The sequence below is a fragment of the Xenopus laevis genome, chromosome 3S (genome assembly GCF_017654675.1).
Source record: "Xenopus laevis strain J_2021 chromosome 3S, Xenopus_laevis_v10.1, whole genome shotgun sequence".
Lineage (NCBI taxonomy): Eukaryota > Metazoa > Chordata > Amphibia > Anura > Pipidae > Xenopus > Xenopus laevis.
Window position 1 is genome coordinate 124480168 of NC_054376.1, and position 59688 is coordinate 124539855.

The window sequence follows — 59688 nt, forward strand, 5'->3', positions numbered from 1 at the left end:
CACAGCAGCTTGTTTATATAAACTATAGTAGTACTTATCTGTTATCTACTGTGTATCCTGTGCTTGAATGGCTGCCTCCATGGCTACACAGCAGCTTGTTTATATAAACTATAGTAGTACTTATCTGTTATCTACTGTGTATCCTGCGCTTGAATGGCTGCCCCCCCCCCTCCCATTACACAGCAGCTTGTTTATATAAACCATAGAAAAGTTTCTGTAGCAAACACACAGTTTTACCAGTGCGGGGCAATACTACATAATATTTTTATTACATAAAACATTTTCATTTTGTGGTGTTACAGTTCCTTTAAAGGATAAGTAAACCTTTAAAATAATTGAATGTAAAATTGATGACTGGGCTATTCTAAGCACTTTTGTCTTTTACATTCTTTATTTTTTTTTTAATTCCAAGATATTAAGGGATACATGTGCTGTTAATATGAATGAATTTTGTTACAACAGCGCCACCTGCTGGTCAGTTTCCCACCAGTCTGACCACCAAGTAGTCAAGGAAGTTGTCAGGAGAAAGAAAGAGGCTGCTCTGATGTTCTTCTGCTTAGGAAAGATGTGAGAAAGGTTTCTAAAGGTGGCCATAGATGCACAGATAATATCGTACGAAACGAATTTTCGTCCGATATTCGTTGTGTGTATGGTGGAAAAAGAGCCAACTGATATCGGCAGAAGACTTGGATATCGGTCGGCTTGTCGATCGGGCTGGACGGAAAATTTTGATCGGGTGCCTTTGAAGGGACCCAAACATCGGCCATTGCTAGTGCCGAATCGTCAGATACAGGTAGAATTCTATTGTTTATTCCCGTATATCTACCTGTATATCTGACGATTCAACTCTACACGTGTGTATTGAAACGAACGATCTTTCTTGGAAAGATCTTTTCCAAGAAAGATCGTAATTGTTACGTCTATGGCCACCTTAATTCTTTTCCTAATCAGAAGAACATCAGAGCAGCCTCTTTCTTTCTCCTGACAACTTCCTTGACTACTTGGTGGTCAGACTGGTGGGAAACTGGCCAGCAGGTGGTGCTGTTGTAACAAAATTCATTCATATTAACAGTACATTTATCCCTTAATATTTTGGAATAAAAACAAAATAAATAATGAATGTAAAAGACAAAAGTGCTTAGAATAGCCCCGTCATCAATTTTACACTCACTTATTTTAAAGGTTTACTTATCCTTTAAGAGATGCCAGATAGGAGAAGCTGTGCTGATTCATTACTGGGATGCGAAGGCAGAAACCCTGCTGATCCCTTGCACGGCTGCTAGATGATAACAAGCTGTTCTGATCAATTACACAGGTTCTAATGGAATATTCCGGGGGGGGGGGGGGGTTGATAAAACAGGGCACATTGAGCATTTTTTTACATGCTCTGAATAACAACGAACACATTTAAAGCTCAGGTAGATTTACCTTTATTGAAATGTTACCCCTGGAGATTCCATAATGCTTTTGGCCGTGACTGTTCTGATTTATTCATCAATAAATATTTAGACTTGGAAATACCACTATTGCAAAGTGGATGCAAGGCTTCCTCAAATGCATTTGAATCCCCTACTGACAATAATATTTGGGACGGACCATATGAAGGTCTCTCTTATTTATATTTCATCTGATATAAGTACACACAACTGGATGGGCAAAACCAAAACATGTTGACAGTCAAAAGATTTCCACATGGTTTTTACCTTCCAGGGATATATAAACCGCAGGACGCGTCAGCTCAATCGTCTGTACCCCCCGGATACACGTTTTGGAAGGATGAACCCAGTTTTAGTTTCTCAAGTCTACACTGACTATAGAGGAGCATGTGCTATTGCCCAGAAAGATGCTTAAAATCCACAGTAAAACATTCTGTGCCCTGGTAGTGCCAATCGAATTCTTGGTGGCCAGACTAGAGTAACAATAAATAGAATCATATAGTCACACAAGCCCAGCACTGACCGGGGAGTACAAGCTACAGCTAGCATACCAGGGGCCAAAATGCCCTGTACTAGTCATGTGTCTCTCAGTCCCTTTGTGCTGAATTTCCTATTCTTCTGCCTTCTTCTGTCGTCAGTTATTGCTCCATTCTGTGGCGTTCTGGCTCTCTCTCCTCCTCCTCCACCTCTTGTTTTGGCTGGGCCTCCTTTTCCTGTGGCACACTAAGCTCTTGGGGGCCTGAATTTAACCGAAAGACGACAGGGGTCTGGCCTAAGATGGGGTTGGTCTCCTGCAGCCCCCGAATCCATTTTCCCAGCAGTCTCTCATCTCCAGAACCAGCCATGCACATCGCAAATACAGGTCCCTCCACCACTGTACAAGGAAAAATAAAAAACAACGCATCATCAGTAGGTAATAAAGACCAATTAGGGTTCATAGTTTTAGAACTGTTTTTTTGGAAGAACAAGAAACCTCTGGTAGCATAGAAGTGTTCTATATCATTAACTTTTATCTAACCAGGGTCTGCCCTTTGTTACCCCATTCACTCACAACCCTACCCATGCATTCAATGTTACAAAACAATACCATCCAAGGTAGATTTTTTTTCTGTCAAAGGGAACCATATGTAATAAGGCATATAAAGCAATGCAGTACTCTTCCTCCTTACCATCATCAACATCAAAGCTGTCGTCATCGCCCAGGTCTCTGTCCAGCTGTATGTCCAAGCTCAGAGGATAGTAGAAGCTCCTTTCATTGTCTATCTCCTCCTAGGGAAGAGACAGGAGTAAGTGCTCTGCCCTGAGTAAGCTGACTTCAAAAAAGTGTTCCATTAGGGGGACACAGGCACCAATTATATAACTTGTAGGGGGCTGTGGCTACCAATTTTTTTTTTTTTGTGGGAGAGGGCTGGCCACCAATATTTTTTTTTTTACTTGTATGGGAGGCCCTGGCTAAAAGTGGGGTGGGCAGGGCCCAGAAAATGTTGTTGTACAGGGACCTGCGATTTTCAATGGCAGCCCTGAGGGTAGTGTATACACTACACTTTAAATGTATCTTCTCCCTTCATAGGAGAACTAAGCCCTAGCTGCATTGCCCCCCACCCCCAGCATTTATTCTTCTGAAAAGTCAACCTGTATCCTGAATAAATATGCAGAGCTGTGCACAGAGTATAAAGGTCTGTCTGTCTCTGAACCTCTTCCGGTAACATGGATCCTGGAGGAGCATGCGCAGTTAAATCCATATCCTGAATCAGCTTCTACTGTTCATGGTCCTGCAAGATCCAAACCGGCAAATGACAGAAGAGAATCGGAGACAGACAGAAGAGGATCGGAGACAGACAGAAGAGGATCGGAGACAGACAGAAGGGGATCGGAGACAGACGGAAGGGGATCGGAGACAGACGGAAGGGGATCGGAGACAGACAGAAGGGGATCGGAGACAGACAGAAGGGGATCGGAGACAGACAGAAGGGGATCGGAGACAGACAGAAGAGGATCGGAGACAGACGGAAGGGGATCGGAGACAGACGGAAGGGGATCGGAGACAGACAGAAGGGGATCGGAGACAGACAGAAGGGGATCGGAGACAGACAGAAGAGGATCGGAGACAGACAGAAGAGGATCGGAGACAGACAGAAGAGGATCGGAGACAGATAGAAGAGGATCAGAGTCAGACAGAAGAGGATCAGAGTCAGACAGAAGATGACGCCTTTGAACGCCTCTGCGCAACTCTGAAGATTTATAGCAGGTCAGGATGCAGGTCGACTTCTCAGAAAAATAGATGTTGCAGGGAAGGAGCTAGGGGTTATTTCTCCTTTATGTACAGGTTGTGATTAACCCTTTAAAGAAGAACTAAACCCTAAAAATGAATGTGGCCAAAAATGGCATATTTTATATACTGCACTTATTGCACGAGGCTAAAGTTTGAGCTTGTCAATAGCAGCAATGATCCAGGACTTCAAACTTGTCACAGGGGGTCACCATCTTGGAAAGTGTCTGTGACACTCACATGCTCAGTGGGCTCTGATTGGCTGTTGAGAAGCTAAGCTTAGGGCTCGTCACTAATTATCCAGCAGAAAATCAGCTTCCCTGGCTGTAATATAAGCTGATGCTACAGGTTTGCTGATTATTTAATTCTGATGCTAATTGCACTGGTTTCTGTGCTGCCATGTAATAATTATCTGTATTAATTACTAATCAGCCTTATATTGTGACATTTCTATTCTATGTGTACTGTATATTGTGAGTGGGTCCCTAAGCTCAGTAAGTGACAGCAGCACAGAGCATGTGCAGTGAATCAGCAGAAAAGAAGATGGGGAGCTACTGGGGCATCTTTGGAGACACAGATCTTTACTGCTAAAGGCTGTGGTTGCCTTGGGCTGGTACAGAAGCACAAAACATAATGTAAAACATACATATATTGTACAACATTTCTAGTTTATACTCTAGTTAGGCTTTACTTCTCCTTTAATGCGACACATGAGAAGAGTTAAAGATTTTAAGAGAAATTGTGAGATGCCAAAAGCTACAACTGTGCTAAAACCATAAAGGTAAGAGAGAAGGCCCAGATACAATCATTTCATAGAGCTCTCACCTCATTCTCCATAGGATCAGGGTCAGCACGCAGGATATAGTAGTACACACACGTCTTCTTCAGCCAGAGCGGAAAGGGCCCTTCAACATAAACAGGGGTGCTTGGGTCATGTGCAGCAAGGAGAGAGACCTGACTGGGAGACTGAATACCTGCAAAAGCAAAAACAAAGTGACAGGAATATGATTTCGGTTATACAGAGAGGGGCCACTTGATTCCGCAAGGTCATGTGTTCATCTGAAAGTGAGGGGCATCAGAAGATGGGTAGACTAACCCTACTGGGAACTATTGCCTAATTACGGAATCTGCTAGTAAAGCCAAGTACAGGCATGTCCAGTAAAGCAGTGATCCACATTTAAATATGGTTTCTTATCTACCTTCTATTTGCAAGACCTACCAACAATGTGCAAGTGCTCCTGTTCTTTGCCATCATCACATTTCTCTGTGTAGGGCATCTGGAATAAAATCACAAGACACAGTGAGCCCCTTTCACACAGTTTGGGCAGACGGCAATAGGTGGGTGTAAGATACTCACCTGGTACACGGCGACCCTAGAATCCAAGTCGGCAGCAATACGGTGCAGGCACATCCTGGACAGCTCCACTGGATCAGCTGGTAGTTCAGCAGGAACTGGGAAGGGGTTGGTGTATTTAAAGCGCGGGAACCAGTACATCATACGCTGGTATTTTTTTATGGGGTGGCTGCGGTCTCCAAATATCTGTAGCAGGAGAAAGCATGTCTGCTTGTTGGGTGTGATACCTAAAATATTGTGAAAGAGAAGTCACTGTCTGCTTGATACCCATTATTTGTATACATTATATAGAACAGTTTTATCTTTCCAAAAATCTAACTCATGTGTTCCCTCCTAACTGTATCACCCTGCAGTGGGAGGGACAGACTCCGTGCCCCATAACCCCCTCCTGTTTATGTCACTGTATCACCCTGCAGTGGGAGGGACAGACTCATGTCTCATAGTTCCCTCCTGTCTGTGTCACTGTATCACCCTGCAGTGGGAGGGACAGACTCCATGTCCCATAGTTCCCTCCTGTCTGTGTCACTGTATCACCCTGCAGTGGGAGGGACAGACTCCATGTCCCATAGTTCCCTCCTGTCTGTGTCACTGTATCACCCTGCAGTGGGAGGGACAGACTCATGTCCCATAGTTCCCTCCTGTCTGTGTCACTGTATCACCCTGCAGTGGGAGGGACAGACTCCATGTCCCATAGTTCCCTCCTGTCTGTGTCACTGTATCACCCTGCAGTGGGAGGGACAGACTCATGTCCCATAGTTCCCTCCTGTCTGTGTCACTGTATCACCCTGCAGTGGGAGGGACAGACTCATGTCCCATAGTTCCCTCCTGTTTGTGTCACTGTATCACCCTGCAGTGGGAGGGACAGACTCATGTCCCATAGTTCCCTCCTGTCTGTGTCACTGTATCACCCTGCAGTGGGAGGGACAGACTCATGTCCCATAATTCCCTCTTGTCTGTGTCACTGTATCACCCTGCAGTGGGAGGGACAGACTCATGTCCCATAGTTCCCTCCTGTCTGTGTCACTGTATCACCCTGCAGTGGGAGGGACAGACTCATGTCCCATAGTTCCCTCCTGTCTGTGTCACTGTATCACCCTGCAGTGGGAGGGACAGACTCATGTCCCATAGTTCCCTCTTGTCTGTGTCACTGTATCACCCTGCAGTGGGAGGGCCAAACTCTGTACCATAGGAGTTGACACTTGTTACATAGTGTAACCTTTGGCCTATAATGCTGTCATTTTGGAGTGTTGTCACAGAATCCGCCTTTCTTCTCATAATTAAACAGTGATGATGATGATGACGGGTTCATATACTGTTTTTAATGAAATTCTCCTAGTAGTAGGCTGACAATTTGATTTTTTGCTGGAATGTGGTCAATGTTTCTTAATCTCCCTTAGCAGGGGACTGATAAAAGAATTCTCATGCAATGCCCCCACGTAGTAAGAGCTGTCTCTTTACCGTAATGCTCCATCTGCTCCAGCACCCTTATGGCGCACTCCTGCTGCCGTGGGTAGTGGTTGAACATCCTCTGGATGAAATTCTGGGGGATAAAAATCTCCTTGGGGAACACATCAAGCAATTTATTGTAAACCTCCAAATCCTTTTCCACCCCAAACTCTGGCATCCACCTAAGAGCTGTCTCTATAATCTCCACATGTCCCCTCCTCCTCGTATCTCGTTTGCAGTAAAGATCCAGCACCTCAACAAAGTTGGATTTGTTCCTCTGCTCCTTCTTAAACACATCCTCGTATGGAGCGACTGATCCGGCCGAGGAAGTGGTTTGGGGAGGCCCAGGTGGCTGAGATGTGTGGAGAGAGCAGGTCATCGGTCTCTGGAAGACAAAATGCACAGTATGACATTTCTAATAAAAGTACAGAGCACAACTTATAGTGGCACTCACAAAGCATGAACTCGTGAACTCTCATACACCTGCTTGTAATAATATATACATACAACGCTGCATCTATTAAAGGGATGGTTCACCTTTAAAGGGGAACTATTACAAAAATGAAAATGTAATATAACCATCATACTGAAATAAGAAACTTTCTAAATAGATTCAATTAAATATTCTGCATTGTTTCTGAAATAATCAAGTTTATATTCACTATTCTTCTCTCAGCATCTGTTTCTCTTCATTCTCTCTTCATGCAGCAGTTGGGTGTCAGATATTCATTGACAGTTACATCCAATATATCTTATAGGGGGCTCCTTTCCTAGCAGATGTATTAGAGCTCACTCAAATAACTGATTCCAGTACAAACAAAATAACTGCCTTTTGCACAAATCCTGCATGTAGAGAGACATGATGTCTGGTGAGTTTAATAGAGTGAGCTCTAATACATCTTCTAGGCAAAAGCAGCCCCCCTATAAGATATATTGGATCTAACTGTCAATGAATATCTGACACCCAACTGCTGCATGAAGAGAGAATGAAGAGAAACAGATGCTGAGAGAGGAATAGTGAAGATAAACTTGATTATTTCAGAACTGATGAAGAATATTTAATTGATTGTATTTAGAAAGTTTCTTATTTCAGTATGACAATGCTTATATTAAATGTTCATGTTTGCGATAGTTTCCCTTTAAGTTAACTTTTAGTATGTAATAGAATGTCTAAGTCTAAGTAACTTTAATTGGTCTTTTTTTTTTTTTAAAGTTTTCGAATTATTTGCCTTCTTCTTCTGACTCTTTCCAGCTTTCAAATGGGGGTCACTGACCCCATCTAAAAAACAAATACTCTGTAAGGCTACAAATGAATTGTTATTACTACTTTTTATTTCTAATCTTTCTATTCAGGTCTCTCCTATTCAAATCAATGCATGGTTGCTAGGGGAATTTTGAGCATAGGAACCAGACGGCTGAAATGACAAACTGGAGAGCTGCTGAATAAAACTCAAAAACCACAAATAATAAAAAAAGAAAACCAATTGCAAATTTTCTCAGAATATCCCGCTCTACATCATCCTAAAAGCTAATTTAAAGGTGAACAACCCCTTTAATATAAATGGGGGCTGAGTACAAAGTGAAGGTTTGAGTAATAGAGGAGACAGGAGGAATAATCACGTGGAACTGAGTCACTGGACTCACCTGAGCTTTATGGCCGAGAGTCTGTAACACGGGAATCCCTTTGGCCCGAGGGCTCAGATGTCGGGCAGAAAGCAGGAAGCGCAACGTTCTCATCCTCACAACTTGAAGCTGCGCAACAAACATATATCTGTCTGAATTATATATTATATACTCATTTAAGTGAATGGAAGGTCTGGCTGTAGGTGTGCGCTGAGCCCATGACTATATAGCACGGCGCACGCAATGTCTCTAGATGGAAAGGATCTGCTAACAACTCAGTAAAGAGTCAACTGTATCCCGGCATTAACCTACTCGTCTCAGTGTCACTTCTGCTGTCTGAGCGCCGCCATCTTGGAGGAACCAAGTGACGTAAAAGGAAACGTTTGGTTTGTGATCCGGGTGGGAACCTACGACTGAGTCAAACTGTTCCGGGCACTTTACTGCTCTCTATTCACGCTTTTCCCTGTTACACTTTTTCTGCAATTGTCTCCCCCGTTTACCCTCTTTGTCACTCCCTCTCCTCACTCTCCCTTATCCTGTCAATCTCTCTCCCCCTCCTGTCACTCACTCTCCCTTATAGAATCACTCACTCTCCTCATTATCCTATCCTGTCACTCACTCCCTCTCCTGTCACTCACTCTTCCCCCACCTGTCACTCACTCTCCTCATTCTCCCTTATCATATCCTGTCAATCTCTCTCCCCCTCCTGTCACTCACTCTCTCTTATAGTGTCACTCCTCATTCTCCTTTATCCTATCCTGTCACTCACTCTCCTCTCCCTCCTATCACTCACTTTACCCCTCCTGTCACTCACCCCCCCTCTACTCACTCACTCACTCTTCCCCCTCCTGTCACTCACTCTCCTCATTCTCCTTTATCCTATCCTGTCACTCACTCTCCTCCCCCTCCTGTCACTCACTTTACCCCTCCTGTCACTTACCCCCCTCTACTCACTCACTCACTCTTCCCCCTCCTGTCACTCACTCTCCTCATTCTCCCTTATCCTATCCTGTCATTCACTTTCCCACTCCTGTCACTCACTCTCCCTTATCCTGTCACTCACTCTCCCCCTCCTGTAACTCACCCCCTCTACTCACTCACTCTCCCCCTCCTGTCACTCACTCTCCCTTATACTGTCACTCATTCTCCCTTATCCTGTCACTCACTCTCCCCCTCCTTTAACTCACCCCCTCTACTCACTCACTTTCCCCCTCTTGTCACTTACTCTCCCTTATACTGTCACTCATTCTCCCTTATCCTGTCACTCACTCTCCGCATTCCTTTTAGTATACCTCACTGTCGCTCACTCTTCACTCATTCTCCCTATCCTGTCAGTATTACTCATTGTCACTTACTTTCCCTCCCCTCATTCTTTTGTGCAGAACATACATGGGCATAGGTACAACATTGTGCATTTGCACTGAGCAGTTATTCAAAGAATAAGTTTATCATTTTCGTATTATGACAATGTTTTCCTGCTGGCACCACACCAAACAGAATACCCACCTTTTTCTGCTGCAGCTTTTGGTTCAGTCAGGGCCAAATGTAAGTGATACTGTTCTCACATATTTACCCCCTTTTACTTTCAAACCCTAACCCCTCAGTCACTAATAATCTTTCCATGCCAATGAAAGGGGAAATATTGGATGAAGATGGTGCCTGTACCTTCCTGCCCTGCCCAAACATCACGGTATAAACTCAAAATAAGTTTGCAAGGTTTCCACAAGCCTGATGTATTGCAAGTGCCATCTTTACCAAGGTTGATCTGGACCTCACTGCTGGGTTTCCACAAGTGCCCATGTGCCAGCCCTTGCTGGGGATACTGCATTGCTACATGCCAATGGCTGTGGTGAGTGAGGGCTGCAAGCAGGTCATTTATTTACAGGTGCAGTCCAGAGGGAACAGCCTGAGAGGAATGTAAGTGCAACTGTATTGGTGTTTGTGCTGGACTTGTCTTTTACCTTTCCTTATCCTTTAATTACACCTCCTTTCCATTTCAACCCTTCTCCCTTTCCATATTATGTCCCTCCCATTGGTCTGTTCTTTCCTTATATCCCCACCCAGGCTGAGCACCTCCCAGACATGTTCCTTTCTGCCTGACCGGACTGGTTGGGCCACTGCATGTGGTGACATGATCCAGAGATCAGCGCCACCTGCTGAACTTGCAACTTATTCCTGGCCTAATCCTAAGGAGGAAAATACATACAGAATCTATCAGCACAGATCATTCAGCCTTCAGCATCCTCTCTTCCATACTCTACAGGTACGGCATTATCTCTCTCTGCAGGGACATATACTGCCACCACGGATTGTATTATAGTCCATAAAGGGTAAAATAACATTTAAATAAAATTTTTATATATACTTTTTCGTGTGGACTTTAAACTGTTACCTGTCAGCAAGGATCCCAAGTCCTTCCTACTCTGGAGAGTATGATACCCATCTGTGTGTATTTACACTGACTCAGTATGACTTCCTGAGCACTCCCATAACTAAGAGACAAATTACTGGTAAAGGCAAGCAAACTATCAAGCAAACATGTCCCGCAGTGCACCATTCCATTCGAGCCTGTGCATGCAGTTAGCTCATCAGAGCAATCATGGCCGCTGCCATTGAGTAAACCCTTATCGCGATATATTATACTAAAGCAAAGCAATAGAGAAATAATAAAGATTGCTAAACAAATCATATTGGTTCAAACAAATGGTCAGACCATAATGGGGGCTTATGAAGACTATAGGCCAATATGGTCCTCACCTGGCAGGGTTTCTAAACTTTGGCCAAATATCAGCTTTGCACATTGCCCATTCACCCACATACATAGACATGAGTCACAGGCTTAATCAGGGGTCCACCTCTTGTCCAGTATTTGCAGTTAAGGGGTAGTTCACCTTTACGTTAACTTGTACTATATTATAGAATGGTAGCTTTTCAATAGGCCTTAAATTTTTTTTTATGGTTTTTGAATTATTTGCCTTCTTCTGATTCTTTCCAGCTTTCAGATGGAGGTCACTGACCCCTTAAAAAAACAAATGCTGTGTAAGGGCAGTGACACACACATAGATTCTGGGAGATTTAAGGTCCCCATAGACGCAAAGATTTTTCTTTGGTGAATGAGCGATTTTAGTGCAATCGAACCAATACGTCAAATTATCGTGAAGTTAGTGGGAATCGAAAGATCGTACATATGACTTTTGATTTTTCGTCCGGCATTTGTCAGTAAATTGATCGGCCAGGTTAAAAAATTTTCACCGGTCACTGGTCTACAGTGGTGTGAAAAACTATTTGCCCCCTTCCTGATTTCTTATTCTTTTGCATGTTTGTCACACAAAATGTTTCTGATCATCAAACACATTTAACTATTAGTCAAAGATAACACAAGTAAACACAAAATGCGTTTTTTAAATGAGGGTTTTTATTATTTAGGGAGAAAAGAAATCCAAACCTGTGTGAAAAAGTAATTGCCCCCTGAACCTAATAACTGGTTGGGCCGCCCTTAGCAGCAATAACTGCAATCAAGCGTTTGTGATAACTTGCAACGAGTCTTTTACAGCGCTCTGGAGGAATTTTGGCCCAGAATTGTTTTAATTCAGCTTTATTTGAGGGTTTTCTAGCATGAACCGCCTTTTTAAGGTCATGCCACAACATCTCAATAGGATTCAGGTCAGGACTTTGACTAGGCCACTCCAAAGTCTTCATTTTGTTTTTCTTCAGCCATTCAGAGGTGGATTTGCTGGTGTGTTTTGGGTCATTGTCCTGCTGCAGCACCCAAGATCGCTTCAGCTTGAGTTGACGAACAGATGGCCGGACATTCTCCTTCAGGATTTTTTGGTAGACAGTAGAATTCATGCTTCCATCTATCACAGCAAGTCTTCCAGGTCCTGAAGCAGCAAAACAAGCCCAGACCATCACACTACCACCACCATATTTTACTGTTGGTATGATGTTCTTTTTCTGAAATGCTGTGTTACTTTTACGCCAGATGTAACGGGACGCGCACCTTCCAAAAAGTTCAACTTTTGTCTCGTCGGTCCACAAGGTATTTTCCCAAAAGTCTTGGCAATCATTGAGATGTTTTTTAGCAAAATTGAGACGAGCCTTAATGTTCTTTTTGCTTAAAAGTGGTTTGCGCCTTGGAAATGTGCCATGCAGGCCGTTTTTGCCCAGTCTCTTTCTTATGGTGGAGTCGTGAACACTGACCTTAATTGAGGCAAGTGAGGCCTGCAGTTCTTTAGATGTTGTCCTGGGGTCTTTTGTGGCCTCTCGGATGAGTTGTCTCTGCGCTCTTGGGGTCATTTTGGTCGGCCGGCCACTCCTGGGAAGGTTCACCACTGTTCCATGTTTTTGCCATTTGTGGATAATGGCTCTCACTGTGGTTCGCTGGAGTCCCAAAGCTTTAGAAATGGCTTTATAACCTTTGAAATTGAACTCAGGTGTGATAAACCAGAGTTAAGTTATTTTTTAACAAGGGGGGCAATCACTTTTTCACACAGGCCCATGTAGATTTGGAGTTTTTTTTCTCCCTTAATAACATAAACCTTCATTTAAAAACTGCATTTTGTGTTCAATTATGTTATCTTTGACTAATAGTTAACGGTTTTTGATGAGCAGAAACATTTAAGTGTGACAAACATGCAAAAGAATAAGAAATCAGGAAGGGGGCAAATAGTTTTTCACACCACTGTATGTTTGCAGGGCCAAGCAGGCAGCTACCTTCAGTTTTCCTGGCTTCAACTAGACAACATTGCTTGAAATGGTCTTTTTAGTTGATGGACAAATCGTACATTTAAACGATCGTTCCAAGATAATCTTGGTCTCACGATTACGAAAAGATCTTTTAAAAATCACCCTCTTCTTCAGGGTGACTAATCTCCCTTGATCTGCCACCCCCCAGCTAGAATCTAAATCAGTGGCGGGATGGCACTCGGAGCACTTCATTTTCCAATGTCGCCCGAAGCGTCCTCATAAGGCAACTTCAGAAAATGAAGCACACCGATTGCCATCCCACCAGAGATTTACATTCTAGCCAGTGGGAGGCAGTTCAGGGAGATTAGTTGCCCGAAGAAGAGGAGATTTGTCCCCGGGCGACTAATCTCCCCGAATCTGAGCATGTCTCTCTGCCCTAAAGCTACAAAAGTATTGTTATTGCAACTTTTTATTACTCTTCTTTCTATTCAGACCCTCTCCTCTTCATATTCCAGTCTCTTATTCAAATCAATGCATGGTTGCTGATGGGACATGGGTATATACAGGCCTCAGTGCAGACTTTCTGTGGCACAAGATCTGTTGCACACAGCACTACAATGGGGCATTGAGGATCTTCAGTCTTGCAGAGATGCTTAGTCCAGATTAGTATGTGGGAAAGTAGAGCCGTTCCCACACACCAACGACTACTAAACCCACAAGCAGGGTACTATTAAATTATTTAATAAGGGAAAAAGACCTGCATATAAAAACAGGGCTCATTTACGCACACTAGCCCTTCCAATTTACACAAAATACTATTTGTTTACCCATAGATCATTGTCTTTCCCACAGAATTCTGGTGGTGGGCAACTGCAAAATATTGTGGTGGATTTTGTCAGCGACGTGCATTCTGATCTAAAGCACCCACATAAGCACATAGCACCCAACTGGCAGGACCGAGCAGCGTGAAACACATGGTAAGCAGAGGGATGCAGAATAACACACCCAGATGTTCTGCACAAGAGTTTCCTAAGCAAATATTGTGATTTAGTGTAACAATGGGGCAGAACAATACAGCAGCAATAGTAAACATCATAAAAGAATTTCACAATACTGGGGCCCTCCTGCCACTCTTCAAGGAGATTAACTGACCCGTTGGGGGAGGGGGTAAATGCTGCATTGTGGGTAAAAAGCTTGGTGATTTGGATCTGAAAATTGCACTATGCAACACCCTAAACTTCATAAATGGCCCTTTAAATCTGGTAGCACGGGGGCAGGGCAAGGGACAAATGAGTAAATGTTGGTTCTATTTGCCCTTTATGTCTGTGAGTCCTGGAAAGGTCTGCCTTACAAAGGTTTGTTTGCTCAGGAAGAAGACAAACAGCAGATAATGTGATGTGGATATGGAATGGCTGATCCACTGAAGATATTGTTACACACTGCCCGGCTGGGTAACGTGGGACTTTGGGACCGAGAGAGACTTTCCTGTCAAGTCCTTTTAAAGGAATTCGGGCCAGCTCAGTTCCTCCTGAACTCTGTCCCTTTGCCTAAATATAATATACAGTATATATAAGTATTATATTAAAAGGGGATTAAAGCAGTTAACTAGAAATTATAAAACCGTTTACAGATTGCAAGCACTTTGGGGCAGGGACCTCATTTCAGCTACAGATTGTAAACTCTTCAGAGTAGGGACTTCATCCCAACTACAAATTGTAAGCTCTTCAGGGCAGGGATCTCATTACAACCACAGAATATAAGGCAGGGAATGATTCTAACTGCAGATTATAAACTCGTCAGGGCAGGCAACTCATTCCTACTACAGATTTTAATTCATTCCAACTACAAACACTAAGCTCTTTGGGGCAGGGAACTCATTCTTACTACATATTTTAAGCTCTTAGGGGCCAGGAACTTATTCCAACTGCAGCTTCTAAGCTCTTTGGTGCAAGGAACAAATTCCAACTCCAGATTGTAAACTCTTTGGAGCAGGGACCTCATTCCAACTGGGCACCCTGAGCAGAATAATCCATGACTGAATATTTGCTGAGAGATAACATATACAAAGGGTATATTTACCCTTTAATCCTCACTTGCTATATGTTGGCATTATATGCAAACACAATCATTTCTTCGGATCACTGTTTATCAGATTGTGGGAAAAGAGTGTGATCAGCTTGGCCGCACTTTGCCACAAGAGAAAGCTGCAGTTCCTCCCAGACTTCTCTGGAGCAGCTCCTTCTTTGCTGCCAGTAGAATGGCCGTTTGTTCCCCCCGGCTCACAGAATGCATTCATTATTTGCAGCCTTCATTTTACTATTGTGAAACTTGGCTTTTGGGTGGTAACTGTGTGAGAAAGGGGCGGGGGAATTAGTCAGTGGGAGGGGTGTGAGTGCAAAGTTGGTGTGGGGTTTCCAAGTGTTTGTGCAGAGGCTTGGCTATGGTTTAGCTGGTGACGTGTTGCTGAAGAGCAGGGAAAGGGGTAGTAGGATTTACCCCCCTGTACTGAGACAGAGGGAGCCCGGAGGGGATGGCGCAGAACCTTGTCTGTCTCTGCTGTTGCTTGGGGTAAGATCACTGCTTCTACTCTGCTACACAACTCTCTCTTTCCCAGGCACTCCTCTTGCCTTTAAAACTTGTTCCAGCTGGTCCTGCCTGAGCTATTGCATGTGACTGCATATCATTATGTGTCTATCAGCTCTGCATTCCCCAAACTCTCCCCTATTCATTGTGTGCATCATTAATGCATTCCGCAATCTGTTCCACGTCTCCATTGCATTCTGCTATTGTGTGTCTGTGTGTGTGTGTCACACTTTCAAACTTGTATTTCACTAGGAACTTCTAGCACCTTGTTTTCCATAGATCCTTATAACGCTGTTCTGTTGCACATACACACGTATTAACTAACTAACCCTTATCAAATGTTGAACTTTGACTTTCACTCAATAATCTATGAATAGAAAATAGGTGACTTTTTCTGTTATGAGCTCTAATTTCACCCTTTGATAAATGTATAACACTTGCACATTACTCAAACCTGCACAATCATTCTACTACCACTCATAAACTGTCATAAAATTTAAAAATAAGGGGCTGGGGTTAAGAATGCGAATAAGGAAGCTTACAGGTGACAATTAAGGGGCTCAGGAAGGGTTAGGTGGAATAAGGAGTTACAGGGAACAATAAGTGAGCTCAGGGGTGTTGGTTAAGTGGAATAAGGAGTTACAGGGACAATAAGGGCTCAGGGGAGGGGTTATGGAATAAGGAGTTAACAGGACAATAAGGGTCTCAGGGTGGGGTTAGTGGAATAAGAGTTACAGGGACAGATAAGGGGCTCATGGGAAGGGGGTTAGTGGAAATAAGGAGTAACAGGGTACACGATAAGGAGCCTCAGAGGGTGGGTTAGTGGAATAAGGAGTTACAGGGACAATAAGGGGCTCAGGGAGGGGTTAGTGGAATAAGGAGTTACAGGACAATAAGGGGCTCAGGGGAGGGGTTAGTGGAATAAGGAGTTACAGGGACAATAAGGGCTCAGGGGAGGGGGAGAGTAACAGGGACAATAAGGAGCTCAGGGGTGGGTTTGGAATAAAGTTACAGGGACAATAAGGGCTCAGGGGAGGGGTTAGTGGAATAAGGAGTTACAGGGACAATAAGGGGCTCAGGGGAGGGGTTAGTGGAATAAGGAGTTACAGGGACAATAAGGAGCTCAGGGTGTGTGTTAGTGGAATAAGGAGTTACAGGGACAATAAGGGGCTCAGGGAGGGGGGTTAGTGGAATAGGAGTTACAGGGACAATAAGGGGCTCAGGGTGGGGTTAGTGGATAGGAGTTACAGGGACAATAAGGGCTCAGGGGTGGGGTTAGTGGAATAAGGAGTTACAGGGACAATAAGGGGCTCAGGGGGATAAGGAGTTTACAGGGACAATAAGGGGTGTGAATAAGGAGTTACAGGGACAATAAGGGGCTCAGGGGTGGGGTTAGTGGAATAAGGAGTTACAGGGGACAATAAGGGGCTCAGGGGTGGGGTTAGTGGAATAAGGAGTTACAGGGACAATAAGGGGCTCAGGGGTGGGTTTAGTGGATAAGGAGCTACAGGGACAATAAGGGGCTCAGGGGGGGGTTAGTGGAATAAGGAGTTACAGGGGACAATAAGGGGCCTCAGGTTTAGTGAATAACGGAGTTACAGGGACATAAGGAGCTCAGGGGTGGGGTTAGTGGAATAAGGAGTTACAGGGACAATAAAGAGCTCAGGGGTGGGGTTAGGGAATTAAGGGTTACAGGGACAATAATGGAGCTCAGGGGAGGGGGTTAGTGGAATAAGGAGTTACAGGGACAATAAGGGGCTCAGGGGTGGGGTTTAGTGGAATAAGGGAGTTACAGGGACAATAAGGGGGCTCAGGGGAGGGGTTAGTGGAATATGGAGTTACAGGGACAATAAGGGACTCAGGGGGTGGGGTTAGTGATATAAGAGTTACAGGGACAATATGGAGCTCAGGGGAGGGGTTAGCGGAATAAGCAGTTACAGGTACAATAAGGGGCTCAGGGAGGGGTTAGTGGAATAAGGAGTTACAGGGACAATATGGAGCTCAGGGGAGGGGTAAGTTGAATAAGGAGTTTACAGGGAAAATAAGGGGCTCAGGGGTGGGGTTAGTGGAATTAGGAGTTACAGGGACAATAAGGGGCTCAGGGGTCGGTTAGTGGAATAAGGAGTTAAAGGGACAATAAGGGGCTCAGGGGTGGGGTTAGTGGAATGAGAAGTTACAGGGACAATAAGGGGCTCAGGGGTGGGGTTAGTGGAATAAGGAGTTACAGGGACAATAAGGAGCTCAGGGGAGGGGTTAGTGGAATAAGGAGTTACAGGGAAAATAAGGGGCTCAGGGGTGGGGTTAGTGGAATGAGAAGTTACAGGGACAATAAGGGGCTCAGGGGTGGGGTTAGTGGAATAAGGAGTTACAGGGACAATAAGGAGCTCAGGGGAGGGGTTAGTGGAATAAGGAGTTACAGGGAAAATAAGGGGCTCAGGGGTGGGGTTAGTGGAATAAGGAGTTACAGGGACAATAAGGGACTCAGGGGTGGGGTTAGTGGAATAAGGAGTTACAGGGACAATATGGAGCTCAGGGGAGGGGTTAGTGGAATAAGGAGTTACAGGGACAATAAGGGGCTCAGGGGAGGGGTTAGTGGAATAAGGAGTTACAGGGACAATAAGGGGCTCAGGGGTGGGGTTAGTGGAATAAGGAGTTACAGGGACAATATGGAGCTCAGGGGAGGGGTAAGTTGAATAAGGAGTTACAGGGAAAATAAGGGGCTCAGGGGTGGGGTTAGTGGAATTAGGAGTTACAGGGACAATAAGGGGCTCAGGGGTCGGTTAGTGGAATAAGGAGTTAAAGGGACAATAAGGGGCTCAGGGGTGGGGTTAGTGGAATGAGAAGTTACAGGGACAATAAGGGGCTCAGGGGTGGGGTTAGTGGAATAAGGAGTTACAGGGACAATAAGGAGCTCAGGGGAGGGGTTAGTGGAATAAGGAGTTACAGGGAAAATAAGGGGCTCAGGGGTGGGGTTAGTGGAATGAGAAGTTACAGGGACAATAAGGGGCTCAGGGGTGGGGTTAGTGGAATAAGGAGTTACAGGGACAATAAGGAGCTCAGGGGAGGGGTTAGTGGAATAAGGAGTTACAGGGGAAAATAAGGGGCTCAGGGGTGGGGTTAGTGGAATAAGGAGTTACAGGGACAATAAGGGACTCAGGGGTGGGGTTAGTGGAATAAGGAGTTACAGGGACAATATGGAGCTCAGGGGAGGGGTTAGTGGAATAAGGAGTTACAGGGACAATAAGGGGCTCAGGGGAGGGGTTAGTGGAATAAGGAGTTACAGGGACAATAAGGGGCTCAGGGGTGGGGTTAGTGGAATAAGGAGTTACAGGGACAATATGGAGCTCAGGGGAGGGGTAAGTTGAATAAGGAGTTACAGGGAAAATAAGGGGCTCAGGGGAGGGGTTAGTGGAATTAGGAGTTACAGGGACAATAAGGGGCTCAGGGGTCGGTTAGTGGAATAAGGAGTTAAAGGGACAATAAGGGGCTCAGGGGTGGGGTTAGTGGAATAAGGAGTTACAGGGACAATAAGGAGCTCAGGGGTGGGGTTAGTGGAATAAGGAGTTACAGGGACAATAAGGGGCTCAGGGGAGGGGTTAGTGGAATAAGGAGTTAAAGGGACAATAAGGGGCTCAGGGGAGGGGTTAGTGGAATATGGAGTTACAGGGACAATAAGGGGCTCAGGGGTGGGGTTAGTGGAATACCTCTCTTTTCACTAACATTGGGTGGCACATATAAGACACAGCACATGCGCTAATCCTAATGTTGGTGTAGAGGTAGTTTCTGGAGATTTGGGGGTAGATTCACTAAAGGACAAAGTGGCTTATAATTTGCCAGCGTTGCCACCCGGAGGGACATAGCCAATTCACTAACAGGCACCAATTCGCTAGCGAAAGAAACCGTCGCTAGCGTTCGCTCACACTCTATCGCCAGGCGACTTTTCACTCTGGCGAAAGGTCGTTACTCCACAAATTCAGTAAAGTGCGGATTTTACTGAACGTTACCTCTTTCTGGCAGATTTGACTTCACCACCTCAGACCTAAGTGCTAAAAAGCACCGAGATCTTCCTCAATCTTCTTTCACTTACATCATATCCTGTGAGCAGAAAAAGGAATTAAAGTTACAAAAACGCTGACGACTTTTCCTTTTTTAAAGCGGGATTGTCTGCAAAAATCATAACAAACTTTTTTTTGGGTAAGCGGTTTTCTGCAGACATTTCCTAACATATGGAACATTGAATTTACAGTGGGCTCATGTGTAGGGCATTATATTAACTCTCTTGTCTTTATTAAGGTTCCCTTGACATTTGTAATAAAAAGTGGTAACTTCAAGCATTTGCACCAACATTTATAACAAAGACGTCCATAAAACTTTAAATTACCCGCCCTATGCAAATTGACCTAAGCGCAAGCTCACCAGCGAATTTTCACTAGCCACAAATGAACGATATCGCATCTTCGCAATGAAATGCTCGCACTGCCAAAGTAACGCTAGAGAAAAGTCGCACAACCTCGCATGTTAGTGAATTAGCGTAGTGGTAGCGAATTTGCACCTGGCAAAGTGGTGCGATGTGTGCGAAGCGGTCGCTGGCGACATTTTGCCCTTTAGTGAATCTGGCCCTTTGTGTCTGTGGCGACTTTTCTCTCATGTGCCGTTGCTCCTTATGGTTTAATTTGTGTAGAAAACAGTCAATTAAGTTGGTAGATTCAACATGTACAAAAATGATTGAAGTCTGAATAAGAGCATTTGTTATTTAAGTTAACGTAAACTCAAAAATAGCATTTTGCCGAATGAAAAGAGATAACTCTAAGCGATTTCCCAATATCTGTACATCTCACCTTCTCACTATTGAAAGCCATATCTGTCTATCCCTTGTTACTCTCTGCACCATTGGTTGTGACTTTCCAAACAACACAGAAGCCATACAATTAACATATGAGTGAAGATGCTGCTCCTGATGCTGCTTTCAGTAGCTATTAGATTACATTTAACTCTATGTACATTTGCAACTTGCTTACATGTCTATTTTGGGGGGGGGGGCTCAGAGAAGCCTTAATAAAACCATGGTACCCCCAAACTGCCCAACCTTGCCGTCGATCCACCCCATGTTCTATTCATGACTGGTGTATCGCCCCTTGATGGCCTCTATGTATTATGCACCACCTACATGTTGCATGAATACGGATAGTTTTCCTTGAGTGCATATGGACATCCCAGTCCTTTTGAACCCCATAGGCAAAACTGCACTGTCAGGTAACTATAACAGTCATTCCTCCCTGGTACAGTTGGGTATATCCCGCTGTGCCAATAAATCCACTGCTGATGTGGCCCTTAAACTACACAACAGATTAATGGCTCATCCTAATAGTGAAATGGCAGCAACCACATCTCACAAAACCAAAGTTCCTTTCTGTTTATCTAGTGGCTGGATGCCAAAGCTACTGTTTCTCTTCTACCCTTTGTCTCTTTATTTTACTTCAGACCAAGTAACTAGAAGCAGGCCGAGGGCTTCTATATATTTGCAACTTAGGGCTGCGCCCCCCAACTAGCTCTTGTAGCAGGGGGACTGTTACCCCAATGTTTCTATATATCTGTAACCTTGTTATGAGCTAAGGGGGCCCAGTCTGAAGGTCAGTTAGGGGGAGATTTGGGGTGAGTGTTTATTTTTACCCTGGGTACCCCTGGAACTATAGCAGGGTGACCGTTACCCCAATGTTTCTATATATCTGTAACCTTGTTATGAGCTAAGGGGGCCCAGTCTGAAGGTCAGTTAGGGGGAGATTTGGGGTGAGTGTTTATTTGTACCCTGGGTACCCCTGGAACTATAGCAGGGTGACCGTTACCCCAATGTTTCTATATATCTGTAACCTTGTTACGAGCTAAGGGGGCCCAGTCTGAAGGCCAGTCAGGGGGAGATTTGGGGTGAGTGTTTATTTGTACCCTGGGTACCCCTGGAACTATAGCAGGTGACACCCCAATGTTTCTATATATCTGTAACCTTGTTATGAGCTAAGGGGGCCCAGTCTGAAGGCCAGTTAGGGGGAGATTTGGGGTGAGTGCTTATTTGTACCCTGGGTACCCCTGGAACTATAGCAGGGTGACTGTTACCCCAATGTTTCTATATATCTGTAACCTTGTTATGAGCTAAGGGGGCCCAGTCTGAAGGCCAGTTAGGGGGAGATTTGGGGTGAGTGCTTATTTTTACCCTGGGTACCCCTGTAGTAGGGTGACTGTTACCCCAATGTTTTTATATATCTGTAATGATCTGTTATGAACTTAGAGGGCCCTAAGCAAAGACTGGACTTCCAATGGGGATTTCATTCAAAAAGATCCAACAACCACTGCCTTAGTATAAGTGGAATGAAGTGTATGTGAATGGTTGCCCAAACTATGTGATGTCAAGCCCTGTGAGTATGTCGAAGACCTATTACTACAGGAGTGCCAGGCGGTACCCCTTTTGGGTGTTTTAAAGGGAAACTACCCGAGGGTCATTTTGGCCAACTGGCTGCAGATTTTTCTCTGTTTAGAAATGAGCAGAAAAATGGCAGATGACTCTCACTACAACTGTAATTTATTTTCAGCCTACAGTTGCCTGAAATAACCAGAAGGTGGCGCTGTGGTTTCACATTGCATAGACACAATCTGAACTGCCAGTAATGAGTATAAATGTATTTTTTTACACAGATTAAAAGGAAGCCATGTTACTCATGAGAACCATTTCCCACCCCCTTAGGCTCACAATTTCATTACAACCACTTCCTCACCCTTTTCCATTGTAAAGTGAAGAATTCTGGGATTTGAAGTTTCTTTGCTTTCCGGTGTACAGACTCTCTGGAAGGTGGAGGGACTTCAAGTCCCAGAATCAGCTTTACACTGAGAGTCTAATTCTAATTGGGAGTCTGTTTCCAATGAGCATACAGGCAGGCTATCATGGTTTCTTCCAGTCTTTGTAGCAAAATACATTTATATTTATTTCTGGAAAAAATCATTCTCCTTCCTGCTGGCTGCTTTCCCAGGTCGCCCAGGCATTTGGCACTTTGCACTGTAGGATGCCAGCCAATCTCCATTAAGACACGCCCACTACTTATATGAACAATAGAGATGCAAGTTTTAGGTAACAGTGCTTTTTAGCCATTCAAGCACAGGATACACTGTAGATAACAGATAACTACTACAATAGTTTATATAAACAAGCTGCTGTGTAGCCATGGGGGCAGCCATTCAAGCACAGGATACACAGTAGATAACAGATAAGTACTACTATAGTTTATATAAACAAGCTGCTGTGTAGCCATGGGGGCAGCCATTCAAGCACAGGATACACAGTAGATAACAGATAAGTACTACTATAGTTTATATAAACAATCTGCTGTGTAGCCATGGGGGCAGCCATTCAAGCACAGGGTACACAGTAGATAACAGATAAGTACTACTATAGTTTATATAAACAAGCTGCTGTGTAGCCATGGGGGCAGACATTCAAGCACAGGATACACAGTAGATAACAGATAAGTACTACTATAGTTTATATAAACAAGCTGCTGTGTAGCCATGGGGGCAGCCATTCAAGCACAGGATACACAGCAGATGACAGAATCCCATTGTATACTACAGAGCTTATCTGTTATCTGCTTTGTATCCTGTGCTTGAGACCTATCTCTTATATCTTTAATTTTTAGTTATAACATGAATAATACCACCATAAAATTTATTCTGTGAGCATAAAAATAACTTTGCAGTCACAATATATACTTCTTACATGGAAACATTTTAAAAACTTGGCAAGACAGTAAGCTCAGTTTTGGGCCCCAAATATGCCTTCATATATGTCTTAAAGGAGAACTAACCCCCCAGGAACAAATAGGGGCAACTTTCTGCCTAATACACTGTGTGGGAGGAAGAGGTCGATGGAAGGCAGCTAAATAGGAATGGTGTTCCTAGTGGGGTTTAGTTTTCCTTTAACTGTTTTTGTGCTTACATTATTAATACACTCAATAGTCATATTTTCATTTTGTCAGCACAGAAATAATTTTGTAGACAAAACATGCATTTTGCCAACACAAAATTAATTCTATGAGCAAAAACTACTTCAGTTACAATATAAATGTTGTCACTACAAAAATAATTATGTTAGCACAAAATATTTGGTGCAGTTACAATATACATTTCTTATATGCGAACAATATAAAACATAACAATAAAATCTGTTTCTGGCCCCTAACATTAAGTTGAATGGTTTAGCAAATGTACTGAAGCCAGGAAGCCAAACTAATTTCTGCAATCTGAATATTTTTGTGCTATACGCATTATTATTATGGTTGATTTGTTTCCATAAAAATAATGCCAGCCAGAAAATTAATTTTGTCAGCACAAAATAAATTCTGTGACCGATAAAAATAAAAAGTTTACAGATGCAAGTGCACCAGGATACTACATTTCACAGCAACAGCTCTTGGAAATGTCACATGCCATTAACGTATGTTGATTATAAATGTGTGTTTGCATGTTTGTATGTTTAGTTGTATGTACTGTATGATTCACTGTGCTGCAGTGGCGTGTGCTTTCCAAAATCATATTATATTGTATTATTTACTTTACTTGTCTGCTTTCTCCCCATTGTTGGCCTGTACCTTCTTAACCCTCTTTCCTGTTTTACCTTTGTATATTAGAGATTAAACTCTGCAGGGCAGGATTCCCATCTCCCTGTATTTGATCTGTGTCCCTCTGTATATTAGAGTGCAAGCTCTGCAGGGCAGGATTCCCATCTCCCAATGGTTCCTTCTCTCTGTATTTTATCTGTGTCCCTCTGTATATTAGAGTGTAAGCTCTGCACAACAGGATTCCCTTCTCCCAATGTTTCCCTCTCCCTGTATTTTATCTGTGTCCCTCTGTATATTAGAGTGTAAGCTTTGCACAACAGAATTCCTTTCTCCCAATGGTTCTCTCTTCCTGTATTGTATCTGTGTCTAGAGTGTAAGCTCTGCATAATAGGATTCCCTTCTCCCAATGGTTCTCTCTCCCTGTATTTTATCTGTGTCCCTCTGTATATTAGAGTGTAAGCTTTGCACAACAGGATTCCCTTCTCCCAGTGGTTCCTAATTCCTATATTGTATCTGGGTCCCTCTGTATATTAAAGTGTAAGCTCTGCAGGCAATGATTCCCTTTTTTCAATGGTTCCCCCTCCCTGTATTTTATCTGTGTTCCTCTGTATATTAGAGTGTAAGCTCTGCAGGCCATGATTCTCTTTTTTCAATGGTCCCCCCTCTCTGTATTTTATCTGTGTTTCTCTGTATATTAGAGTGCAAGCTCTGCAGGGTAGGATTCCCTCCTTCTAATGTTTCCCTCTCCTCCTATTGTATCTGTGTCCCTCATTATATTAGAGTGTGAGCTCTGCAGGGCAAGATGTCCTTCTCCCAATGGTTCTGTCTCCCTCTCTTGTATCTGTGTCCCTCTTTATATTAGAGTGTAAGCTCTGCAGGCCATGATTCCCTTCTTTCAATGGTTCCCCCTCCCTGTATTGTATCTGTGTCCCACTGTATATTAGAGTGAAAGCTCTGCAGGGTGGAATTCCCTTCTCCTAATTGTTCCCTCCCTGTATTGTATCTGTGTCCCTGTTTATAATAAATCATCCTTTTCCCTGCATTTATCAATTAGGTTGCTATTGTCTGATGCTATAATAGGCGCATTTGTGTTGCAACTTGATCTGCTTGTTGGCATATAATTCTGGATATAAGCTGTGGGCAAAGTCATCTTGGGTGTCAATACTGCTTGGCTCACCTCTAGAATTACCTGACCTGAATAATTAGCAATTACAAACTGGACAGCTAATTAGTATTTAGGATGCATTGTGCATGACTGCGAAACAACCAGTGCAGTAATCAGCATGGATCTATCTTACTTGCCCATACAGGATATTCATTTATATGTGCAACCAAGTGATGAGATGGCAATTATATTTTTTTATATATGCCCAGGTTTAAAGGGGTAAAGTGGCAACCCAAATATTGCCCACATTTTGGCACCTGAAATGTCAGGAGAATTGCACAAATTAGATTCCCATTCTATCCTGGTTCAGTCATTCATCATCAACTTCATAAATAGCTTGGAATGCTGGGAGTTGTAGTACAGTAACAACTACAGATCTGTATGTTCCTCTGGGTTGATACATTTAGTAACTGTTTTTATTCCATCGTTGCAGAACATCCCCCAATAATCTACAGCCTCAAAGCCTGTGAATCTTGAAAAACATCACAATGGACGACGTATTCATCAGTTACTGTGTCGTTACCGGCAGCTTCTTGGGCTTCCAACTCCTTTTCTTAGCAATCAGCCCCCAAATATTTACAAAATACTCCAGAACCTACAGACAACTCAGCTTTGGCAAGCAGTGTGAGTGGGACTCAAGGTAACCCGGCCCCTGAGCCCCTTATTGTCCCTGTAACTCCATATTCCACTAACCCCTCCCCTGAGCCCCTTATTGTCCCTGTAACTCCTTATTCCACTAACCCCTCCCCTGAGCCCCTTATTGTCCCTGTAACTCCTTATTCCACTAACCCCTCCCCTGAGTCCCTTATTGTCCCTGTAACTCCTTATTCCACTAACCCCTCCCCTGAGCCCCTTATTGTCCCTGTAACTCCTTATTCCACTAACCCCACCCCTGAGCCCCTTATTGTCCCTGTAACTCCTTATTCCACTAACCCGACCCCTGAGCTCCTTATTGTCCCTGTAACTCCTTATTCCACTAACCCCACCCCTGAGCCCCTTATTGTCCCTGTAACTCCTTATTCCACTAACCCCACCCCTGAGCCCCTTATTGTCCCTGTAACTCCTTATTCCACTAACCCCACCCCTGAGCCCCTTATTGACCCTGTAACTCCTTATTCCACTAACCCCACCCCTGAGCCCCTTATTGTCCCTGTAACTCCTTATTCCACTAACCCCTCCCCTGAGCCTCTTATTGTCCCTGTAACTCCTTATTCCACTAACCCCTCCTCTGAGTCTTTTATTGTCCCTGTAACTCCTTATTCCACTAACCCCTACCCTGAGCCCCTTATTGTCCCTGTAACTCCTTATTCCACTAACCCCGCCCCTGAGCCCCTTATTGTCCCTGTAACTATTTATTCCACTAACCCCACCCCTGAGCCCCTTATTGTCCCTGTAACTCCTTATTCCACTAACCCCTCCCCTGAGCCCCTTATTGTCCCTGTAACTCCTTATTCCACTAACCCCTCCCCTGAGCCCCTTATTGTCCCTGTAACTCCTTATTCCACTAACCCCACCCCTGAGCCCCTTATTGTCCCTGTAACTCCTTATTCCACTAACCCGACCCCTGAGCTCCTTATTGTCCCTGTAACTCCTTATTCCACTAACCCCACCCCTGAGCCCCTTATTGTCCCTGTAACTCCTTATTCCACTAACCCCACCCCTGAGCCCCTTATTGTCCCTGTAACTCCTTATTCCACTAACCCCACCCCTGAGCCCCTTATTGTCCCTGTAACTCCTTATTCCACTAACCCCTCCCCTGAGCCCCTTATTGTCCCTGTAACTCCTTATTCCACTAACCCCTCCCCTGAGCCCATTATTGTCCCTGTAACTCCTTATTCCACTAACCCCACCCCTGAGCTCCTTATTGTCCCTGTAACTCCTTATTCCACTAACCCCTCCCCTGAGCCCCTTATTGTCCCTGTAACTCCTTATTCCACTAACCCCTCCCCTGAGCCCCTTATTGTCCCTGTAACTCCTTATTCCACTAACCCCTCCCCTGAGCCCCTTATTGTCCCTGTAACTCCTTATTCCACGAACCCCACCCCTGAGCCCCTTATTGTCCCTGTAACTCCTTATTCCACTAACCCCACCCCTGAGCCCCTTATTGTCCCTGTAACTCCTTATTCCACTAACCCCACCCCTGAGCCCCTTATTGTCCCTCTAACTCCTTATTCCACTAACCCCACCCCTGAGCCCCTTATTGTCCCTGTAACTCCTTATTCCACTAACCCCACCCCTGAGCCCCTTATTGTCCCTGTAACTCCTTATTCCACTAACCCCTCCCCTGATCCCATTATTGTCCCTGTAACTCCTTATTCCACTAACCCCACCCCTGAGCTCCTTATTGTCCCTGTAACTCCTTATTCCACTAACCCCTCCCCTGAGCCCCTTATTGTCCCTGTAAATCCTTATTCCACTAACCCCTCCCCTGAGCCCCTTATTGTCCCTGTAAATCCTTATACCACTAACCCCACCCCTGAGCTCCTTATTGCCCCTGTAACTCCTTATTCCACTAACCCCTCCCCTGAGCTCCTTATTGCCCCTGTAACTCCTTATTCCACTAACCCCTCCCCTAAGCTCCTTATTATCCCTGTAACTCCTTATTCCAGTAGCCCAGTTCCTGAGTGGCAACTATTGGGAGCTTTATTTTCATATCTGAATATGTGCTAATAAATGTCCTGTGTATTGTTTGAAACAGGTGTGTTTCCACAACCCATGCGCTAATCGTTGGGTCTGCATGTCTATATATTCTGGCTTATGATGATGCTGTGAATGCTGACCCCATATGGTGAGTCTCTTCAATGGTTACTCCTTTCCCAGTGTGATCTCCTTACTTTCCCTTGTTCTTCAGTGTTTTTAGATTCTCATGTCAATAATAAGGTCCTGCTCAGTGGAATGTACTGCTTTGCTCCCAACTCATAACATCCATTTATGTTTTCATTGCACCTTTCTGTTTTTGTATACTATATACTATTTATAATATTAGCATATGTGAGTATATGGAAAAGAATTGTGTGTTTTCCGATAATTAAACTACAGTTCAGTTTGTCAGTATGTTTTTATTAACTTGTATTTTCCCAGTGCTTGTGAGGTCCAGAGCAGAGATTACTACCCTGCTATAGTTCCAGGGGTACCCAGGGTACAAATAAACACTCACCCCAAATCTCCCCCTAACTGACCTTCAGACTGGGCCCCCTTAGCTCATAACAAGGTTACAGATATATAGAAACATTGGGGTAACAGTCACCCTGCTATAGTTCCAGGGGTACCCAGGGTACAAATAAACACTCACCCCAAATCTCCCCCTAACTGGCCATCAGACTGGGTCCCCTTAGCTCATAACAAGGTTACAGATATATAGAAACATTGGGGTAACCGTCACCCTGCTATAGTTCCAGGGGTACCCAGGGTACAAATAAACACTCACTCCAAATCTCCCCCTAACTGACCTTCAGACTGGACCCCCTTAGCTCATAACAAGGTTACAGATATATAGAAACATTGGGGTAACAGTCACCCAGCAGACATTACACACAGGATTATACATAGTAAGCTGCTCCTCTTTGCTCCATGTTCTAGTACTGCCGCCACATAGAGGGCCCCATGCTGAGCGAATATAAAGGCCTCCCTTCATCACAATATAATTACACTCATTGTTGCTTTTTTTAAGTGGGTTAATCTTCCTCCCCCTTCCCTGGCTCATAGCCTCTTGAACGCCCTCATTGTGATGAAAAAACCCTAATTAACTTACTATAAAACCTTGCTTTAACAGCAGCACCGATGCAGTGTGTGTCCCACTCTATAGAATGTATATGTTATATCTACACATAGTGCTGTGACTGGGGTGATGGGTTCTATCGCTCAGGTACACCCTGGGGTGCCAGGTGGAGTAGTACTAGCACTCAATCTAATACTGCTTGGCCTTGCACCTTCCTAAAGTGCACCCACTGGGGGTCATATAGCAACACTGGGCAAATTTGCCCATGGGCAGTAACCCATGGCGACCAATCGGATTGTTGCATTAATTTTTCTAATTGCAGCTGGTTTTAAAAAAGCTAATCACTTATTGGTTGCTATGGGTAACTGCCCGTGGGAAAATTTCCCCAGTTTTGTTAAATGAGCCCCACTGTCTCTTGAATGTGTCTCAGTTTCACTTTTCTTTACACTTAACTCTTTTCTTACCTTATTCTGCCCCTCCCACATCCCTCCTACTGAACTCATTGTACCTAGAGTCAACCCTCCTACTGAACTCATTGTACCTAGAGTCAACCCTCCTACTGAACTCATTGTACCTAGAGTCAACCCTCCTACTAAACTCATTGTACCTAGAGTCATCCCTCCTACTAAACTCATTGTACCTAGAGTCAACCCTCCTACTAAACTCATTGTACCTAGAGTCAACCCTCCTACTGAACTCATTGTACCTAGAGTCAACCCCCTACTTAACTCATTATACATATATTGAACCCTCATACTGAACTCATTGTACCTAGAGTCAATCCTCCTACTGAACTCATTGTACCTAGAGTCAACCCTCCTATTGAACTCATTGTACCTAGAGTCAACCCTCTTACTGAACTCATTGTACCTAGAGTCAACCCTCCTACTGAACTTATTGTACCTAGAGTCAACCCTCCTACTTAACTCATTGTACATATAGTCAACCCTCATATTAAACTCATAGTACCTAGAGTCAATCCTCCTACTTAACTCATTGTACCTAGAGTCAACCCTCCTACTGAACTCATTGTACCTAGAGTCAAGCCTCCTACTTAACTCATTGTACCTAGAGTCAATCCTCATACTGAACTCATTGTACCTAGAGTCAACCCTCCTATTGAACTCATTGTATCTAGAGTCAACCCTCCTACTGAACTCATTGTACCTAGAGTCAACCCTCCTACTTAACTCATTGTACCTAGAGTCAATCCTCCTACTGAACTCATTGTACCTAGAGTCATTCCTCCTACTGAACTCATTGTACCTAGAGTCAACCCTCCTACTGAACTCATTGTACCTAGAGTCAACCCTCCTACTGAACTCATTGTACCTAGAGTCAACCCTCCTACTGAACTCATTGTACCTAGAGTCAACCATCCTACTGAACTCATTGTACCTAGAGTCAACCCTCCTACTGAACTCATTGTACCTAGAGTCAACCCTCCTATTCACCTCATTGTAACTAGTCAGCCCTCCTACTGAAGTCATTGTACCTAGAGTCAACCCTCCTACTGAACTCACTGTAATTAGAGTCAGACCTCCTGCTGAAGTCATTGTACCTAAAGTCAACCCTCCTACTGAACTCATTGTACCTAAAGTCAACCCTCCTACTGAACTCATTGTACCTAGAGTCAATCCTCCTACTAACCTCATTGTACCTAGTCAGCCCTCCTACTGAACTCATTGTACCTAGAGTCAACCCTCTTACTGAACTTGTTGTACCTAGAGTCAACCCTCCTACTGAACTCGTTGTACCTAGAGTCAACCCTCCTACTGAACTCGTTGTACCTAGTCAACCCTCCTACTGAGCTCGTTGTACCTAGAGTCAACCCTCCTACTGAACTCATTGTACCTAGAGTCAACCCTCCTACTGAACTCATTGTACCTAGAGTCATCCCTCCTACTGAACTCATTGTACCTAGAGTCATCCATCCTACTGAACTCATTGTACCTAGAGTCATCCCTCCTACTGAACTCATTGTACCTAGAGTCAACCCTCCTTCTAAACTCGTTGTACCTAGAGTGGAACTGCGTCTCCTAGGTCCCACCAGAGGACCTGTCACCGCCTAGACCAACTCTCACAGCAGTTACAGACAGTGTCAGATGCACTATATTGTATAGTGGAAATAAGCACTGGTTGGTGGGTCCTAAGCAGGGGGGGTCACCAGTTGATCCTATAACATACTGGTAGGATGACCCTGTTTGTGCCTCGCTACAAGTCAAACCCATTGCACTCCCTTGTTTTGTATAACATTCCACTTTCTCTGCTCCCTCCTTTATATTTCTTTCTGTCCTCCCCACCATCGTATTCTGTCTGTGCTTTTTGTTACTGATCCTTACCCAGCATGATTTTGTCTCTCTCTCATAACCCCATCTTCTTTCTCCCTACATGCACCCCAGTTTAATGGAGCTCTTCTTATTTTAGGGGTGATCCATTTTGGGTGAAAATGAACGTTGCCATCACTTGCGGCTACCTCGTGCATGGTAATATTAATCAGGCTCTATTTAACCAACCAGCTCTGTGTATAAATGCAGCTTTCATTCCTTTTCCTTATATAAACCCATTATATAGCCCATAAGCCAGTTTGCTGTCTGTCTAATGGTTTATATGGGGTGAATGATCCATAGGACACTGCAGTCTATTAAAGGGGTTGTTCACCTTTTAAATAACTGTTAATAGGTAGACAGTGATATTCTGAAACAATGTGCAATTGGTTTTCATTTTTTATTATTTGTGGTTTTTGAGTTATTTAGCTTTTTATTCAGCAGCTCTCCAGTTTGCAATGTCATCTGGTTGCTTAGGTTCAAATTCTCTCAGCAACTATGCTTTGAATTGAATAAGTGACTGAAATATGAATAGGAGAGGACCTGGATAGAAAGATGAGTAATAAAAAGTAGCAATAACATTTGTAGCCTTACAGAGCATTTGTTTTTTTAGATGGGGTCAGTGACCAGCATTTGAAAGCTGAAAAAAGGCAAATTACTATAAAAAATAATTATTGAAGACCAACTGAAAAGTTACTTATAATTAGACATTCTATTACACACTAAGAGGGTTATTTACTAAACTCTGAATGCCAAAAACCCGAAAAATTTGTGTTTTTTTTAGTATAAAATATGAACCTTTAGTGAAAAAAAAATCACAAAGGATGGAAAATTCTGAACATGAAAATCTGGCATCTCAGACCTGTTGAAGTTGCATATAAGTCAATGAATGGGAGAAGTCCCAATGATTTTTTGATGTACGCTGGGTTTTGTACAATAATCCAAAGTTCTCTGGGGTTTCCAGCAAAAAGCATAAGAAAACTGCGTTTCCGGGTGAAAAATCCAAAAAAAATTTGAAATCGGATGAAAAATCTGAAAAAATCATGAAATTAGTTAAATTAAGTTAAATTAAAGGAGAACAACCCCTTCAATCGCCACTAGGGGGGATCATGCCTGTCAATATACTCCACCTGCCTTTGCAAGGCATGCACTATGGCATCTCCCTCCCAGGCTCTCTATAATTTCCCTTTTCTGCATTAAACTGAGTAGGACCAGGGATAGACTAGAATGTGCTGATGGGATTTACAACAGGTCAGGGTTTAGTTGTCCTTTAGTGCTGCAGATAATTCAGTTTGGTGCAGGGGAGAGACGGTATCACAGATCTGTACCTGAGCTGGTTGCCCTTGGACTGACCTTGGCTTTCTCCCAACACATCAGATAATTGGTGCAATGATTAGAGCTGCAGCCTTGGGGCTATATATTCCAGCACATACCCTGTCTTAAAGGGTTTGATAAGAGCTAATACAGGTATGGGACTTGTTATCCAGAATGCTTAGGACCTGGGGTTTTCCAGATAATGGACCTTTATTAAAGGGATACTGTCATGGGAAAAAATGTTTTTTTTCAAAACACATCAGTTAATAGAGCTGCTCCATCAGAATTCTGCACTGAAATCCGTTTCTCAAAATGTCAAACAGATTTTTTTATATTTAATTTAGAAATCTGACATGGGGCTAGACATATTGTCAGTTTCCCAGCTGCACCCAGTCATGTGATTTGTGCTCTGATTAACTTCAGTACTGCTGTACTGCAAGTTGGAGTGATATCACCCCTCTCCCTCCCCCCCCACCAGCAGCCTAACAACAGAACAATGGGAAGGTAACCAGATAGCAGCTCCCTAACACAAGATAACAGCTGCCTGGTAGAACTAAGAACAGCACTCAATAGTAAAATCCAGGTCCCACTGAGACACATTCAGTTACATTGAGTAGGAGAAACAACAGCCTGCCAGAAAGCAGTTCCATCCTAAAGTGCTGGCTCTTTCTGAAAGCACATGACCAGGCAAAATGACCTGAGATGCACCTACACACCAATATTACAACTAAATACACTTGCTGGTCCAGGAATGACATTTCATACTGTAGAGTGAATTATTTGCAGTGTAAACTGTGTCATTTATAAATAAAAAATACATCATAAAAATGTGGACAGAATCCCTTTAATTTGGATCTTCATACCTTAAGTCTACTAGAAAATCATGTAAACATGAAATAAACCCAATAGGCTGGTTTTGCTTCCAATAAGGATTAATTATATCTTAGTTGGGATCAAGTACACACAGAGAAAAGGAAACCATTTGTAAAAATGTGGGTTATTTGGATAAAATGGAGCCTAAGGGAATATGACAACACACAGCCATGTGTAGAAATACTACAAAGGGAAAGAATGATGAGACCAAACTAATAAACAATAATTTTCCCTTTCGTTATTCTTTTACATACTATGACTAATGGCTTGACTTTTTTTTGGGGGGGAGTGGGGTTCTGTCAGGGCCTGGGTTTGGCCATTTATCAAGGAGTGGTAACTTGATGGTAGAGTGAAGGGTCTCCACATAAGGTAAAACCGGACACATATCTATTGGGCAGGTGAGAAAATCCTACAAACATTGGGACACTATTAAATGATTCTGGTTCCAGCAGCCAAACTATTTAATAAGCTGAATTTTGACAGCAAAACCAAAGAGCTGCAAGTTTGACATGGGCACCAAACAAGCATACCTTTGCCCAATTGGCCACCAACGTGCTGGGTCACATTGGGCTTGCCCGACTGGTCTTGTTATAGTCTGTCTCTGTTCCCACACCTCCTTAGGCTCACAGTGTAATACAATGGCCGCCCTTCCCTGCCGCCTAGTTCCATTGGGAAGTGATGCATTCTAAGACTTGAAGTCCCTCTGCTTCCCAGAGAATCCGTGCTTCACCCACTATGATACGCAGAGGGAGTTCAAGTCCCAGAATCCATCACTTCGCAATGAAACAAGGTGTGGGAAGGGTTGCATGACACTGTGAGCCTAAAGGTGGGTGGGGAAATCGTCTACGTGAGCACCCAGACAGACTATCATATAGATCTGAAAGTAAAGACGGTGTTTATGCACTTTTTCTACATAAGGCAACGAAATTGTCAGAGGAGGGGGTATATTTCCCCTTTAGGGCAGAGACACATGGTCAGATTCGGGGAGATTAGTCGCCCGGCAACAAATCTCCTCTCCTTCGGGGCGACTAATGTCCCCGAAATGCCTCCCGCCGGCTTTTTAAATCCCCGGTGGGATGGCACTCGGAGCGCTTCGTTTTCCAAAGTTGCTACACAAGGAAACTTCAGGCGACTTCCGAAAACAAATCGCTCCGAGAGCCATCCCGCCGGTGAGTTCGGGGAGATTAGTCGCCCCGTAGAAGAGGCCATTTTCGCCGGGCGACTATTCTCCCCGAATCTGACCTTGTGTCTCTGCCCTTAATAGCAAAATCTTGGCTCAAAGTGTGAGGATTAGTAAAGACAATTCTTGACTAATAGGCCCTATTTCCCAGTCTGGGAAGAATCTAACTGAGGAGATGAAGTGCTGGACTGTAATGTGTCAAAGAGTCTAAAAGTCTCCTGGAAATTCAGATTTTTTTTCCCTGCTGGAATATCTCCCCAAATAATTGCAACCCTTGTGCCTGGGGTAGGGGGTTGCACTTCAGAGCTGCTACATGTAACCTAGAAGTGTGGGAAGCCTTGGCTGATTTGTGTGTCAACTCTCTGAGCAGTGGTAGCTAGGGTCTGTGACCCTAACAACCAGAAAGTGGTATCCAGGGGCAACTTATGTTTCTCTTCCACTCAGCATCACACGGCCCTCAATAACGAGTCCTAGTGACGCGTCACCATCAATTATAAGAACCTGTCAATGGCCCTTGCAATTTTCCAATGTTGTGGAACTTGCCATGTCTGAAGGCTGACACTAGAGGGCACTGTTGCATATTTCTTTCTGGGATAATCACTAATAAGTGAGGCCAAGCAATTTTCAGCAGGAAAACTGTGGCCTTGAGCAGAGCTGGGTAATGAGTTCCAGTCACAGGGACATTGCTGAATCGGGGAAAAAAATCTGATTGTAGGTTGGGTGTCAGGAAGGAATTTTGTTTCCATTTAAGGCAAAATAAATCATAATCTGAGTTTTATGACCCTCCTGAGTCATTAGCACCTTGGGGGGATTAGGGTTTTGCCCCATGGTGAGAAAGATGGAGGCACTGTAGCCAATAATACTTGAGCCAATAACCAACATGTTTGTGATTGCAGATTTACTGCTGCTGGCGCGGTTCTGGAAAGTGATGGGAGACCCGTATATGGTGTCCCACCACCTGGCCGTGTTTTACTCCTATGGATACGTGCTGGTAGGTACAGCGCCTGGGGATAACTTTGGGTCTGGGGTATCTATCCTGTGGCCCCCGGGATATTGCTGAAATGCAGAATTGGGGTGAATGTGTATTTGCTGCCCTAAATATAACTGTGGCTGAATGACTGCAAGTCAACGCACCCTAATATGCACCCCCTCTCAACCTGTCACAATTTTTACCCTAAATTTTACTTATCTGCCCCCACTGAAAAGCACCCTAAATCCTCCAAAACAGACACAGCAAGAGAGAGTGTTCTCATGGGTATGGCCTGGACTGTATTAGAGTGTGTGTGTGGGGGTGGAGAGGAGTGACCCTCGACTTTTAGACCATATTTGTATTCACCCCCTGTGTCCCTGTTCTCTTACCTGTCTCTGCTCATGGTGATCATCTTATCTCTCCTCCTCTTACAGAATCGCGGGGTGCTGCCATATTTTGCCAACTTCAGGCTGATCTCAGAACTTTCTACGCCCTTTGTTAATCAGAGGTGAGAGAAAACTGTCAATCATTTCTGGGTCATCATTGGCCAGTTCTCCCACTGTTGTCATTTAACCAGTTAACTCACTAGATCACTTTTCTCCCTAGTTGGACCAACCCTACAACCAATTAAACACATCCCTGACATTAGGTCACTTTGCTTCCCAGTGTGACTGATCCTTGAACGCATTAATGGTACATTGGGTACAATTAAAGATGAAATAGTGCGAAAATGAAAAATTTAAATAAGCTTCATCATACTGAAATAAGTATTAAATATGGTTAATTAAAAATTCTGTAGCGTTTCTGAAATAATCAAGTTCTTCTTCAAGTTAAATCAAGTTCTCTTCATTCTGTCTTCATGCAGCAGTTGGGTGTCAGATATTTATTGACAGATCCAATATATCTTATAGGGGCTCCTTTTGCCTAGAAGATGTATTCGAGGTCACTCTATTAAAACATCATGTCTCTCTACATGCAGGATTTGTGCAAAAGGCAGTTATTTTGTTAGATTTTGTTTGTACTGGAATCAGTTATTTGAGTGAACTCTAATACATCTGCTAGGAAAGGAGCCCCCCTATAAGATATATTGGATGTAACTGTCAATGAATATCTGACACCCAACTGCTGCATGAAGACAGAATGAAGAGAAACAGATGCTGAGAGAGGAATAGTGAATATAAACTTGAAACAATGCAGAATATTTAAAGGAGACATATAGGATAAATGAAAAAACCCTAATTTTGCAGGCAATTATAAGTAATATATGGTGTTGCTTTTACATAGTGCTACAAATGAATATTATCTTTAAAAATAGCCCCTTTATTGGAGCTCCCTATAGATGTTCTCTGGTCCCTGTCTGTGTTTCATATGAGGGGTGGGCGTGACCTTACAGTAGGAGGGGGACAGCCAATCACAACCTTGCAGTGACACAAGCACAGACAGGCTTCAGTTCCCTATCAGGTCCTGCTAGCTGCTGATTGGTTCCTGTCCTACAGTGCAGTGAGCCGAGAGCACAGCCTGGGAATTCATGGAGCAGGAAGTGGAAGAGAAGGGAGGGATTATTAGGGTTTTTGCAGAAATATTCAATAAATCAACCTGAAACACTACTTTTTTAAGCACAATTCTTCTATATCTAAATGAGTATAATGCACTGGTACATTCTTATTTTTTACACAAAATGTCTCCTTTAATTAATTATATTCATAAAGTTTCTTATTTTATTATGATGAAGCTTATAATAAATTTTCATTTTCGCGAAAGTTCCCCCTTATGCACCATTATGACATTAACCCTTCTGTTCCCTTGCAGGTGGTTTTTTGATGTGATTGGGAAGCCCCGCTCCTCCTGGCCGGTCCTGCTGAATGGATTTGCCATGGCTCTGGTCTTTTTCATAGTTCGTATTGCAGTGATCCCCAGTTACTACTCTCAGGTGGTTGCCACTTTTGGCACGGAAGGCTACATCAGACTGGGCACTGGGCCGCAGGTAGCGTGGATTGTGTCCTGTGTGGTGCTAGACATTCTCAATGTATTCTGGATGTACAAGATAGCGTGCGGGTTTTACAAGGTTGTGAAAGCCAAGCCTGGTGGGAAACCAAGGAGGAACCATGCAGACTGAGACCAAAACCTTCCTATGGGATGTCTCTAGCACAAGACCAATCACAATCATAGAGATTGGATATGGTCTGACCACTCCCCTCACGTGAGACCGTCTGTATATTGGTCATATCCATCTCCTGTGGCACAAACCACATATAGGTGCAAATTCAGTGTTATGTGGACCAACATTGGCCTTTGTCAACCAAGATGCTTGGCACAATAGAGTCTTGCCATATTATGGGGGAGGAGCAATGGACAGACTGTATAATGAGGGGTGGGACATTGTACTCACGGATAGCATGCAATTAAAGACTGCTTTCTTGGGAAACGTCATCTCTAGTCTATAGTGAACATTAAATTCAAAAGATCTGGTCTTTCTGTTGAAAACAAGTGTCCATGGCAAATAAGCCAAATGCCTTATGTCTTAAACTGTGAGGATGCCCCCCATTATTTGGTTTAAAGCAAAGTAGCGGGGGGCAGCCTAAAGTCTGTTTGATGTGAGATTTTGGATACTGCAACAGGGTATGGATCACGTCTATATGTCGGCAACTGTGTAATAAGGTAAGAAAGCTCTCTGAGCAAAGTTGGTCCAACCATAGGCACTTGTCACGGTCGGCACCCTAAATTCAGAACCAATGCTAAGCACCCTGTTCTCGGCTCTTGCTTCCTCCTTTAACAGCTGCCTTTCACCTCAGGAGGTCTTATTAAGAGAGGTGCCAAGCGGGGGGTTCTGAATAAGCAAAGGGGCACGACGGTTAAAAGAATTCTTTTGGGCAGACGGTCACGGTACAAGGCGTAGACAGAAAGTGTAGTCAGATCAGGCCGGGTCGGGGCAGGCAGAGTACAAACGGAGTCAGGCAGGCAAGGGTCAAACCAGGAGATTAATCAGAAGGGAGACGGAATAAGCAGAGTCGGTTACCAGGCAAGGGTCAAGTCTACAGAAGTCAGAATCGTCCAAAAACAGGTATCAGATCACAGAAGCTATAAAGCACAGAGGCACCAGGAAACTCACGAGGAACAAATCCTTTAATTGGCAGTGTAAAAATACTTTTTGCGCCTTTAAATTTGTTTAAATTTCGTGCCTTTGCGCGATGGCTTGGTTACGTCAGCGCAACTGCGCCTACAAACTGGGAGGAGGCACGCTGCGCGCGCCCTTAGGAACTGGCGCATCAGAAGGGAAAGACTGGCGTGGCGGGCGTCCCCGCCAGCCCACTAGGCCACCAGGGTGAGTAATCCTCACAGCACTTGAACCCAACAAGTCTGCCTTATTCAATATAATATTCCATATATAATATTGCAGGAAAGTTCTCACCTAACCGAAGCCAGAAATGTACAAGCTTTTCTCTTAGACCAGACATCAATAGAGACATCTCTGCAGGACAGATGAGGTTCCAGCCCAAGAAATGTAACTTCTACTTATTCCTAATCACTTCATGTATTCACTGAAAACCTTTCACTGGGTTCCTCTCAGTGATTCTCAACTCTGGGCCAATGAGTGGGCTCATTATAGAAGCCTATGCTGGTCCATCAGGAGAAGTCTTTGTCCAACAAGGTTTTCTAACCTGCTCGATAGATATCTGGATGATTTTCAGCCATAAGTCAGTCGGGCAGGTCATCAGAGGAGCTCAATTCAAGATGGACTGAAGTCTTTAGAGAGAGAAGTAAGAAGGTATAAAACACATTTACTAGAAGGCCTACTTCATCTAGTAGTGTCCAAAGGAAGTAGTAGTTTTTTATCATTCTAAAAACATATTCCTAATGCATGCCAGAAAAACAGAAGCCTAGAGAGAATTAACAACATTGCCAGTAGCAACATGTCTACTCTATTGTTGGGAGGAAGCAAGCATTGATATTGTAGTTTGGTGGCAAGATCTCACTATCCAGCTGCAAGAGGAATGTAATCCATCAGTTGGCCATGGCTGCCATATTGGCCAGTGTGTGGTGCATCTGCAGATAAAGAAGTAAAGTAGGAGTAAACAAAATAATACAATGGAGGCCATACCATGAATGGTCCACGGCACAGTATATGCCTGTTCAGTTGGATACTGTATGGGATCTGCCACCTTAACTAAACCCTAAAAATAAATATGGCTAAAAATGCCATATTTTATATAATGAACTTATATAGTGAACTTATTGCACGAGGCTAAAGTTTGAGCTTGTCAATAGCAGCAATGATCCAGGACTTCAAACTTGTCACAGGGGGTCACCATCTTGGAAAGTGTCTGTGACACTCACATGCTCAGTGGGCTCTGATTGGCTGTTGAGAAGCTAAGCTTAGGGCTCGTCACTAATTATCCAGCAGAAAATGAGCTTCCCTGGCTGTAATATAAGCTGATGCTACAGGTTTGCTGATTATTAAATTCTGATGCTAATTGCACTGGTTTCTGTGCTGCCATGTAGTAATTATGTGTATTAATTACTAATCAGCCTTATATTGTGACATTTCTATTCTATGTGTACTGTATATTGTGAGTGGCTCCCTAAGCTCAGTAAGTGACAGCAGCACAGAGCATGTGCAGTGAATCAGCAGAAAAGAACATGGGGAGCTACTGGGGCATCTTTGGAGACACAGAACTTTACTGCTAAAGGGCTGAGGTTGCCTTGGGCTGGTACAGAAGCACAAAACATCATGTACAACGTTTCTTACTACTTCTTTAGTTAAGCTTTAGTTCTCCTTTAAGTGACAGATTGGGAAGCACAGCTAGTGAAATTGGGAGAGAGGATTGACTGTCCCATTCATAGGTTGCTGCTGATATTACAGTAGGATCAATGTGATTGGCCCCTGAACAAAGAGAATGGATAGCGTGTGAATGTGATCCATATGCGATTTGGGCATCACAGCGATGTCTCCTGGAACAGTTCAGCAGTTATTAACGAGGGGCAGGTATTTAGGCCAAGGTTGGCCTGTGCTCACCAACACTGAATAATCACTAAATAATGCCTCTTGGAGTCTGGGGTTCAGTTCCAACCATGAGAATATCAACTGTTCAAACTGCCTCTTCTACAGTCCAAAATCATACTGGTGGGGTAAATGGCTTCTCTTAAAAGAGACCCCCATACAGGGAAATAGGTGTCCTTTATTTATTTTTAAAGTTTTTTTAATGAATCTCCTCTTCTACATCTCTTCAGATTTAAATGGGGGTCACTGACCCTGGCAGCCAAAAACTATTGCTTGTGAGCTTTCGATTGTATTATTATCATTGTTACTTTTAATTCCTTTCTTCTCTGTCCTTTTGCTGTTCATATTCCAGTCTCTAATTCAAACCACTGACTGGTTGCTAAGGCGAAGACCCTAGCAACCAGATAGCTGCTGAACCAAAAGCTAAATAACTGAAAAGAAAGATCTACGTCATACTTACGGTTAACTTGAAGGTGAACAACCCCTTTAATGCTTACCTTAGACAGCTAAAGAATATTGAGATATTAAAGGATAAGTAAACGTTTGTGAATGTAAAATTTATGAGGGTGCTATTCTAAGAACTGTGTAATTTACATTCATTATGTATTTTCTTTGTATTCCAAGATATTAAGGGATACATGTGCTGTTAATATGAATGAATTTTGTTACAACAGCGCCACCTGCTGGTCAGTTTCCCACCAGTCTGACCACCAAGTAGTCAAGGAAGTTGTCAGGAGAAAGAAAGAGGCTGCTCTGATGTTCTTCTGCTTAGGAAAGATGTGAGAAAGGTTTCTAATTGTTTTCCTAAGCAGAAGAACATCAGAGCAGCCTCTTTCTTTCTCCTGACAACTTCCTTGACTACTTGGTGGTCAGACTGGTGGGAAACTGACCAGCAGGTGGCGCTGTTGTAACAAAATTCATTCATATTAACAGTACATATATCCCTTAAAGGAGACATATAGGATAAATGAAAAAACCCTAATTTTTCAGGCAATTATGAGTAATATATATTGTGTTGCTTTTACATGGTGCTAAAAATTATAAATAATAATAGCCCCTTTATTGGAGCTCCCTATAGATGTTCTCTGGTCCCTGTTTCAAATGAGGGGTGGGTGTATCCTAAAGTCCCTGCCAGAAGCACAGGTGGAGGGGGACAGCCAATCACAGCCCTGCAGTCACACAAGCACAGACAGGCTTCAGTTCCCTATCAGGTCCTGCTAGATGCTGATTGGTTCCTGTCCTACAGTGCAGTGAACTGAGAGCCGCCGGTACAGCCTGGGAATGCCAGGAGCAGGAAGAGAGAAGCGAGGGACTATTTGGGTTTTTGCAGAAATATTCAATAAATCAGCCTGAAACACTACTTTTTTAAGCGCAATTCTTCTATATCGAAATGAGTATAACGCACTGGTACAATCTTTTTTTTACAGTAAATGTCTCCTTTAATATCTTGGAATAAAAACAAAATAAATAATGAATGTAAATTACAGAAGTACTTAGAATAGCATCTTCATCAATTTTACATTCACTTATTTTAAAGGTTTACTTATCCTTTAAGGGAAATAAATGGAAGATGTATCCAGTAATGTAGGAATTTGTGTGTGTCACATAGCGAGTGTTTAAAGCCTGATGAACTGTGTGTTGTATCATGTGCTATTTCCAACTCCCTGATCCCACCGGCACAACAATGCAGGGAATAATCCCCCTAATCCCAGTCATATCTATAGTGAGCCAGTCTATTCTTGTGCCTCTGTTGGGGGTCACATCAAGGAAAAGACCTATTAATATTAGTACAGTTTGTTCTGTTCCTTGCTGTTGTTGCATTGGTGTAAGATGCCATACTGGATACACTTCTTTTTCAATTATTCCCTTTGTATTTTCCAAATAGAAATGGGGGGGGGGGGGTTGTAGAATGATCTTCCTCCTCCTCTGCACTCCAATGTTTACTGCTTGAACAGACTCAACCACTTGCAATGCTATTTTGCCCCTATTTTGGCTTATTCTGTAAAATGGGGTGTACTTCATACCTCAAAAATGGGTCAAGAGGTCCAACAGAAATCACTTCTATCATCAGTCTAAACAAGGGGTCCCCGAATTTTTTTTTAAACTCGTGAGTCACATTCAAATGTAATTAAAGAGTTGGGGAGAAACACAAGCATAAAAAAAGTTTCTGGGGTGCCAAATAAGGGCTGTGATTGGCTGTTTGGTAGCCCCTCTATAGACTGACAACATACAGGAGGTTCTGTTAGGCAATAAATCTGGTTTTTATACAACCAAACTTGCCTCTAAAATAGGTTTTCAAAAATAAGAACCTGCTCCGAGGTCACTGAGAGCAACATCCATGCAGTTGGTGAGCAACATGAGGCACTGGTTGGGGATCACTGGCCTAAACCATTGGATTCCTTAGATATCCTTAGGTATTTCTGGAGCACTTACCCTACTTAGTGAGTACAGGTATGGGATCCGTTATCTGGAAATGTGTTATCCAGAAAGTTATGAATTATGGAAAGGCCGACTCCCATAGACTCCATTTTATCCAAATGATGCAATTTTTTTTAATGCTTTCCTTTTTCTGTGTAATAATAAAACAGTAGCTTGTACTTGATCCCAACTAAGATATAATTAATCCTTATTGGAAGCAAAACCAGCCTATTTAAGGTTTAAATTACAGAGAAACCCCCGGTCCCGAGCATTCTGGATAACAGGTACCATACCTGTATCATTATTTAGACATGTTTAAAGACCTGAAAATGGTCTGGACAGTAACATTTATTAGGGGCATTAATGAGGGGAATCAGTGTAACATAGTAACATAGTAAGTAAGGTTGAAAAAAGACACACGTCCATCAAGTTCGACCTTTTAGTTTTTTTTAATCTTCCTAACTGCCAGTTGATCCAGAGGAAGGCAAAAAACCCTTCTAAAGCCTCTCTAATTTGCCTCAGAGGGGGAAACAATTCCTTCCTGACTTCAAAATGGCAATGGGACCAGTCCCTGGATCAACTTGTACTATGAGCTATCTCCCATATCCCTGTTAGGGATGTAGCGAACGTCGGAAAAAAAGTTCGCGAACATATTCGCGAACTTGCGCAAAAATGTGAGCGGTTCGCGAACGGTTCGCGAACCCCATAGACTTCAATGGGAAGGCGAACTTTAACATCTAAAAAAGACATTTCTGGCCAGAAAAATGATTTTAAAGTTGTTTAAAGGGTGCAACGACCTGGACAGTGGCATGCCAGAGGGGGATCAAGGGCAAAAATGTATCTGAAAAATCTGCCTGTGTGTGCTTGGAAGAGATAGTGTAGGGGGAGAGCTGTTAGTGATTTCAGGGACAGATGATAGTAAGTTTGCTGGCTAGTAATCTGCTTGATACTGCTCTGTATTGGAGGGACAGAAGTCTGCAGGGATTTGAGGGACATTTTAGCTTAGGTAGCTTTGCTGGCTAGTAATCTACTGTTCTCTTTAAACAACTGCCATACGTTGACCTTGTAGGCATTGTTTGCCCAGTTTTTTTGGACGCAGCCACTGAAGCACAGTTGCCAGAAAAAATATGCCATATAAATGCTGAAAATAGTAATTTTTCGCCATACGTTGACCTTGTAGACATTGTTTGCCCAGTTTTTTTGGTTGCAGCCACTGAAGCACAGTTGCCAGAAAAAATATGCCATATAAATGCTGAAAATAGTCATTTTTTGCCATACGTTGACTCAACGTATATGGCAAAAAATGACTATTTTCAGCATTTATATGGCATATTTTTTCTGGCCTCTGTGCTTCAGTGGCTGCGGCCAAAAAAACTGGGCAAACAATGCCTACAGGGCAAATAATGCCTAAAAGGTCAATTTATACACTAATACAGCGATGGATACGGATTACGTAAAATATATTATGGCTGCTTGAAAAAAGTCACTCCGGTGTTTTTTCTGGAGACGGTAATATTATGGATATTTAGACAGAATGTGAACAAGGTCACACAGCTAGATGGCAGTTGGTTGAATAACACACTGGGCAAAAAATGCCTACAGGGCAAATAATGCCTAAAAGGTCAATTTATACACTAATACATCGATGGATACGGATTACGTAAAATATATTATGGCTGCTTGAAAAAAGTCACTCCGGTGTTTTTTCTGGAGACGGTAATATTATGGATATTTAGACAGAATGTGAACAAGGTCACACAGCTAGATGGCAGTTGGTTGAATAACACACTGGGCAAAAAATGCCTACAGGGCAAATAATGCCTAAAAGGTCAATTTATACACTAATACAGCGATGGATACGGATTACGTAAAATATATTATGGCTGCTTGAAAAAAGTCACTCCGGTGTTTTTTCTGGAGACGGTAATATTATGGATATTTAGACAGAATGTGAACAAGGTCACACAGCTAGATGGCAGTTGGTTGAATAACACACTGGGCAAAAAATGCCTACAGGGCAAATAATGCCTAAAAGGTCAACTTATACACTACTACAGCGGTAGTAAAATAAAAAAAGTAAAATAAAAAAAAATGAATATTAAAAAAAAAAATTAAAGTTGGTGCTGCTGAACTACTAGGAGCAGCAGATTAGCACACCAGTCCCACTCCCCAACACTGCTAGACTAATAGCACTGGGCTCTTATAGTAGTAGTAGTAGTAGTAGTAGTAGTAGTAAAACAACAAAAAAATAAATAAAAGCAGTCCTTACAAGGACTACTGTTATTGCAGCAGTCAGCAGATGAGATCAGAAGCAGGACAGCTGCCCACTGCAGCTACATACAGAGCACTGCAGTAGAAGGTAGATTACTAGCCAGCAAAGCTACCTAAGCTTAAATGTCCCTCAAACCCCTGCAGACTTCTGTCCCTCCAATAACAGAGCAGTATCAAAACGATTACTAGCCAGCAAACTTTCAACTGTCCCTGAAATCACTAACAGGCAGCAGCTCTCTCCCTACACTATCTCTTCAGCACACACAGGCAGAGTGAAAAAACGCTGCAGGGCTTCGGTTTTTATAGGGAAGGGGAGTGGTCCAGGGGAGAGCTTCCTGATTGGCTGCCATGTACCTGCTGGTCTGGGGTGAGAGGGCAAAAAAAAGCGCCAACAATGGCGAACCCAAAATGGCGAACGTCGCGCGACGTTCGCGAACTTCCGGCGAGCGCGAACACCCGATGTTCGCGCGAACAAGTTCGCCGGCGAACAGTTCGCGCCATCTCTAATCCCTGTATTCCCTCACTTGCTAAACACCATCCAACCCCTTCTTGTACCTATCTAATGTATCAGCCTGTACCACTGATTCAGGGAGACAATTCCACATCTTCACAGCTCTCACTGTAACAAACCCCTTCCCAATATTTAGGCGGAACCTCTTTTCTACTAATCGGAATGGGTGACCTTGTGTCAGCGGGAAAGAGCTACTGGTAAATAAATCATTAGAGAGATTATTATATGATCCCCTTATATATTTATACATAGTTATCATATCTCCCCTTAAGCGCCTCTTCTCCAGCGTGAACATCTCCAATTTGGCCAGTCTTTCCTCATAGCTAAAATTTTCCCTTTACCAGCTTAGTTGCCCTTCTCTGTACCCTCTCTAATACAATAATGTCCTGTTTGAGTGATGGAGACCAAAACTGTACGGCATATTCTAGATGGGGCCTTACCAGTGCTCTATACAGTGGAACAATGACCCCCTCCTCCCGTGACTCTCTGCCCCTTTTCATACGGCTCAAGACCTTATTTGCCCTTGATGCTACTGACTGATCATCTACAAGGACTCCAAGGTCCATCTCCATAATGGATTTGCCTAGTGCAGTCCCATTAAGGGTATAAGTGGATATTGTTACATCCCAGGTGCAGGACTTTACATTTATCAACATTGAATCTCATTTGCCACTTAGCTGCCCAGATTGGCAGTTTGTCAAGATCCTGTTGCAAGTGCCACATCCTGGATGGAATTAATTTATTTTGTTTTTATTACAAGATATTAAGGGATACACGTGCTGTTAAAAGAATGAATTTTGTTACAACAGCACCACCTGCTGGTCATTTTCCCACCAGTCTGACCACCAAGTAGTCAAGGAAGTTGTCAGGAGAAAGAAAGAGGCTGCTCTGATGTTCTTCTGCTTAGGAAAATAATTAGAAACCTTTCTCGCATCTTTCCTAAGCAGAAGAACATCAGAGCAGCCTCTTTCTTTCTCCTGACAACTTCCTTGACTACTTGGTGGTCAGACTGGTGGGAAACTGACCAGCAGGTGGCGCTGTTGTAACAAAATTCATTCATATTAACAGCACATGTATCCCTTAATATCTTGGAATAAAAAGAAAATAAATAATGAATGTAAATTACAAAAGTGCTTAGAATAGCCCCCTCGTCAATTTTACATTCACTTATTTTAATGGTTTATTCCTTTAAGGGAATACATTGAGAACAGTAATGATTTAATATCATTTTAATGACAACCATTTCTGTTCTGTGTTTTTAGCTGAAAACTTAATGCTCCAATCAATTCTCTGTAGGGCAGCCCCCAAGGCACTAAAAGCTTTCCCAAAATTCATGGTTTTTGTTGCCCCAGTATATATTTGTTTTTTGCACCAGACATTAAATGATATAACATTATGGTCACTATTACCCAGGGGTTCAATGACTTGCACATTTGCTATAAGTTCTGGGTCATTTGAGATCATTAGATGCAGAATAGCATTGTTTCTGGTTGGCTCCTCAACAACCTGTGCCATAAAATTGTCATGCAACATGTTAATAAACTTGTTCCCATTAACTGATCTGGCAGTACCGTTGCTCCAGTCAATATCTGGGTAATTAAAATCCCCCATTATCATTACTTTACCCAAACTCGCAGCCTTTTCTATTTGCATCAGGAGTAGGGACGAGCCGAATCCCCAAATCCTCCATAAAAGATTCTGTCGAATTCCAAATCCTAATTTGCATATGCAAATTAGGGACAGGAAGGGAAAAAGGGGAAAAAACATTTTTTACTTCCTTGTTTTGTGACAAAAAAGTCACATGATTTCCCTTTCCGCCTCTAATTTTCATATGCAAATTAGGATTCAGATTCAGTTCGGCCAGGCACAAGGATTCGGCCGAATCTTAATCCTGCTGAAAAAAGCCGAATCCTGAACGGAATCTTGAATTTGTTGCATCCCTAAATCAGAGGCACAGCCTGTCTTATCAGAGGGGTTGGGCAGTATGAACTCCCAGTATCGCTTGTGAAGGGTACATTGCTCATAATATACTGTATATATCAGTAATATCAGTACAACTGCAGACGTTCTGTGGCTGAGACTAAATGCCCTCTCTGCCCTAAACCTTCCCCTCTTTGTTTCCCCTGCCAGGGTCACACATATATTTTACATCCAGACTTATTACTGCCATTCTCACACATCTTGTCTGGCTCCTTCCACGTTAACCCTTTACACTCCCCTCTCCTTGTCTCTCCAGACCCAATTCCTCTTCCCTCGACTCTCTCCCCCCAGCCCATTCTTTATACAGGCGCCTGTTCCAGTGTTTAAATTGCACTTTGATGATGTGCAGAGACCTCTGAGCGCCTCGGTATACTCTCTGCTATGCTGGCCTCTAGTTTGACTATTTTAGGAAAAGCCTAACGCAGGACCCCCCCCCCCCAGCACATTAACTGTGTCATTCTTGAGGGGGGAATTTCTGTACTATGACATAAGAGGAATGTGTCACAGGGAGACCCAATGACATCACCGCCATGAGCTCAAGGAAGTGATATTGGCATCTGACACTACAAGTGGGCAGAACTGACTGGCAGCAGAGAACTGACACTTGCCTGGAAGCCATAACACAGTTACCGAAACATGTATATTCTGATAAATCACTTGGGTTAGTAGTTTCTTTATAAAGTACTGAAATATGTCACTTGGTATTTAGCCCCCCCCCCCTCAGGAAAAACATTCGGCTACACTGGGTCCTTGACTCTCAGGCTGGAAATAATTCATCAGTCAGTACTATGTACATATAGCATGTAGGTACAGGTATGTAGAGAGCTGCATAAGACTGGGGGTCCGGGGCTACCGCCTCAGGGGCCCGCACTAATCCGGGAATGTGGGTTCAGCTACCGAAATATGGACTGTCACGAAAAATGGGACAGTTGGGAGGTATGCCTCTCTCTCTCTATGTATATACGCTGTATATATATATAATCAAACAACAATGTCCGCACTCTCAGGTCTTAAAAAGTGAAAAAGTTATTTATTGAAAAGAACTAAAGTTTTGGCTACTTTATCAAATGAAATATACTGTATATCAGGAAAGCACTGAACCCTGCTTTTCAGGGTTCGGCTGAATCCCCAAATCCAGGGGTACTGGGCTTCGAAGCAATAGGCAAGGCCATATATTATATATATATATATATATATATATATATATATATATATATATATATATATATATATATATATATATATATATATATATATATATATATATTGTTGCCCCAATATAAAAAAAGGCACAAGAAGAATAATCCTCCTCTGAATTGAAACAGAGATCCCAGATTATTATTTATATGTTCTGTGTAAAGGCTTCCCAGAATGCCTTGCACACAGTGAGTATTTTGAATTGTATTTATACCCGTCACCTACTTTGTTCCAGGAAGTCCCTGTATGATGTGGTTATTCAGTGTATAAATATAATTATCTGGAAAAGGTGGCTGTGCCAAGCCTGGGTATGAACTCACTGCTATCACCTACTCACAGACACTCCTGGAGTTACGTTATCCCTGTCTATTGGCTTATTCATTCCAAAATCCCTCCCTGTGTGTCTACTCATTCTATTCATAAGGAGCCTAATTATTAGTCATTGCGTCCGTATCACAGAAGGGAGCTCATTACATACAAATCCTCACTGATACAGCAGGTAAAGAAATCTCTGACTAATAGAGTTTACAATCTAAAATCCCCATTGGACAGATCATGACATTATTGCAGAGGGATTACATGATTATTATAATGACTCCCCCCCCCACTGTGCCCATTTAAGGGGCGGAGGCCAACTAGAAAGTGGGTGGGGTTTTGGTGGATCAGGGGTGTGTCTGGTTACAGATGAGTAGGTCAAGACAGACTAGGCGTGGCCTAAAATATTCAAACTTTTAATTTTGTGACAATCGTCCCCCATTTCCAGCTCTTCGCTGGAGAGTCCCGACAAATGACTTGTAATTAATCTAGAGGGTATTCATTTTCTGTAACAACATAAATTTGAGTAACGAACCACATTTCATTCTTTTACCCTCCCCCTTGTGCTACAGACCTGCATGTGTCTAATTGGGCAGACCTACAACCTGCATTTGAACCCTTTCAGCCCCATATTCAATCAGAACCATAGTTGCAGCTCTGCATCTGGACATGGAACCCAGTGGCCACCATAACATTAGAAGTCACATCATCATAAACCAGAAGTGATGTCATTGTGGTTGTATCATACTACACTAGCAGTGACATCATACCCACATCAACATATCACAACCTGCAGCCTACCAACATTTCTGTGGTAAACTGCAGGTGACCAATGTTCTGCAGGACTCCTATAGATTAGGTCCAATTACAAGTACAGACAATATCAGACTGCGATACCAGGGACCCACCAGAAACAGACCGTGGGCCCACTTTCCAAACTATTATTCTGCCTCTCCTCACTCAGCCTTTTTATTCTCCTAGTCTTTTATATCTACTTACTATATTCTTTTATTATTAAGCATTTTTCTCCATAAAGAAATAGGGAATGACCATGAAATAGGCCTAATGGTTTGAAGCAAAAGGGCCCACTGACACCTGGGTCCATTGGGAATTTTCCTGGTATCCAGATGGGCCAGTCTTACACTGAGTACAGGACCTGTTGAAACTACTCAGTGCATAGTTTCCTCTGTGTAATACAATCTGTATTTCCAAGTAGCATCTATAATAATTCCAGAGTTCATCCACCAGGGGGGAAACCTGAGCTGAGGACCCATTGCCCTGCCCCCTCAGATAAGAGCCCACCACCACTCCGCCCCCCCCCATGCTTACAGCCGTGCTCCATCACCTGCCCATGTGCCCAGGTCTGTGGGTCCCAACAACACTAGGGCCATTTCTAGTTGCATTGCTCTTTTAGAGCAGAAAGCCTGGTTTTGGTGGAGAACACTATTTAAAGGACCAGTAATGTCAATTTTTTTTTTTAAAAAAAAAATGTGTTTGTACATAACGAAAAAAAGATACCAAGACATATGTAACTTTAAAATCACCAAGTCTTTATTACAAAATAACTTACTGAAACTCCGCTTGTGCTCCTCTTCAGAAAAGGCGACAGGGCGATGATCCATCGTACGGCGCTCGATTTCTCCTCCCTGCCTTCTATAGGAGATAGCCAGGGAGGTTAAATTGAACACCGCACAATGGATTGTCTCCCTGTCTGCTTTTCTGAAGAGCGACGCAAGCGGAGTTTCGGTAAGTTATTTTTGAATACAGACTTGGAGATTTTAAAGTTACATATGCCTTGGTGTCTTTTTTTCATTCTATACAAACAAATTTTTTTAAAAAAAAAATTGGCGTAACTGGTCCTTTAAGTTTGGTGGAGGAGAAATAATAGTCTGAGGCCTTTTCCATGGTTTTCACAAACCATAAGATTACAGGGTACAATGAGATTCCTGACAATTCTGTGCTCCCTACTTTGTGGCACTGGTTTAGGGAAGGTCTTTTCTTGTCTAAACACAATAATGCCCCCACCCACAATGCAAGTTTTTTGTCTGAGAGGGGACCCAAAATGAGTCCGACTGAAGTGGAACCCAGAATGAAAGAAAAGCCTAATTCTTGAGGCTGAATGCAAGCAAGAGCCACCAACAAGGTTCCTACATGTAGTGGAAACCCTTCCCTCAAGAGTAAGGCTGAGGATACAACTGACAGTGATAACTATAGGCTACACAGTGAAGCTTTGGAGCTTGGACTTGAGGGGGGAAAGTAAAACATGTGGTTAGAAGGTTCTGTTTATATTCTTATATGTCTTATTAAAATGAGCCTCAAGCAGTTTGGTTGTCTCACCAAATAAACCCTGGTGCCCAGAAATCCAAGTGATTTATTTGACCGTGTGGCAGCCGTAGCGACACAATCTCCTCATACTGGGATATAATGATGGAATACTGTAGATAGATAGATATTGGGATATAATGATGGAATACTGGGATATAATGATGGGATATTGGGATATAATGATGGAATACTGTAGATAGATAGATATTGGCATATAATGATGGAATACTAGGATATAATGATGGAATACTGAGATATAATAATGGGATACTGGGATATAATGATGGGAATTTGGGATATAATGATGGAATACTGGGATATACAGTAATGATGGAATATTCCTACATTGCAGACAATACGCTCAACTCACTGACCCCTAAACATTTCTCTTCTAATGGACCCCGGCCCCTCATACAGAAGTTGGAAAGGATCAGACTGAACATTAAGAACAGTGAAATAGAATGGTTTAATCCGGCCACAATTCTCCCCATATTTGCGTCCTGTCCTCCTTTTCCATTTGTTCTACCTCATTCAGCAGATCTGTGAACTCTTTCCAAATAAAGTCAATGGTACGCGACCAGACTCCCCCATTTATTTATCCTGTCCTTCCCTTCACTCTGCACATACAGCCCCTCTCTGACTCTCCCCCATGTTTAGACTCTCCTCCCATGTCTATAATGTCACCGTCACTTTCGGATTTCACTCTAGGACCCCCTGGCTTCATATATTTCTTCTTCCTAATCCAATAGAAACGTGCCTTGTGTGGAACTGGGACGATGAGACACTGGGAGGAAACTCGGAGGGCCCTGACTCGGGCCGGTAACCCCTACCTGCACAGCCCTGTGACACAATAAAAGGCTCCTTATTCTATATATAATGTTCAGTGATGCTGTGTAGCCCTTCCAGCAGGTTCCACGTGGACTAGACTGTACTCAGACTCAGCCCTTCATACAATCTCCTTTGTGGCTATTGTTCTATAGCAAAGCATTAATACGGAAAAACTCTTGTAGCGCATAATTTTGTCTCAAACGGGAAACGGATTCCTGGATTAACATAGTGCTTAATTTACCATGAATTGCTGCAACCCTTGGTACCCGACATATCCAACAGAACATGACAGAGGGCAGTGTAGGGACACCCAGTGCAGTGGTATAACCCTGTGGGGAATAGACCATGAGGCTATGCTTGCTCAGTCTAACCCTGCAGATAGAGTAGATTGATAGTCTAGGACCTATCATAACAGTTTATGGCATTATGTGCCCTAAGGATTTTAACAAAATAGACAATATGCAATTGTTCAGAATAATGCTCACTCCAATGGAAAGAGTCCAGGGAAACAGATGCCAAAGAATTCCTTTTCCTAATCTAGCCTGGCACATTAAGACAATTTTCCTGCTAGAACAGAATACCATTCATTTATATACATATGTTATCGTGAAAAGATTTTACAGTGTGACTGTGGAATAGCAGGTATAATAGGGAGAGATGGTGCCTATAGTAACAGTGGGATAGTAGTCTCTGGGAAGGGAGTGTGACTGTGGGATAGCAGGTATAGTAGGGAGAGATGGTGCCTATAGTAACAGTGGATAATAGTCTCTGGGAAGGGAGTGTGACTGTGGGATAGCAGGTATAGTAGGGAGAGATGGTGTCTATAGTAACAGTGGATAATAGTCTCTGGGAAGGGAGTGTGACTGTGGAATAGCAGGTATAGTAGGGAGAGATGGTGCCTATAGTAACAGTGTATTATAGTCTTTGGGAAGGGAGTGTGACTGTGAGATAGCAGGTATAGTAGGGAGAGATGGTGCCTATAGTAACAGTGGGATAATAGTCTCTGGGAAGGGAGTGTGACTGTGGGATAGCAGGTATAGTAGGGAGAGATGGTGCCTATAGTAACAGTGGATAATAGTCTCTGGGAAGGGAGTGTGACTGTGGGATAGCAGGTATAGTAGGGAGAGATGGTGCCTATAGTAACAGTGTATTATAGTCTTTGGGAAGGGAGTGTGACTGTGAGATAGCAGGTATAGTAGGGAGAGATGGTGCCTATAGTAACAGTGGGATAATAGTCTCTGGGAAGGGAGTGTGACTGTGGGATAGCAGGTATAGTAGGGAGAGATGGTGCCTATAGTAACAGTGGATAATAGTCTCTGGGAAGGGAGTGTGACTGTGGGATAGCAGGTATAGTAGGGAGAGATGGTGCCTATAGTAACAGTGTATTATAGTCTTTGGGAAGGGAGTGTGACTGTGAGATAGCAGGTATAGTAGGGAGAGATGGTGCCTATAGTAACAGTGGGATAATAGTCTCTGGGAAGGGAGTGTGACTGTGGGATAGCAGGTATAGTAGGGAGAGATGGTGTCTATAGTAACAGTGGATAATAGTCTCTGGGAAGGGAGTGTGACTGTGGGATAGCAGGTATAGTAGGGAGAGATGGTGCCTATAGTAACAGTGGGATAATAGTCTCTGGGAAGGGAGTGTGACTGTGGATAGCTGGTATAGTAGGGAGAGATGGTGCCTATAGTAACAGTGGGATAATAGTCTCTGGGAAGGGAGTGTGACTGTGGGATAGCAGGTATAGTAGGGAGAGATGGTGTCTATAGTAACAGTGGATAATAGTCTGTGGGAAGGGAGTGTGACTGTGGGATAGCAGGTATAGTAGGGAGAGATGGTGCCTATAGTAACAGTGGATAATAGTCTCTGGGAAGGGAGTGTGACTGTGGGATAGTAGGTATAGTAGGGAGAGATGGTGCCTATAGTAACAGTGGATAATAGTCTCTGGGAAGGGAGTGTGACTGTGGGATAGCAGGTATAGTAGGGAGAGATGGTGCCTATAGTAACAGTGGGATAATAGTCTCTGGCAAAGGACTGTGGCTGTGGGATAGCAGGTATAGTAGGGAGAGATGGTGCCTATAGTAACAGTGGGATAATAGTCTCTGGGAAGGGAGTGTGACTGTGGGATAACAGGTATAGTAGGGAGAGATGGTGCCTATAGTAACAGTGGATAATAGTCTATGGGAAGGGAGTGTGACTGTGGGATAGCAGTATAGTAGGGAGAGATGGTGTCTATAGTAACAGTGGATAATAGTCTCTGGGAAGGGAGTGTGACTGTGGGATAGCAGGTATAGTAGGGAGAGATGGTGCCTATAGTAACAGTGGATAATAGTCTCTGGGAAGGGAGTGTGACTGTGGGATAGCAGGTATAGTAGGGAGAGATGGTGCCTATAGTAACAGTGTATTATAGTCTTTGGGAAGGGAGTGTGACTGTGAGATAGCAGGTATAGTAGGGAGAGATGGTGCCTATAGTAACAGTGGGATAATAGTCTCTGGGAAGGGAGTGTGACTGTGGGATAGCAGGTATAGTAGGGAGAGATGGTGTCTATAGTAACAGTGGATAATAGTCTCTGGAAGGGAGTGTGACTGTGGGATAGCAGGTATAGTAGGGAGAGATGGTGCCTATAGTAACAGTGGGATAATAGTCTCTGGGAAGGGAGTGTGACTGTGGGATAGCTGGTATAGTAGGGAGAGATGGTGCCTATAGTAACAGTGGGATAATAGTCTCTGGGAAGGGAGTGTGACTGTGGGATAGCAGGTATAGTAGGGAGAGATGGTGTCTATAGTAACAGTGGATAATAGTCTGTGGGAAGGGAGTGTGACTGTGGGATAGCAGGTATAGTAGGGAGAGATGGTGCCTATAGTAACAGTGGATAATAGTCTCTGGGAAGGGAGTGTGACTGTGGATAGCAGTATAGTAGGGAGAGATGGTGCCTATAGTAACAGTGGATAATAGTCTCTGGAAGGGAGTGTGACTGTGGGATAGCAGGTATAGTAGGGAGAGATGGTGCTATAGTAACAGTGGATAATAGTCTCTGGGAAGGGAGTGGCTGTGGGATAGCAGGTATAGTAGGGAGAGATGGTGCCTATAGTAACAGTGGATAATAGTCTCTGGGAAGGGAGTGTGACTGTGGATAGCAGGTATAGTAGGAGAGATGGTGCCTATAGTAACAGTGGATAATAGTCTCTGGGAAGGAGTGTGACTGTGGGATAGCAGGTATAGTAGGAGAGATGGTGTCTAAGTAACAGTGGATAATAGTCTCTGGAAGGGAGTGTGACTGTGGGATAGCAGTATAGTAGGGAGAGATGGTGCTATAGTAACAGTGGGATATAGTCTCTGGGAAGGGAGTGTGACTGTGGATAGCAGGTATAGTAGGGAGAGATGGTGCCTATAGTAACAGTGGGATAATAGTCTCTGGGAAGGGAGTGTGCTGTGGATGCAGGTATAGTAGGGGAGTGTGTCTATAGTAACAGTGATAATAGTCTTGGGAAGGAGTGTGACTGGGATAGTATAGTAGGAGAGATGGTGCTATAGTAACAGTGGATAATAGTCTCTGGAAGGAGTGTGACTGTGGATAGAGTATAGTAGGGAGAGATGGTGCCTATAGAACAGTGGATAATAGCTCTGGAAGGAGTGGACTGTGGATAGCAGGTATATGGAGAGTGGTGCCTATAGTAACAGGGATAATAGTCTCTGGGAAGGGACTGTGGCTGTGGATACAGTATAGTAGGGAAGATGTTCTATAGTAACAGTGGATAATAGTCTCTGGGAAGGGATGTGACTGTGGATACAGTATAGTAGGGAGAGATGTCCATAGTACAGTGGGATAATAGTCTCTGGAAGGAGTGTGACTGTGGGATAGCAGTATAGTAGGGAGAGATGGTGCTTAGTACAGTGGATATAGTCTCTGGGAAGGAGTGTGACTGTGGATAGAGGTATAGTAGGAAATGTGCCTATAGTAACAGTGGATAATAGCTCTGGAAGGAGTGTGACTGTGGGTAGCAGGTATAGTAGGAGAGATGGTGCTATAGTAACAGTGGATATAGTCTCTGGAAGGGCTGTGGCGTGGATAGCAGGTATAGTAGGGAGAGATGGTGCCTATAGTAACAGTGGATAATAGTCTCTGGAAGGAGTGTGACTGTGGGATAGCAGGTATAGTAGGGAGAGATGGTGCCTATAGTAACAGTGTATAATAGTCTCTGGAAGGGAGTGTGACTGTGGGATAGCAGGTATAGTAGGGAGAGATGGTGCCTATAGTAACAGTGGATAATAGTTCTGGGAAGGGAGTGTGACTGTGGGATAGCAGGTATAGTAGGGAGAGATGGTGCCTATAGTAACAGTGGATAATAGTCTCTGGGAAGGGAGTGTGGCTGTGGGATAGCAGGTATAGTAGGGAGAGATGGTGCCTATAGTAACAGTGGATAATAGTCTCTGGGAAGGGAGTGTGACTGTGGGATAGCAGGTATAGTAGGGAGAGATGGTGCCTATAGTAACAGTGGATAATAGTCTCTGGGAAGGATGTGACTGTGGATAGCAGGATATGTAGGGAAGATGGTGCCTATAGTAACAGTGGATAATAGTCTCTGGGAAGGGAGTGTGACTGTGGGATAGCAGGTATAGTAGGGAGAGATGGTGCCTATAGTAACAGTGGATAATAGTCTCTGGGAAGGGAGTGTGACTGTGGGATAGCAGGTATAGTAGGGAGAGATGGTGCCTATAGTAACAGTGGATAATAGTCTCTGGGAAGGGAGTGTGACTGTGGGATAGCAGGTATAGTAGGGAGAGATGGTGCCTATAGTAACAGTGGATAATAGTCTCTGGGAAGGGAGTGTGACTGTGGATAGCAGGTATAGTAGGGAGAGATGGAGCCTATAGTAACAGTGGATAATAGTCTCTGGGAAGGGAGTGTGACTGTGGGATAGCAGGTATAGTAGGGAGAGATGGTGCCTATAGTAACAGTGGGATAATAGTCTCTGGGAAGGGAGTGTGACTGTGGGATAGCAGGTATAGTAGGGAGAGATGGTGCCTATAGTAACAGTGGGATAATAGTCTCTGGGAAGGGAGTGTGACTGTGGGATAGCAGGTATAGTAGGAAGAGATGGTGCCTATAGTAACAGTGGATAATAGTCTCTGGGAAGGGAGTGTGACTGTGGGATAGCAGGTATAGTAGGGAGAGATGGTGCCTATAGTAACAGTGGATAATAGTCTCTGGGAAGGGAGTGTGACTGTGGGATAGCAGGTATAGTAGGGAGAGATGGTGTCTATAGTAACAGTAGGTTATAGTCTCTGGGAAGGGAGTGTGCCTGTGGGATAGCAGGTATAGTAGGGAGAGATGGTGTCTATAGTAACAGTAGGTTATAGTCTCTGGGAAGGGAGTGTGCCTGTGGGATAGCAGGTATAGTAGGGAGAGATGGTGCCTATAGTAACAGTGGATAATAGTCTCTGGGAAGGGAGTGTGACTGTGGGACAGCAGGTATAGTAGGGAGAGATGGTGCCTATAGTAACAGTGGGATAATAGTCTCTAGGGGGGACAATTAGACACATGGACTGAGTGATGAATGATGGCCATTAGAATATAAGCTCTTTAAGGTGAAATTACAATTAGAATACAGCAGGGATAAACTATGGCTGAGAGGCCCTGAACTCCTTATAAAGACTGAAGCAGTGGCACATTCATCTGTTTACAAAAGCAGGTTTAAAGACAGGAATTTATCAGCATCTTTTATTCTTTCCCTGTTTCTGTCTCCCTCTCTCTCTCAGGCTTTTTGCCAGGCTCTCTCGTTCCAGCTTCTGCTCTTTGCATTGCTACTAGATTTATTCAAAATGTAAAAAGTCAGAGATTCACATAGACGGACTTATAAGGACTGCAGTGAGGAAGAAAAAGAAAAGAGCCAAGGGAACAGTATTACACACAACCAGACAACTACTGCTCTGTGCTATGTTGTGATGTCACAGGAGTAATATTCCAGCCAGTGGCTGTATAATATGTTACATGGCAATAAGGCACTCACAGCTGGGTGTATATAATAAGGTTTTGCATCGGAAATAAGACTTTCAAAGGCTGTGCTACTGTATAAAGGCATTAAATGTACAATAAGGCCCTCAGGGTGGGGTTAGTGGAATAAGGAGTTAAAGGGACAATAAGGGGCTCAGGGGAGGGGTTAGTGGAATAAGGAGTTACAGGGACAATAAGGGGCTCAGGGGTGGGGTTAGTGGAATAAGGAGTTACAGGGACAATAAGGGGCTCAGGGAGGGGTTAGTGGAATAAGGAGTTACAGGGACAATAAGGGGCTCAGGGTGGGGTTAGTGGAATAAGGAGTTACAGGGACAATAAGGGGCTCAGGGGAGGGGTTAGTGGAATAAGGAGTTACAGGGACAATAAGGGGCTCAGGGGAGGGGTTAGTGGAATAAGGAGTTACAGGGACAATAAGGGGCTCAGGGGAGGGGTTAGTGGAATAAGGAATTACAGGGACAATAAGGAGCTCAGGGGAGGGGTTAGTGGAATAAGAAATTACAGGGACAATAAGGGGCTCAGGGGAGGGGTTAGTGGAATAAGGAGTTACAGGGACAATAAGGGGCTCAGGGGAGGGGTTAGTGGAATAAGGAATTACAGGGACAATAAGGGGCTCAGGGGAGGGGTTAGTGGAATAAGGAGTTACAGGGACAATAAGGAGCTCAGGGAGGGGTTAGTGGAATAAGGAATTACAGGGACAATAAGGGGCTCAGGGGAGGGGTTAGTGGAATAAGGAGTTACAGGGACAATAAGGGGCTCAGGGGAGGGTTAGTGGAATAAGGAATTACAGGGACAATAAGGGGCTCAGGGGAGGGGTTAGTGGAATAAGGAGTTACAGGGACAATAAGGGGCTCAGGGGAGGGGTTAGTGGAATAAGGAATTACAGGGACAATAAGGGGCTCAGGGGAGGGGTTAGTGGAATAAGGAGTTACAGGGACAATAAGGAGCTCAAGGGAGGGGTTAGTGGAATAAGGAATTACAGGGACAATAAGGGGCTCAGGGTGGGTTAGTGGAATAAGGAGTTACAGGGACAATAAGGGACTCAGGGGAGGGGTTAGTGGAATAAGGGAGTTACAGGGACAATAAGGGGCTCAGGGGTGGGTAGTGGAATAAGGAGTTACAGGGACAATAAGGGGCTCAGGGGTGGGGTTAGTGGAATAAGGAGTTACAGGGACAATAAGGGGCTCAGGCATGGTTACAGTAATAACCTTTTGTACGCATTTGAGTTCTGTATAAATGTTCTTCCCCATTGCTCAAGTACAATAAATAACAATGTATATCATACCGA

General features: G+C 43.6%; 2 protein-coding genes and 1 long non-coding RNA gene across 6 annotated transcripts; 2 read left to right on the top strand and 1 right to left on the bottom strand.

The window, feature by feature from the left end:
* Positions 1-1406: 1406 nt before the first annotated feature.
* On the bottom strand, positions 1407-8536 carry ecsit.S (ECSIT signalling integrator S homeolog). Of its 2 annotated transcripts, XM_018239484.2 has the most exons (8): positions 8441-8536; positions 8150-8257; positions 6518-6890; positions 5063-5286; positions 4925-4982; positions 4531-4679; positions 2606-2705; positions 1415-2310 (listed from the first exon to the last, which is right to left on the bottom strand). In XM_018239484.2, exons 2-8 carry the CDS (start codon positions 8240-8242, stop codon positions 2075-2077), a joined length of 1233 nt encoding a protein of 410 aa, XP_018094973.1. In that variant the 5' UTR covers positions 8243-8257; positions 8441-8536; the 3' UTR covers positions 1415-2074.
* A 1384-nt stretch (positions 8537-9920) lies between these two features.
* On the top strand, positions 9921-14321 carry LOC121402279. 3 transcript variants are annotated; one of them, XR_005966712.1, is made up of 4 exons: positions 9921-10045; positions 10193-10391; positions 13667-13791; positions 14184-14298. It is a non-coding gene; the product is annotated as an uncharacterized LOC121402279 (long non-coding RNA). The 3 variants fall into 3 exon arrangements; XR_005966711.1 differs by having other exon boundaries at positions 9921-10391; positions 13648-13791; positions 14184-14321; XR_005966710.1 differs by having other exon boundaries at positions 9921-10391; positions 14184-14318.
* An 881-nt stretch (positions 14322-15202) lies between these two features.
* Positions 15203-37974, top strand: tmem56.2.S (TLC domain containing 4, gene 2 S homeolog). Its single transcript, XM_018239626.2, has 7 exons — positions 15203-15382; positions 25596-25802; positions 27861-27950; positions 31308-31366; positions 35471-35565; positions 35979-36052; positions 37354-37974. Exons 2-7 carry the CDS (start codon positions 25651-25653, stop codon positions 37658-37660), a joined length of 777 nt encoding a protein of 258 aa, XP_018095115.1. The 5' UTR covers positions 15203-15382; positions 25596-25650; the 3' UTR covers positions 37661-37974.
* The last annotated feature ends 21714 nt before the right edge of the window (positions 37975-59688 follow it).

What these genes read in the sequence shown, in the direction of transcription:
- ecsit.S (XM_018239484.2), bottom strand. Translation starts at nt 8,242, where the DNA reads ATGAGAACGTTGCGCTTCCTGCTTTCTGCCCGACATCTGAGCCCTCGG. An exon ending in CTAGGGTCGCCGTGTACCAG is followed by an intron (nt 4,983 to 5,062) that starts GTGAGTATCTTA and finishes ATTTTATTCCAG; the next exon opens with ATGCCCTACACAGAGAAATG. An exon ending in CTGATCCTATGGAGAATGAG is followed by an intron (nt 2,706 to 4,530) that starts GTGAGAGCTCTA and finishes TCTCTTCCCTAG; the next exon opens with GAGGAGATAGACAATGAAAG.
- tmem56.2.S (XM_018239626.2), top strand. Translation starts at nt 25,651, where the DNA reads ATGGACGACGTATTCATCAGTTACTGTGTCGTTACCGGCAGCTTCTTG. An exon ending in CAGTGTGAGTGGGACTCAAG is followed by an intron (nt 25,803 to 27,860) that starts GTAACCCGGCCC and finishes TGTTTGAAACAG; the next exon opens with GTGTGTTTCCACAACCCATG. An exon ending in GTGAATGCTGACCCCATATG is followed by an intron (nt 27,951 to 31,307) that starts GTGAGTCTCTTC and finishes TTCTTATTTTAG; the next exon opens with GGGTGATCCATTTTGGGTGA.